Source organism: Gymnoscopelus microlampas, assembly GCF_963454915.1.
Source record: "Gymnoscopelus microlampas genome assembly, chromosome: 15".
Classification (NCBI taxonomy): domain Eukaryota; kingdom Metazoa; phylum Chordata; class Actinopteri; order Myctophiformes; family Myctophidae; genus Gymnoscopelus; species Gymnoscopelus microlampas.
Genome location: NC_139952.1, coordinates 14,420,352 through 14,492,440, shown reverse-complemented (window position 1 = coordinate 14,492,440; position 72,089 = coordinate 14,420,352). Strand labels below are relative to the sequence as shown.

At 40.6% G+C, this 72,089-nt stretch overlaps 3 protein-coding genes across 4 annotated transcripts; 1 reads left to right on the top strand and 2 right to left on the bottom strand.

The window, feature by feature from the left end:
- The first annotated feature begins 21,541 nt into the window (after nucleotides 1–21,541).
- rplp1 (ribosomal protein lateral stalk subunit P1) lies at nucleotides 21,542–25,726 on the top strand. The gene is made up of 4 exons (XM_084080775.1): nucleotides 21,542–21,757; nucleotides 23,655–23,729; nucleotides 24,244–24,364; nucleotides 25,603–25,726. The coding sequence occupies exons 1-4, from the start codon at nucleotides 21,686–21,688 to the stop codon at nucleotides 25,680–25,682; spliced, it is 348 nt and encodes a 115-aa protein (XP_083936901.1). The 5' UTR covers nucleotides 21,542–21,685; the 3' UTR covers nucleotides 25,683–25,726.
- A 1,207-nt stretch (nucleotides 25,727–26,933) lies between these two features.
- Nucleotides 26,934–32,111, bottom strand: LOC311061663 (extracellular calcium-sensing receptor-like; the record flags this gene model as incomplete). The annotated part of the gene is made up of 11 exons (XM_084080353.1): nucleotides 26,934–27,847; nucleotides 27,936–28,059; nucleotides 28,161–28,388; nucleotides 28,833–29,108; nucleotides 29,223–29,429; nucleotides 29,677–29,946; nucleotides 30,555–30,641; nucleotides 30,753–31,035; nucleotides 31,150–31,289; nucleotides 31,630–31,636; nucleotides 32,068–32,111. 11 exons carry the CDS (start codon nucleotides 32,109–32,111, stop codon nucleotides 26,934–26,936), a joined length of 2,580 nt encoding a protein of 859 aa, XP_083936479.1.
- Nucleotides 32,112–42,944: 10,833 nt separating this feature from the next.
- clptm1l (CLPTM1 like) lies at nucleotides 42,945–55,567 on the bottom strand. 2 transcript variants are annotated; one of them, XM_084080978.1, is made up of 18 exons: nucleotides 55,326–55,567; nucleotides 54,212–54,436; nucleotides 53,883–53,977; nucleotides 52,841–53,030; nucleotides 52,193–52,374; nucleotides 51,661–51,739; nucleotides 50,894–51,011; nucleotides 49,282–49,376; nucleotides 48,857–48,941; nucleotides 48,165–48,268; nucleotides 47,440–47,505; nucleotides 47,162–47,212; nucleotides 46,719–46,801; nucleotides 46,481–46,515; nucleotides 46,222–46,277; nucleotides 45,820–45,864; nucleotides 45,603–45,718; nucleotides 42,945–45,073 (listed from the first exon to the last, which is right to left on the bottom strand). In XM_084080978.1, the coding sequence occupies exons 2-18, from the start codon at nucleotides 54,374–54,376 to the stop codon at nucleotides 44,989–44,991; spliced, it is 1,650 nt and encodes a 549-aa protein (XP_083937104.1). In that variant the 5' UTR covers nucleotides 54,377–54,436; nucleotides 55,326–55,567; the 3' UTR covers nucleotides 42,945–44,988. The 2 variants fall into 2 exon arrangements, with proteins under 2 accessions (XP_083937104.1, XP_083937105.1); XM_084080979.1 differs by having other exon boundaries at nucleotides 54,212–54,432.
- Between the last annotated feature and the right edge of the window lie 16,522 nt (nucleotides 55,568–72,089).

Below are 72,089 nucleotides of genomic sequence, written 5' to 3'. Positions count from 1 at the left end.
CACTACACAACACACACACACAGCCTATTAATATGATAATTGATACAAATAATGTATGACAATATAACTTATACAGTTGGGTCTCCCTGCTCTTCTATTGAGACATTTAGATCGTGTCAAAGCTCATGTCTCACTTAGACACAGGATCTGACACGAACTGAAGGTCAAGATTCAATTTATTCCCTGAGCAAGCAAGCAGGCAGCCAGAGAAATGGACGTTGATTTTTTTCAATTTGTATGCTTTTTCTTTTGCGTTTGTAAACTAAATGGTTTATGAAACACTAACACACACACACACACACACACACACACACACACACACACACACACACACACACACACACACACACACACACACACACACACACACACACACACACACACACACACACACACACACAGCATAGCACTTCTGATTGGCTTGCCGCTCTGTCTCAAAGTGTCCTCAACTTTGACTCTGTTTTTTTTTGCTGGCTCTGCCCCTTGTCAAAAGCGGCGGTCCTCTCCTTTCCATTGAATCTCATTCTCTCCACATTCTCAGAAGGTGGCAGCGAAACCACGCTGCTGATGTGAACTAAGCGTTAATGTGCTGTTTATGGTGACTGTGTCACACAGGTCCTAAATGTCACTCAACTCTAGAGTGTTTCTGTCTTTAATGTCCACTCAACACTGCCGAGTGTCTCTGTCTTATGTCCACTCAACACTGCCGAGTGTCTATCTTATGTCCACTTAACACTGTCCAGAGTGTCTCTCTTATGTCCACTCAACACTGTCCAGAGTGTCTGTCTTTAATATCACTCAACACGTTCCAGTGTGTCTCTGTCTTATGTCCACTCAACACGTTCCAGTGTGGCTCTGTCTTATGTCCACTCAACACTGTCCAGAGTGTCTTTGTCTTATGTCCACTCAACACTGTCCAGCATGTGTCTCCTTTCATATCACTCAACACTGTCCAGTATGTCTCTGTATTTAATGTCACTCAACACTATTCAGAGTGTCTGTCTTTAATGTCACTCAACACTATCCAAAGTGTCTCTGTCTTTAATGTCACTCAACACTGTCCAGTCTGTCTCTGCCTTTGATGTCCACTCAACACTGTCCATAGTGTGTCTCTGTCTTTGGTAACAGTGTCATAATGGTAATGGACAGCTTGTTTTTTTTACTCCTGCTCTGTCATATTGAGACACAAGGGGGCGGTGTCTAGCTTTCTGTCATGAAATGTATTGAGCAGCAGATTTCTGGAAAGAAATATGTCAGGTGAGGTCACATGTGCAAGAAGCCTGATTATCAGACTGAAGCTGTGTGCAGTCCACTCAGAGAGTGGGTGTCCATGGGGTGACTAATCGATAGAAAAAAAGTCATTTTGGGGGTGAACTATCCCTTTAAGGTTCTGGCCTCTATGGGTACAAACACACTTGTCCGTTTGCTGGCGGAAAACGGGTCGCTACGAAACGGAAGCTCTTGTTCCGGATCCGGCCATTTCTGTCTGTTACTCAATGAAAAGCGGAACACGGATGTGCTTTTTCCGGACCGGATCGCGTCCGTTTTTCCGTTTTTTTTTTAACATGGGAGTGGATGGGACTTCCGGCCGTCCGTACGGTTGCAAACGGACAAAAACGGACAAGTGTGTTTGTACCCTATCTTAGACCTTTTCATCTCTGCTGATCTGGAGCAGCGATTCTCAACCTGTGGGCCGGGACCCAAGCTGTGGGCTGTAAAGATATTGCAAGTGGGCCCCAAAATAATTGGCAAAATGCTATGATAATATAACATTAATATTAAAAAAATATGTAAATAATTTGTCAAGGTATCTTTTCTTTAAAACCTTGATGAAAATAGGAACTTTAGTTCCATCGATCCAAGACGCAACACAGTCAAGTGACTTACATTCAAATAAACATACTCTGAAAATTCACGCGGCCCACCCATCTGACCACTTATGTGGGTGGGTGGGCCACAAACACAATTTTCAAGGGAGCCCTGATCCATAAAAGGTTGAGGAACACTGATCAAGAGCAGGACCAGCCTATTCCAAAGTCTCTAGTCTCTAGACTAAACACAAAAGGTGAATAAAAACATACAGAAGATAACCTTGTGTTCATAGGGGTAAAAGCTCTCTGAGTCGATGCCTTTGTTGCGGATGATGTAGTTGAAGGCTTTGGAGATGTATCCACCCCTGCAGCCCAGGTTTCCATCCTGGGTGCTGCAGTCAACCAGGTTCTGGGGACTTAAGGGGATGAGGATACCTGTGTTCTCTTCATTTGGCCCTCAAGGGCCCCCACTGCACTGAAGGCCCAGCATGACCCACACATTCCCTTTAGGGGTTCATACTGTATGTGTATGTCAGTGTACACACAATGGAGGGAGAGAGAGAAAGAGAGACATTTCAGAAACATCATGTCAAGTTCCACTATAGGTACCCTTTAGAGCAGTGGTTCTCAAAGTGGGGTCTGGGGACCCCCAGGGGTCCTTGGGGGGAGTCCAGGGGGTCTCCAGCTAAAGTAGTTAACGTAGCATCCCAATAATTTTAACCACATTATCCATTTATATCTTGCCTATTCAAAAATATCAGATCTACAAGCTACGAGCTTGTACATCTGATATTTTCTAAATTATTTGAAAAACATATTTGAATAATTTCGATTTTTTTCAGGCCAAATACATATCAATTTGGGGGTCCTTGGCACAAAAAGGTTTAAGAACCACTGCTTTAGAGCAGCATTTCTCAACCAGTGTCCTGGGACCACAAAGTCTATCACGGTGGATCTTGACTATAGGGTCATAGACAGGATGAGTGAATGTATGTAAAAATCTATGTATTGTTCAATGTTTGGCCCTGACCTCGTGTGAAATTGCAGTAATTGGGTCCAGGTGCAAAAACAGTTGAGAATCACTGCCTCAGTGTGTACTGTGTAGTCACTAATACAATGGAAATATTCACATTGTTTACACTCAGAGTCAAATGAACTCTTAGGAGTTTAGCTCAATGGCTTATCTCACACTGTAGTGCAACGGGGGGTCAGGAGGTCCCAAAATGATTTTGGGGGGTCCCCAGAAGATTAGCTTAATGTGCAACATTGTTTTCTCACTCATAAACCAAACAAAATACAGTTCAAGTGTATACAGGGTATCTGCTGCACATTTCTGAAGTAACAATTTTAATACTTAAGTATTTTTTAATATATGATCTACAAGCTACAACGCCTCGCAGTGCGAGGCGTTGTGAGCTTGTAGATCGACAATTTTCACAGTATTTATCTGTGGAACAGAGTCAAACAAAATGTAATGCCTGTCAAAAATGCATGTTAAATTAACATTGTCCTCCATCTTTAAACCATTCAGATTTGTGTTGATCTCCTCTGTTAAAAAAGGAAAAAAAGGGTGACTTTTAACCTGACTTTTGTTGACACACACACTGGTAATTTAAGTCTTGAGAGTGCACAAATGTAACCAAATGGACCCGAGAGTGTCCATTTGGTTACATTTCAATCCATACCAGGTGTTTCATGGTCCTCTTGCAGATTGAGTCGTTTTACAGAATGCAAGCAAAGATTATGAGCATGCTGAATTATAATGCAAGATAAGGGAACAGTTGATGTTATAATTCATGTAGGCTATACTAGCCTACGTTAGCCTACTGGTCCAGAGCCTGAGCCTTCATTTCAGAAGCTGGACCAAAAAGAGTAATAAGCCCACCGCACCCCTTGCTTACTCTGTGTACACTGTTACTAGTGTGCACATCGAAAAACATTAGATGAGGAATACAACGTGTGATACTGTATGTCTTCTTTATGTTCCTGAAACTGACTATCTGACAAAGGTCGCCTCCATAAGTGGATTATGAGACATCTAAAGGCCCCCCTTCCCTGGCAGGGCACATAAGCTGATTTTTGATAACAGCACAATAATTCACCTTATTTTCATTGTCAACTTTATTGTCATATCACAGGTATACAGTTGTAAAGAAATGGGTGATTTTTTTTATTTTTGTCTTTTTGTTGTTTTCAGAGAGAGAAAGGAAGGGAGGACAGGGAGAGCAAGGAGAGAGAAAAATCAATCAGTAAAGAAAAACATGTCAATGAGAGGATAAAAATCTAAGATATATTCATACATACACACAGCATAAACACAGTACAGTGTTTATGTACAGTATGTACATGAAGGAGAACAAAGTCAGATGCACATAGAATGGTACTCCACATGGGGCGGTACATTTCAAAGGTAAAATTCACATGGTAGATTGTTGCAGGCAGCCCTATTATATAATACTTGGGGCAGTGGGTGTGTGTGTCTCCTGTTTTTTGTTTTGCAGGGCTAATGATTGGAGGCGGAGTGACAGCACCTGGGGTCTATTTCACGAAACCTGGATTAGGGATAAATCGGGTTTAAACCGGGTTTAATCGGCTATCCTGGCTTAAATTATCCAGGAATCGGTTTCACGAAAGCTGAGTTAGCTTGGCAGATTAATTTAGCCAGTAAACCTGGATATGTTTATCCATGATCCAGTTTCACGAAAGAAAATTGAAGCAATCCTGCCTTAGTTACCATGGCAATTTAGCTGTGAAGTTAGCCTGGTCCGGACCAGGCTAACAGCCAAGCTTTATTAATCCAGTGCCTTGTTCCTCAGGTTTTTGTGAAATAGCTGTTAGTCCAATGACTCCAATCGTAAACCAATGAGTTTTTGCACACTTATTCAATTCTTATGAAAATCGAAGATCTACAAGCTCGGAAAAAAATTGTCTTATGGCGGCCGGGGGTCCATGGGGGTCCCCGTGGTGGCCGGGGACCCCCGTTGACCCCCGGTCACCACGGGGACCCACGTGGACCCCCGCCCCCGTGGTCCCCCAGACCCCCGGCCCCCCATGGACCCCCCGTGTACCCCCGGACCCACCTGGCTTGACAAAGTCGCTCCTTCTCAGCCAAGCTTGGCGTTCGTGGAACTGAATAAACCAGGCTGAACAGCGCAGGCTTGTCAAACCTGGATTTGCCTTTTAAACCAGGATAATTTAATTCCGCTTTCGTGAAATAGACCCCGGGTCGTCATTGCTAATCAACCAAGATAAAATCCTGATAGAAGCTCAATTTTAGCCCTTTTTCACTGTTCTTCATCATTATGTGCTGAACCCTCCTTGTTTCCTGTCTGTAGAGTGTGTGTGCTATACTTTTATGCAGTGTGCTTAAAGTATCTTTTTGCTGTGTGATACAGATGTGGGAAGCTTCTAGTAATGGTGTGCTATTTATTATTTAGGCCTAGTGTAGCGTTTGGTTTGTTGTTTTGGCCTTGGCCACCCTGCTGATCTTGTGTTCCATTATTTAGTTTTCTATCCAGTTTCTGTAACCTTAACTTTAATATTGTTAATAAATGCATACTTTTCTTTCATTGTTTGTGCTCTTTATATGTTATCATGTGTTACTCCCCTGTTGTTCCTTTTCAGGCCGCGACCCCCCACAATAATCATATTTGAACTGGGGACCCCCCAAAATGATCATATTTGAACTGGGGACCCCTCCAAAACAATCATATCTGAACTTGGGACCCCCACCCTGACAAGCACTTGGAATTGTAGGAGTGGAGGCATTATACTTATTTTGACTCGGTTCCACAGACAAAAAAAAGCTCACAACAAAAAAAACGTATCTTTCTTATATTTTGGCCCTGAGAGTTCAAGACGCACGCACCGTTTCCGTATCCGCTCTAGACGCAGACCAGATCAGCAACCTGCACTAGTGCACTTCTTGATCCCACCCAGTATGGCAGGTGGGTGGCAGTGTTGCCATGTCCGCTAATTATAAGCGAATTTGGGCTTCTTTTTCTGTAAAGTTGCTTGTGAATAATATATTGATAGTTGCGGATTGCGTTTTTTTGGGCTTGTTTCTAAAGTGTAGTTGCTTGAACCAGTGGTTCTCAAATATTTTCATGAACATGTTTTTTGCGAAGGGAGTAATTTGTGCTGTTATAATGTTTAAAAAAAATATTCCACATTTTATTTCAAGAGTTTTGGAAAATAGCAGATCTACAAGCCCACAACGCTGAGATGCAATGAGTTGTGGTCTTGTAGATCGGCTATTTTCACGTAGCCGATAAGTGCTCATGTGGCCTTTAAGTTGCTAATTTTGGGCTTGTTTTCCTATACCTGGTTGCTTATTTCTCTCACAAACTATGGCAACACTGCTTCAAACGCGCTCCTACCTGCAGGTGACCGTCAGTCTGGTCACCGTCACTAATTCACCTGATCTAACAGACGAGGGTCCGAGACGAGGAGGCATTTAAACCAACAGTAAGTAACTATTTAAATATAAATACATTAAGGTGGAGTCTGTTATCACTTATATGCATCTTGGGGTTTGTTCTGTTGATGTTTTTCCTGATTTGTTGATGATGATGGTTGATGTTGGAATATAGTTTAGCCTTGGATCACAATATACAGTCATATATGACAGTTATGTCAGTGGTGGAAAAAGTACTCAAATGTACTCAAAAGCATCAATACTGTAAGAAATACTCTGTTACAACTACAAGTAAAAGTCCGGAATTAAAAATGTAGGCCTACTTGAGTAAAAGTACGAAAGTATTGGTATCAAGATGTTCTTATAGTACCAAAACTAGAATGTAGGCTACTCATGCAGAATGTCCCATTTCACACGTTTTCAAATGTATAAAATGTATAGGCCTACGAATATTTTGAAAATGGCCAATACAAGCTTGTAGATTTGCTACTTTCAAATGAAGAAGGACTTCTCCTAGACTCCTTCTAACGCTATGGACCAGAGCTAGGGTTGAATATTGAATCATAGGCTATATTATTATATTAGAGCGCTGCGCTGAACTGATTGTTGAAGGTTGTTGTAGACTAGCCCTGAAACAGTCATGGTCATGGATGAACTTAAACCTGGTGTTTGCACTTTCTCCATTTACGGCCCGTACATCTACATTAATGTTCAGATTTCAAATTGTATTTAAAAGTGCTGACCGTATGCCCACAAATGTTACAAGTATGTACGGCTTCTCAAAAGTACCCGTATCTTTCTTGTTGTTGAATAAAAAGCATTTTAATCCGACCGATGGCCATGTTCTCCGTATTTCCTCCATGCTTTCAACTAACAACCCTATCGGTTGGAAAGTGTACTGCACGCTGATTCATTATGACGAAACGAACACCAATCGGATTAAAATGCTTTTTATTGAACAGTATGGAAGATACGTGTACTTCTGAGGACACGTACATAATTGTAACATTTGTACCCACGGTGTAAGTACTTTATATTTGAAATTATAACGTTTATGTAGATGGGCCGTAAATAGATAACGTGCAACTACCAGGTTGAAGTTCATCCATGACAGACACGACCGACGTGTGATCCATGGCTAGTTGTCGTGATTTTGTCTGGTTATTTTGAAGCGCGCGAGAGGTTCTGTTGTTTATTGGTTCTTTATGGATAGGCCACGGACCCCATTAACTCAGAGTGTAGGCTAAGTGGAACATTGAGGTTCCATGTTTACACTTGACCGTAGACTTTAAGCATTATAGTCTGGGTTGATAACCCCGCTGTTATGCAGAAAGTTAGCCTTTGGAAAAAAAAAGTTTCTTGTTTTAGAGCTTAGAACCAATTCTGCAGCAGATGTTCTGCCAACTGTATGTTTAGCCTATCATGTGCAGTAGTTAACCGAAATACAGTATCTGATCATTTCATTGAGGACTCCTTTGCTAATTATTAATTTTCAATCAGATTAATTTAAATAAATGGTCTCATGCACCGCATGCAGGGAGGAGGAAGGAGGGACCACCCTTTTTTATTGTTTGTCATTATAAGACCCCATAGAAACAAGCCATAATAGTTTTTTTCTTGGGTTTATCCATTTAGCACCCCTTTGTATTGAACTGTAGCCTACTTTCTGTGCTTTTTTTGCAAACTGTTTTTGATTGAAAGTATTCAATCAATCAATGTCCACCTGGGGAGAGAATCTCTCTGTGAGAGATGCTGCTCTTTCATTTCCAATGACAGTGTTTGTGCAGGAGACCCTACAGGAGACCATACAATCTGTGAATTGTTGTTCTGAATGGAAAATAAAGTAATTTGAAGTTGAAGTCAGGTGACTTGCCCTTCTGTCTGCATTGTTTTTGCATTTGCTTTGCAATCACTGTGCTCACTTTGCCACATGCAGGTTCACATCCATTTCTCCTCTCCTCTCCTCTCCTCTCCTCACACAGGTACTCCATTTATCTATTTTTAACTTGTGACTCCACTGAAGGATGTGGGGGTCTGCTGTGATGAAAGTCATCATCATCTCTGTGTTGATTGACATGAGAGGTAATCTCTTCTTTTGATCTCACACACATGCAGGGTTTGATTTTCTAAAGGGGGATCCATGTCTGCTTTTGATATCCCCCCTCTGTTTCATTAATTGTTATGGCTGGGAGTGGGGGGGGGGGGTATGTTTTATTCATGCTTCTGGTCAGACTGAATGGCCAGACATGCATTTCCTTTTAAGTAATAGAGTTTATTTGATATTTATGTTTGATAATATCACAATTTAGCAATTTAACAAAAAAAAAATTAGGTTAACCAATACATGCTTTTAAACATTGTCAATATTTGTATATATGTATTTCTTTTTCATTATTTTCAAATTTAAAATAGTAGTGAAAATAGCTGGTCTATAAGCTTACAATCGGGAATGTGAGTTGTGATCTCTTATTTTCACTATTCAACATGCTACATGCTAAGACTATCCCATCCATTAATTTCATTTAGTTATGTTCTGATATACACACTTTTTGGTTGATATAAACTTCCTCACACTCTATCTAATGAAATATTATTAGAAACAAGAACATTATGAAGATATTTCTCATGTTTTTACTTTAAACAGGTGCTGCTAAGGACTGGGAGATCACCTGTGATGTGAATGGACTGATCAATGGTGAAGTTGGAACCAGCGGGATCATCAGCTGTTCTTACACTCATCCTGCTGGTTTCCAACCTAGAACTGTCATATGGTATAAGTGTGATGAAGATAAAGTTAAGTGTAGTCCCTCTGAAATGATCTTCCACTCCGGCAACGAGAATGCAGGTCAGGATGAGTTCAAAGGTCGAGTGTCCGTCTTGGAGCCAGATGCCACCCAGAAGAACGCCAGCATCGTCATCAGAGACCTCAGAGTGTCCGACACTGGGTCCTATCAACTTAAACTTGAGGGTTTCTGGAATGGAAAGGGTTATCAGTATTATTTTCCTGGTAGAAGGCGCATCAAAGTTACAGGTATGAATTATTGTTAGAAAAAGAATACATTTATTCTTTTTCTTCATGTTACTTTCCAAACCAGCACCTCAACCAAGTGATGTTCGTATTCTATTAGTTTTTATATGAATTATTGTTAACCATTTAAACCCTATACTTAAACGTATACTAAAGCAGACCTGAGTTGCAACTGTACTTGATTTGCTCTTTTTTTCCCGATCTACACCAAATCTCTTTGCCGAAAATAGCCGGTCTACAAGCTCATCTACGTGCTTGTAGATCTGCTGTTTTTGACAGAATAGGGTAACAGAGACAACAAAAGCACATTTCCTGTATTTGTGTTTGCTGTCTCATTAGGCCTGGCCCAGCCCAAAATCACAGGGAAAACCACAGTGGAAGAGGGAGACACCGTGAATTTGCCCTGTGAGGCTCAGAGCTCCCCTCCCTCTACCGTGACATGGGCCGAATTTGGATCTCACATCCCACTGGTGACTGGAACGCAGAGGGCCAACCTGGTCATCCCGAATGCGACAAGAGACCATTCTGGACGCTACAGCTGTACAGCACAACATCTGACCAAGACCCTGACGTCTATTGCTGATGTGACAGTGATGAACAAATGTAAGTATCTGTTTTGAGGGAAGTGTGGCCAATTTCTTTATTAAGAAAGTCTATCATATCTTAATCGCCGAGCAACAAATGTTCTGTCATCCATCTAGGTCCAATTCCAAAATGCTTAAGATATTTCTCATGTTTTTACTTTAAACAGGTGCTGCTAAGGACTGGGTGCTCACCTACGACGTGAATGGACCGATCAATACTGAATTTGGAACCAGCGGGATCATCAGCTGTTCTTTCACTCATCCTGCTGGTTTCCAACATAGATCTGTCATATGGTATAAGTGTGATGAAGATAAAGTTAAGTGTAGTCCCTCTGAAATGATCTTCCACTCCGGCGACGAGAATGCAGGTCAGGATGAGTTCAAAGGTCGAGTGTCCATCTTGCAGCCAGATGTCACCCAGAAGAACGCCAGCATCGTCATCAGAGACCTCAGAGTGTCCGACACTGGGTCCTATCAACTTAAACTTGAGGGTGTCTGGGATGGACAGGGTTATTGGTATTATTTTCAGGATGGAAAGCGCATCAAAGTTACAGGTATGAATTATTGTTAGAAAAAGAATAAACATGCACACTCTTCTGCTCCAATGGAAATGTATGGACAACGTTTCGAGCCAAGGCTCTTCATCGAGTCAAACTCGAGTTTGGCCCGATGAAGAGCCTTGGCTCGAAATATTGTCCATACATTTACAATGGAGCAGATGAGTGTGCAGGTTTATTCTTTTTCTTCATGTTACTTTCAAAACCAGCACCTCAACCAAGTGATGTTCGTATTCTATTAGTTTTTATATGAATTATTGTTAACCATTTAAACCGTATACTTAAACGTATACTAAAGTAGACCTGAGTTGCAACTGTACTTGATTTGCTCTTTTTTCCCTAATCTACACCAAATCCCTTTGCCTAAAATAGCCGGTCTACAAGCTCATCTACGTGCTTGTAGATCTGCTGTTTTTGACAGAATAGGGTAACAGAGACAACAAAAGCACATTTCCTGTATTTGTGTTTGCTTTCTCACTAGGCCTGGCCCAGCCCAAAATCACAGGGAAAACCACAGTGGAAGAGGGAGACACCGTGAATTTGCCCTGTGAGGCTCAGAGCTCCCCTCCCTCTACCGTGACATGGACTGAATTTGGATCTCACATCCCACTGGTGACTGGAACGCAGAGGGCCAACCTGGTCATCCCGAATGCGACAAGAGACCATTCTGGACGCTACAGCTGTACAGCACAACATCTGATCAAGACTCTGACGTCTATTGCTGATGTGACAGTGATGAACAAATGTAAGTATCTGTTTTGAGGAAAGTGTGGCCAATTTCTTTATTAAGAAAGTCTATCATATCTTATCGCCGAGCAACAAATGTTCTGTCATCCGTCTAGGTCCAATTCCAGACGAAGAAGAAGACAAAGGACTCTTCAGTGTTCCTATATTATCCTACATCGTCTTGACCATGGGGATAGTTGTTGTCCTGGCTCTGATGGCTACTTGCATCTACTGTTTGGCAAAGACATTTCGCAGGTGCAGTGTTGTAATCTCTTTTCAACAGCATGTTTTTTCTCTCTTAATGTTTGTAAAAAGTGCAGATTTGACCCATGTTTCAGTTTTTATTTTAATTGAGAAATATGAAATTGTATGTGTTAATCATTTACCTAAACAAGGGTTGATATGTTGTTGTTTTTTTCTTCTGCTGCACAGAGAAGACCTGCAGAAACCAGGCAGTGGCCGTGAGGGGGGAGCTGACAAACTGACTGTGGAGATGGAGACTCTGGAGGTATTGTTTCTGATTTCTCCTTACTATGCTTTGCAAACTGAAAGCATGTTGATCTTCACTGAACACTTTTCTAATAGAAGAAAGGGTTGTCATCTTTATGCTCATATCAATTCCATATTGTTCTCACAGACTGGAGGAGGACAAGGCGTTCGTGGAGTCGATGGACCAGAGGGCAGGCCAGAACCAAGCACTCCCATTTGAGGAGGATTTTACAAGCAAAGCCCAGCAGTTGACTACTGTCAAATCTCTTTAGTCAGCTGTGATGGCAAAGTGCATGAAGGACACAATTGCTTCTCACAAAATGGCACCTTTTGTCCCCCAATTTAGTCTCGTTATGACAATGAATCCTCCCCAGTTCACAGAGTTGCAGCGCTCACCAAGGCATTGGTTTCCGAGGGTAGTCCTCAAGAGGTACCAATTTTATTACAGACAACATTGTTGTCCTCTTGTCTCGTAGCTGCATAGGGTGCTACGAGTGTGTGGTGACTCATTGATGTTTTTAATGAATCCTCCCCACACATTTCTGTGTTGCCACTGCTGTTATCTGCTACTGGCTGACCTCCCAGTGAGGAAGCCCCCACCAGGAGGACATAGTGCCCCCACCCTACTCTTCCCGTTCAACATCCCTGCTGACAGGCGCCACCCCAGCCCGTAGGAGTCTCTAAGCACAGAGACAAACATCACCGTCCCTGCCCCACGGCCAAGATATGGACACCATAGAAATAGTGGATGGCATTGCTGAAGATGATGTCATGAAAATGCACACCTCAGATGAGATGAATGTGTGTGGCCTTGCATGTAGGCCATTTGAGTATAATGACTAGAAAACTGGAGATAAAGCAGCTGATGATACATGAATGCGTTCATGTAGGCTATTGCACCACTATTGATTTAATCAAGTAACAGGGAATTAATGAGTTAGAAGCCTGACTTTACCATGTATGACTGAATTGCATTGTTTACAGCTTGTAAAAGCAAGAACTAAGAAGCTGTGTACAGTATGTTATTACTGTAAAATATGATCTAAGAAGCTGTGTTATTACTCTAAAAGGAAATGAACCTTCTGGAATCAGTCATGAATGGAAAGTCATGTATTCAATATTGGGGGGAAATTATTCATTTGGATGATTGCGATTTAAAATATGCTGTTTTTAAATGTCATTTGTATTATTGTATTGGTGGAAAGAATATGGTCAGATTCCATGGTTATTTTAACAATAATTGTGTCTGCGATGAGTCAGTATTTGACAGAAAAGATCATTGTGACGCTTTATTTGTGGATATTTTGTTTCTTATTTCTTAACAGACTCCTCCAGTAGAGTGAAGGTGAGATAAAGTAGTTTCAGTGGTGACAAACTAGTTTCTCCCCCAGATGTACAATTTTCGATGGAATGGAATCTGGACGCAAAATACAATGTTTTCGACAAAGATAATTTTGTTGTTTTCACAGAGTAACAGCTTTAAGCATGATTTCCTTAAAGCAATTAAAGATGTAACTCATAGTTAAAGTCTCCCTGCTGGATTCCACTATGCTGAGTTTTAATGCATCTCTAAAAAGAGGAAAAATAAGTTATCCTGAAATTCCTATTATAGCACTACACAGGTTAAAAGACCTGGTTAAAGCAGCACTATGTAACCTTTATAACAACTACTGTATATTACATAGTATGTCCCACAAAATTATAAAGTTACATGTTTAAGCAATAACAATCATCCTTCCATAAATGCATAGACTCAGAGGGGTCCCTGCTAGGGGCTTGACTGTTTTACTATGTAAAGGGGAGACAAATTGAGGATCATCCTGGCATTTACCAAGGCAGAACTGCCAGTCAAAGCAAAGACTGGCCCATCACAGTGCGTCCTCACTAGACATGCTTGGAGAAAATCTTGGGTAATGATGTCAAAGACGTTGGCTGCCATGTTATTTGTGTCTAAAGTGGCCCCAAACTACATAGTGCTGCTTTAACTGAAAGGGAGTTAGCAGTTAATATACAGTAGGACTGGCCGTCTACTCTGGTCCCCTCCAAATGTGTATTTTTATTTGTTTTATGTCTTTGTTATTTGTAGCTTACTTTGATATGTACTCTATTTGCTAAATGTCCTGCAATAAAAGCGTCAATGAAATTCTAATTCTAGTAGCTCATTTCAATGTCACGATGTATTTTGTGACTAATTGTTACACATAAAATAGGTTGTGTGTTCTGATTAGCTTTAGCCCTAAATCAGCATTCCTTGTGGTTTTGGGTGTGATACATTTAGGTGTGTGTACCAGTGACATGCCTAATGATGGCAGAGGATGGCCCGGTGGAAAAAAGATGCCTTGGTTAGGTTTATTGTGTGAAGTTACATTTTTGCCATGTTTTGTACTATTTCTGCATGTTTAGTGTGACATTATCCTTATTTTCCTTAATGATTTGCTTTGATTCTGTATTGCTATTGAGTTGCATGATCTTTATAACATTTCTTACTATTAAACCTAAACTAAACCCCCTGTGCTGCCCAGCTCATCAACTCCATTATTGCCTTTAGTCTTTATTGTTTTTATTGTTTGTTAGGCTATATTTTAGGTGTAGCTTGTTTTTTGTCCTATAATCCACTGCATTTTTTTGGGCGCTTAGATGCCGCCTCATTGTCCTACGAACCTGTGTAGCCTAGTTGTTGTGATCTTTAGACCAGAGGACCAATACCTCTACAAAATGGTGGCGTAGTCCGTTATATACATTTAATTGTCTTGACACAAAGCACACTGCACTTAAATTAAGCCTGTGTCAGGGCGAGGGCCACACATACAGTACATAATGCTGCATACAGAAATGCTTGTGTAATCCTTTTGTGCAGGTCTCATCCTTGAATGTGGCACTTAGAGGCTATTTAGTTCATCAAAACGTTTCAAAATAATATTTTATCTGGAGTCATACTCCTTCTCGAACAAGAGCTCTTTCATGGTTCAAGGTCTCTTAGAACGGAGATGAACAATGTATAATTTAAGGCATAATGAAACACAGCACTGGTTTGTTTTATAAACGTGAAGTTTTTCATCCAAAAGAGGAAAGTTGACAGTGTGTCAATGAAATTCTAATTCTAGTAGCTCATTTCAATGTCACAATTTATTTTGTGACTAAATGTTACACATAAAATAGGTTGTGTGTTCTGATTAGCTTTAGCCCTAAATCAGCATTCCTTGTGGTTTTGGGTGTGATACATTTAGGTGTGTGTACCAGTGACATGCAGTAATGATGGCAGAGGATCCTTATTTTCCTTAATGATTTGCTTTGATTCTGTATTGCTATTGAGTTGCATGATCTTTATAACATTTCTTACTATTAAACCTAAACTATTTGTTCATCCTACCCGGTTTCATCAATGCGAAGCTTACAGTTATTGTAAATTATTTACAAAATAATTTGTCGGGCCAGATATTATCACTGGCGGCCAGTAGCGGGCCAGTTCTGTAAGAGAGACCTTTGACCAAGAGAGGCAAGACAGCATGAGAGAGAGCAGAAAAGACACAGAGAGAGAAGACACAGGCGTTTTTTACGTACGCACGCACGCACGCACGCACGCACGCACGCACGCACGCACGCACGCACGCACACACACACACACACACACACACACACACACACACACACACACACACACACACACACACACCAGCATGTCAGATCTGAGTGACCTGTGCTTTCAAGTCTTCAGTAAGGGTATATACTGTATATAACCTTATTTGACTGATTTAAGTTAATCTCTCTCTGAAGGCTGGGTACCTTTTTGCACTCTTCCCCTGGTTCAAAGAAAATTGAATGCAACAAGAGAACATTACTGCAAGGCATTCGGCTACAGTTAACTTATAACTTTGAGAAGGTTGCTTCAGTTAATGTTACTGTGCTTATGAACTAGCTGCTAGTGACCTGTGGTCTGATCTGGGGTTCTATGAGGACAACTAACAGAGACAGTCAATATGGGTCTCATCCTGTATCTTCACTACTGTGTTCCCTCTCTAAAAGGCCTGTCCCTCCCTGAACCATCTGACCAATGTTAGCCATGACAATAACCACGCGTCATTTCAGTAAAAACAAGACAACATCCCAGGGAAACTAGATAAATCGGGTCAGATTTGTTCCTGTCATTGTACTCTCTATAGAGTGACTCGATTTCAGAATGAAGGGTTGTGTGGCTTTTCTTGTTTTACTGTTCTGGTAACAGTGTCAGTGCATGGTAATAGACGGCTTGTTTTTTTTACTCCTGCTCTGTCATATTGAGACCCAAGGGGGCGGTGTTTAGCTTTCTGTCATGACATGGATTGAGGAGCAGAGTTCTGGGAAGAAATATCTGTCAGGTGAGATCACATGAGCAAGAGGAGTGTGGGTGACATTTAGAGACTATGAAATACTAGTTAACCAATTGAACCCTGGCATCACAAAGTCAATGTTCAAAACATGTTTAGAAAATATGGCTTTCTTAAGTGATTAAACATGATCTGCAGGAAGTGCAGATCATGTAATGAAACTGTAGTTGAGAGTAGCCTAAACCTATTTGTTACAAAAATACTGCACCAATATAGGTTTACTCTCCACCATAGTACATCCCTGACTACTATCATTATAATTACGTGTTTGTGCATGCGTGCATGCTTTTGTGTCCAGGCGTCCATGATCTACAGTAGCCTACATGTGACGTAAGCTGTGATTATAATGAAATGTATGTAGTAGAGGAAAATTAATAATTTGTTTCAATCATGTACAATTATTGATCAGGAATTCAGAGGACCGAGCAATGAGACTATGACATGGATTGGTCTGGTTTTTCTACTGTAATTCAATCAAAGTCACTGTACAGTATGTGGTTTACTGAGTGGCAGTGGTTGAAATACATCTTGTTAACTCTGCAGTTACTTCACCATGAAGACATGAACTGTGCATTAAGGCACAGAGCAGGAGGATGGATTTATGCATTATATTCACATGATACAACCTATATGGAGTCTGTGAGAAGTGATGTTTCTCTTAACCATATTGTGTGTGAAATGATGTGTTTCTGTGTGTCTCAGAAACTGGGATAGAGAGGTTCAACTAGCACTGGGAAACTGGGTGCCCCAGCGCTGGTTGAACCTTAGCATAGCCGATTTTGTAATGCATCATGGAGGTCCTGCATTTTGTTTATGCATGTTATTGGGGGTCCTATATTTTATTATTGACGTATGCTATTTTTTATTTTTTATTTGTGTATGTTATATTTTTGTATCATCTGGAATAAAGTCACTTTTGCTTTTGATACTTAAGTACATTTTAACACCAGGTACTATTGATACTTAAAGGTAGGGTAGCCTAAGTGATTTGTAATTATTCAAATAATTGCAAAATGGGTCTATATTCTGATAGAATTGCTATAGAGTGTTTGTTCAGTAAAAGGAGTCTCCCATATTTCTCCAGCTCTTTATTAAACAGAAAATGCATTTTCAGTGCTCTCTCCTGATTGGCTTAAATGTTGTCACCTACCTGAAATGTACTATATTCTCTTTACTTAAGAGCTGGAGAAACCCCTGTGACTGAACAAATACTCTGTAGCAAGTATTCTGATAGCAATTACTATCAGTAATATCACTTCTAAAAACCCACCTTTATGTTAAGGCCTTTTCGTAGCTGTTGCGCCTTCTGCTTTTGGGTTGCATACTATCAGCTTCTAACTTGCTCTTTCTCATCATTAACTGTTTTATTTGTTGTAATTGATTATATGTGTTGCTTTTTTGTATGTTGTTTTAACCTATGTGGTTATTATGCTGCCCTTTATATGTAAAGCACTTTGTAACCTTGTTTGGAAAAGCGCTATATAAATAAATTCATTATCATTATCATTATCATTATCAGAATATAATACTTACTATAATACTATATACTAACAAAAATATCCCAAAAATATCAGTTACCCTACCTTTAAGTACATTTAATGTGAGATACTTTTACTCAAGTGATTTTATCGGTGACTTACTTTTACTTCAACACTGGCTTTTACAAAGTCTTGTATTTATTACAATAAAGGACTGCTATGTATGATCAAAAGCAATGATGAATCAGGTGCTGATGACTGCAGGCGAGAACTCAGAGAAGAGCCAAGATAGCATGAAAGGTGTCATCTTTTGTTTACCTTTAAGGCACACTCGTGTATTTAGTGGATATTGTATCACTTATAAATGAAAAATAAACAGAATAAATATAAAACTAAATGTACCCCCCCCCCAGGGGTATGGTATATCCTTGGCCCTCTCCTTTTATCCCTCTACTCCAAATCTCTTCACTAAAAAGAGACGATCTACAAGCTCACAATGCTTTGCATCACATACCAATGTCACATGTACTGCTAAGAGTCCAGTCCACTGGTGTAACTTAACTTGGACGGGAGCGTACTCAAATTCCCTCAGCCCTATGCTCCCTCAGCCCTATGTTCCCTCAGCCTTATGTTTTCTCATCCCAAATTAGACCCTATGTTCCCTCAGCCCTATTCCTCAGATTGGTAAAATGGGGTAATATTTTTGCTCCTGTCTGTCATGAGATATTTTTTAGCAAGATACCTAAAAAAGTGATAGACATATTTTTAACATGGGCCATGGAACTGTTTAATATCCTACAAAAGGAGCGTGACAATAGACATGGCATGTCACAAAAGGTTACATTTTTGATAGCTCAAAAATGTATGGACAGGTTCATACATAAAGGTGCCCTAAGTTATATTGTTTTGCTAAAACAAAATGTTGTTTGTTAAAGGTTAAAACACTATTTTGTGAGTGTTTGTTCAGTAACAGGGGTCTCCCCGTCTCTCCAGCTCTTTAATAAACAGAAAATACATTTTCAGGTGGGCTACTAATTTCAACCTAGCAGGAGAGAGAACCCATTTATCAGCTTCAATGTGCTCTTATTCCAATTAGTATACTGCTCAAAGTTTATCCTGTACGTATCCTATATGAGTTCTCTTTCATGATTGGATGATATTGGTATCTCGACATGAAGATGTATTTTCTGTTTGCTAATGAGCTGGAGAGACGGGGAGACACTGAAAGCTCTGTCGCAGAGGGTACGCTTGGTGTGAGGGATGGTGAGGAGACCCAAGTCAGAAGACCTCAGGTTCCGCGCTGGGGTGTAATCCTGGAGGAGGTCTGACAGGTACCGTAGGGCTAGGGCATGGAGAGCTTTATAGGTGAGGAGGAGCAGTTTGTACTGTAAGTGATGTGGAACTTAACCTAAATATCACCACTTTGTAGAAAGGTTTGTCTATGCTAAGGAAGAAATAATTAAATTGTTGTCACAAAAAAGCTGAATAACTTCCAAACAAATTCACAAAACTCCACAAAACTTTGACAAAGAATTGTCATGGGACAGGAAATAACAGATCAACTTTCCACTCTGATTTAACCAAAAGGGGGCATCACAGTAGTTGTGTATAGTCACTTAACACCACACCACACAACTTTGACACAACTTTTGACAGAAAGACAGAAGGGATGTTCATGTACAATTCACCAGTGAACTAGAAAGGAGAACTAAAGTCGATTGACTTTGCTTTATTGGCTGTTAGAATAGGTCAATCATATCAACACTGTTTAATAAATGACTATAAATAAAGTCACTCCTAAACAGAAAGTTTGACGAGTTTCCACTGTCAAACATCTATGTCCAACGAGGACGCAAACTAACCGGCGCAGTGCTACCTACAGTATACTCATTGTCCCATGATCTATTGAATACAAATATATATATATATATATATTATTGTCCCCTCCATATATTTTGTCTCTTTTATAAATAAGAACCGAAAATGAATTGGGAAAAAAGCTCAGTCTATTCACAGTGTCTATTGAAATGACAACGAACACAACCATAAAGGAAACGATAAGGAAGCTATAAAGGTATCCTTTAGCCTATTGTACCTAGCTACAATCTTGCAATTATTTGGCAACATAGTAGGCTATACATGGTCATACATGTAACATACAGTACAGTTGGATTTTAAAACTATTTTGTTAATAAGTATCTACATTATAGCTATTATACTTGTATGTCAAATATGGTCTGAAGAATCAATAGAGAATTCTGGAAATTTGAATGTGGAAAGTATGGAATTTTGAAATGGAAAATGTGTAGAAACCCCGATTATAAGTGTCACTGACGGCCAGGATTTCTGACTAATAACATTACAGTAAACTACACACTGCCAGGTATGTCTGTTACATACACAACACAACCTCTTCCAGAGAGAGACACTAGAAACTCTGCTGGAGACAAGCATTTTTGTCAAAATTCTGTTTACATATGGACATACCATGGACATACAAATGAGCAGACAATAATATTACCAGAAACACATAAAGAGCTATAGCCGGAGGCCTTGTTTGGTGCCTAAGTAAAGGATGAACCTCAATTTGTCTCCCCTATACATAGTAATACAGTCAAGCCCCTAGCACGGACCCCTCTGAGTCTATGCATTTATGGAAGGATGATTGTTATTGCTTAAACATGTAACTTTATAATTTTGTGGGACATAATATACTATATACAGTAGTTAAATCTCAGCATAGCGGTTTGTAATGGAATCCTGCAGGGAGACTAACTATGAGTGTGACATTATATCTTTAATTGTTATAAGGAAGTCATGCTTAAAGCTGTAACTCTGTGAAAACAACAAAATGATCTTTATCTAAAACCAGGTTAAAAATCATTTAAGTCAGGAACAAAGTGTGTCCCTTATCAGATCAATAAGGACACTTCTGTTAGTTTCTAAATAAGGGACGATTCTTTATTTCAAGGGATGGTTGGCAACCCTATTAGATGCTGTTCTTCTCTGGCTGTCTGAACTCACTTGACTTCTTGACCTTCATAAAACTAATGACAAGCGCCATCTTGTGGCAAAAGCTGGAATAGCCTTTAATACTGCTCATGTCAAGTAAAAAACATAGATTGACTGTAGAAAAAACACGCACGCAAGCACGCACACGCGCGCGCGCGCGCGCGCACACACACACACACACACACACACACACACACACACACACACACACACACACACACACACACACACACACACACACACACACACACACACACACAGAGTTGGGTCTGGGACATCTGGGACCACCCCACTTCTATGGGACATCCCCGTACGTCGGTAGCAGAATGTAGAAGAGAGAGTAACGTCACGCTTTGATCTCAGCCGCAAAGCGGGCTGCTATGGGCTATAGTTCCAAACATTGGAACTATCTCATTGAGATAGACAGGGCACTTTCGCATTCCATTCTTATATGGGAGTCAACGCCAGTGTCGTAACTCTCTTATACGGCTCTGGTCGGTAGTGACTAGTGTTGCCAAATCTTGTGAGATAAATAACTAAGCAACCAGTTCTAGGAAAACAAGCCCAAAAGAAGCGACCATGCCACACAACTACACAAGCAACCTATAGTGGCTATTTGAAAATAGCCGATGCGACCCGTTGTGAGCTTGCAGATCTGCTGCAAGCTCACAGTATTCTACATTCTACATTCTAGTATAACAATTCATTCTAGTATAACAAAAATGTGGTATACAGGGCTCCCTTGCACAAAACATTTTCAGATGGGGGGTTAGGGACAAACACATATTAATTGGGGGTCCTTGACATGAAAAATATTTGAGAACCATTAGTTTAAAATAAATAATAACTACAAGCCCCAAATAAGCAACTACATAACCCGCAACAATTACCAATATTTGCAAGCAACTTTACAGAAAAATAAGCCCAAAGTCGCTTATAATAAGCAGACATGACAACACTGCACCTCAATGGGACGTCCCCGTACGTCGGTAGTGACGTAGCATGCGTACGTAATGACGTCATTCCTGACGTCGAGTATATATTGAGAGTTCCCGCCCTCCGTCCTTCCCTTTCCGCTGAGAAACCTCTAACTAGTAGGAAGTCAGTCAACGTGCCTAAGGTGCTCGGTCCTTCATCAGAAGCTAAGGCCCACAATCCGGCGACTAGCACCACTAAAATTAGGCATCCGACGCCCGAACCGTAACATCCAACATCTAAGATGGCATCCGTATCTGAGCTCGCCTGTATTTACTCTGCCCTCATCCTCCACGATGATGAAGTCACCGTCACAGTAAGTGTCCGCCGCTGCGACCCGCGTTTCCCGGTGTCTGTTCAAGCAGGGACACACAAACGCACCAGTAACGTTACTTACTACACCCCGTAAAGTGCCAGAGAGAACACCACATAACCCGAAAGTCCCTGTTCTGTGTTTTGTATTGTTTCTTGATTTCCTTTGGTCCGTTTGTTACTTACTAGCCGGCATTTGGCTAGAAAAAACGCCGTGGTTGTAGCTAGGCCACGTTTCTGTTGTCAGTCAGTGTTGCCATGTCCGCGTATTATAAGCGACCTTGGGCTTGTTTTTCTGTAAATATTGGTGGTTGCTGTGTTTGGTGTTAGTTTCTAAAGTGCAGTTGCTTATTTGGGATAGTTTTATTTAATCAAATATTTTCATGTCATGGATCCCCAAATTAATTAATGTATTTGTCCCTTACATCCCATCTAAAAACGTTTTCTGCCAGGGACTCTCATACCAAATTTGTGTTACCACTTTTCATAAATACTTCAAATGTTTCACTTTCTCGAAGATGTTTTTGAAAACGACAGCTCCACAAGCTCACAGACCTGGTTGCTTATTTCGCACACAATCTGGCAACACTGTTGTCACTGCCGCACGTGTGTGAATGAATCAAAGTCTAGCTGACCCTTTATCAAACGATTAACGCTATTGACCCTACCCTGACTATGATGTGCAGATCAACTTGATGTATGTGTAGTTGATGAGTGTAAGCTGTATTCAGACTCTTATATGTCAGAATACAAGCCTATAATGAACTTTATGTGTTGATCAACTGGTGCTCTAAGGTATTGGTTCTGAAAGTGGGGTACGGGGACCCCCAGTAGTACTTGAGGCGGTTCCAGGGGGTCCCCAGCTAAATGATGGATAGGAACCAAATGGACCCTTATGGTTCTGTAACTCTAAGAGTGTACAAATGGAACCAAATGGACCCGTTAAGTCTCAGAGTTAAATTAACATTGATTTTATAATATAAATTCGGGTCCCAGAGGTATAAATGCCATTAAATGGGGGTCCGTAGCCTAATGCATGTCAAACTAGGGGTCCTTGACGTTAAAATGGTTGAGAATCACTGCTAGAAAGCCGTATAAATCTTCTCTTATTGGGGTCCCTGGCTTATCTTTTCAAATGGGGGTCCGTGGGCTAATAAGTGTCAATTTGGGGGTCCTTGACATGAAAAAGTTTGAGAACCACTGCTCTAGAGACCTTGTTGTACTTGTTTATATGTTGATTGGCATGAGTGACAAGCCAGCCAGGCAGCACACGTGGTTAGACTGAACAACATCAATAGGATGGTAGGCGAACTTTCTAGCGTGGTATGACACTGAAAGCAGTACAATACAATAGTGTAACGTTAGATCTGTAAGGTGTACAGACAGTAAGTACATTGTAATGGGAAATATGTGATTAAATGCAGAGTTGGATCGTGGTAAAAGCTTAAGAGTATTAGTTTGCCTGCGTCTCCCTGTCAGTTAGCCACACAACCATGTATGGTTAACGTGAAGTTGAACTTGAAACCAACTGAGATGGTAGGAAAGCAGAGGGTTATGGTCATTCATGTAGACATAATTTAGTGGACTCAGTGTGTGACTACCTGCTATTGAAACAATTGTATTTAAACGTGCCCTTTTTACCAACTATTTTGAATATCTGAGTGTTTGTATCGCCCTGCCTTTTGTAATCATATGGGGGCCCACTTGTATCCCCACCCTTTCTTCTGCCCTTATTGTAAATTGGGGACTGTGATCAGTTATATTGCAGTAATACAATGATTATACGTTAACACATTTTCTATAGATCTTCACTGAGACAATTGATGTTTGTGCATACACTGTACATCTTCAGCATACTTTGCTTAATAATTTTCATACCCTCTGGTGTGTTTTCTGTGTAGGAGGACAAGCTGAATGCGCTGATCAAGGCTGCAGGTGTCAACGTTGAGCCTTTCTGGCCAAGTCTCTTTGCCAAGGTGAGGATTAAACAAACGGCCAAAACACAACTACACAGTAACATTTTGGGTGATCATTTTAACTCCAACTCAGAGTTGGAACACTGGGAGGGTTTACGGATTGAGCAATCCTGCTGACTTCTAGTGCCCTTGATGGGAAACTTTGCAAATGTTCAACCTAAATCTCATAGTTCTGATGAGGAGAGATAAATAGTGTAGCAAATTTTGTATAATATGCATTTCTCAGTTAGATGTTCACATCAAAAGCTTATTTTACATTAAAGAAATACACAAGACGTAGGGTATTTTTTTAATGTCCTCACATCAGAACAATAGGATTCATGTTGAAAATCTGCTGTTTGCCTTTTAAAGCCTTTCAGCAGTTAAAATGCTTATGCTACTACATGATTATGAATCTATTAATGGTATGTAAAACATTCTAATGTGTGAACCCTAAAGTAATCACTCTGTCCTGTCACATATTTTATCATCATTCTCCTTTCTGATGCCCTTTCTGAATATTGTGTATTTGCAGGCTCTGTCCAGCATTGACATTGGCAGTCTGATCTGCAACGTGGGAGCTGGTGGTGGAGCTGCCCCTGCCGGTGGAGCCCCTGCTGCTGCAGGAGCTGCCCCTGGCGGTGCTGCCCCTGAAGGTAATTATACACATTATCATTTAATAGGCTCTATGCACAGCAGCCATATTGGAAATATATTGGGGTCCCTTCCTTAACAGGGGTTACCAATGATACTAGTGAAGGCTCTGTACCATTTAGTGGAGCACAGTGGTGCACCTTTTGATTTGGCACAGTGGAGCACCTTTTGATTTCAAGGACCCCCATAATGTTACACATCCGCAAGGGTCCATTTGGAACGGTCCCTGGACCACACTTTGAGACCCACTGGTGTAGTAGTGTTTCCAGTCAGCCAACATGCATAATATCAGCACCCTGACTCTGTTTGACCAGAATGGAACAGAGCCTTCATTAGTATCATTGGTAACACCTGTGAAGGAAGAGGCCCAATTTCTTTCCAATATGGCGGCTGTGCATAGAGCCTATTTTATAGACATAAATATGTGCAAATTTAATAACGATAATTAATAATAAAAAGCTTTCTTTGTTATATTGCTATATAGCCAAGTTGCCTATTGACAGCTGTTGCTCATAGTTTATGTGGTTTCTCAGGTTAACTGTTACAGACAGGATTACATTCAGGATAGCAGTATACAGCCTGCAGCTGTCTGTACTGTAAATGTCCAGTTTTTCCCAGTGATGCTTCAAAGCACCTTTGGGGTTATTTTCCTATAACTGACATGCTCACGTTGTATTGTCTGTGTTAAAACCATGGGTAACCTGAGAAATTCATTAGCAGTGTTATGTATATAATTAATGTACCTGCATGTGAATGTCTTGGCCAATCATAATAGCCTTAGGTGGAATGTTGTTGATCTGTGAGGTGTTAATAACTTAAAATAAAGCTGAGGCTTTGATTAATATAAACTTCAGGATATGACAGTTGAAGTGGAAAGGTCACATTGATTTGCTTGTGTCTTTGAAGGGACCATAAAAAAACAGCTAAAGAATAACATTCTGCATCATAACTTGGGGCAATAAGTGTCTTGTAAATTAAAGTTGTTCCTAGCACTGAAAGTGGCTAGGATCCTTATTTATTCCAGCACGCCAAGACTAGACAGAAAACCATACCGTGTAATTCTCGCATAAGTTAGCCTCCATGAGAAAGTTACGTTCTGTATAGAAATGGTGTTTGAGAGTGTATTTGAATACTTGGCATACAGATAAAGTTGTTGTTGAAATGAGTGGTTCTTCAAATGGTGAGACTTGGCACATAATGACATCTGTCACTAACCCTGTCCCTTGTTCTTTTGCTACAGCTGCCAAAGAGGAAGAGAAGAAAGAAGAGTCTGAGGCCGAGGGGTCTGATGACGACATGGGCTTCGGTCTCTTCGACTAATTCATTTTTTTCTATCAAAAGTCAATAAAAATGATAAACAAAGAGTTTTTTTGTTAAGTAAAATATGTTCATGCACAATAACATCCAGTGGTAGTGAGCATACACTTAGCTGCCAATGCAATTTTATATTTGTAGCAGTCAAACTAGGTGAGATATATTTATTTTATACATATTTAAGCCAATTTCACTACAGCAGTTACATGATCAGATTATGTCATATTAACATCAGATTATGTGCTGTTATATTAACATCATGACTTGTGCTTAAAACAAATCCGAACTGTGCAACGACGTCGTCCACCCCTCCTATTTTCGCTCGCAGGGTCACTATGCCCTAATTTTGCACGAAATGTTGAATGAAATTGTACCATTTTAGATTCTATGCTTTATTTTTGCTACACTGCCTATCTTTGGGCATTGTACATAGGAGTAAGAGACACATTATTGCGCTGAATGATTGTTTTATAGGCCTGGAAATTGGGCTAAATATTCTGGAAAAGTTTTGGAAAAGTTTTGGAAATTCATTGCTAAAAATGTGTGGGGAAGACTTTCACATTAAAAACCAGAGCCATTAAAAATAATGCAGTTGGACAATAATGGATAAAGGGGTGGATTTGCAGATTTTAAACCAAATTGCCTGTAGTGGGCTACTTTGACCCACAGAATGAATTTAATTTTTAAACTTTTTGACACAAATCAAACATCTTAAATCGGTTTTGCATCTCTAATTGGATTAGTACTTTTAGGTAATAAGGTTTTCAGCACTTATAGAAGACATGTATAATGTCTAGAGCAAGGGTTCCCAATTTTTTTCAGGGTGTGTCCCCCGAAAATAATCACATTTGAACTGGGGACCCCCTCCCGGATAAGCACTTGGAATTGTAGGCATTACATTTAGTTTGACTGTATTCCACAGATAAATATTGTTAAAATAGCCGAACTACAAGCTCTCAACGCCTTGCGTTGACCTTTTTATAGAGCTATTTTCAAAGTGTTTGCTTCTGTAATATTTGACAATTTGGCCAATTTGTTAAAAAGGTCTAAAGAGTCATAAATTGTAACATTAGAAATGTGCAGATACCCTGTATACACTTATACTGTATGTTGGTTTGTTTACTGTTGAATGAGAAAACAAGTTGCACAAATCTAATCATCTGGGGACCCCCAAAATATGTTGACCCCCTGTGGGTCCCGACTCCCAGTTTGGGAACCACTGGTCTAGAGAATACACAATATATTTAATGTCTGCTTCTATGTGGTGTTGGCATCTCGACCCATGATTGACTTTTTAGTATTTCTCTCAGGTTTCAAAAGGATGATGTAACACTTTGGTCCAAACAGTGCCCCCAAAATGCCAAAACTAGACGCTAAAATAGCAAATACCTCCACTGCATCTGCATATTTGCCTGGAGAGCTGATATATGCTGGGATGAAGGCTATCCACACAGCGCAGAAGATCAACATGCTGAACGTGATTAACTTTGCTTCATTGAAGTTGTCTGGAAGATTCCTTGCCATGAATGCTAGGAGGAAGCTGAGGAGTGCCAGTAAACCAATATAACCTAATAACACTCCAAAACCAACTGTTGATCCCACCACACACTCATAGACTATCCTATCACTGTGGTATTGTGTGTTTTTATGAGGAGTTGGTGAGGAAGATACAAGCCAGGCTATGCAGACTGCTGCCTGGATGGAAGTAAGAGCCAGAACTGTTCCTCTCTGCTGCATTGCACCGAACCACTTCAGAATGTCTGCACCCCCAGGCTTTGAGGCCTTGAACACAGCCAACACCACCATTGTCTTGACCAGGATACACGAGACACACAGCACAAAGCTGATCCCAAATGCTGCATGCCTCAGCTGGCAAGTCCAGAGCCTGGGACGGCCAATGAACAGAAGTGAGCACAAGAAACATAGTTTGAGTGACAACAAGAGAAGGAAGCTGAGTTCTGAGTTGTTCGCGCGTACCATGGGTGTGCTTCGATGGCGGATGAAGATTCCCAGGACAATGGCACTGATAAGTGTGCCTTTCAATGAGATGGTTGTCAAGGAGATACCCAGGGCCTCATGGTAGGAGAGAAAATCTATGCTCTTAGGGACACACAGGTCATGCAGGGGACTGGACCAGAAGTCCTCTGGACAACTGGTGCACTCTGTAGAGTCTAACAAAAAGAGCAGGGTTAAAGGGCAAGACAGTGCAGTATGTCCTAAAGATAAACTAATGAACATTGCTACGTAGTGTAAACCTACCTGTCTCATTGCTGATCTCTCCCTCAGAGCAAGCAATGCAGTCAAAGCAGCAGACAGGTTCCCCTTTCCTTATGGCCACACGGGTTCCATGGGAACAGCTCTCACTACATACTGACCGAGGCGGCTACAGAGGAAAGTAACAATGATCAATTTCAGTATAAACTAAATTACATTTACATAATGAGCTCGATAGATAGAATAGTTATTTTAGAAAGCCAAAGTGACCTTTGTGGATTCAGAGTTCCAGATGATACTGGCTTCATCAAGGATGAGTTCTTCACCTGCAGAGGCTGATTTCTGTACCACACCTACATTTCGAACCTTTGTGCTGCCATCAGGGAGCCACACCCAGTTCATAACATCATAGATTGGTAAAACATCACCATTCTCATCAAACGATACATGATCACCAAATGCTGTGGTGAAGTTGATCCTGTCCAGGTAATACACAAGCTAGAAATGGCGATGAGTCACAATACATGGGGGCAAAATACAATATGTATTTTTAAGATTCATGACAAGGGATCTTTAGCCATAAAGTCCAGAAGCTCAGAAGCTTAAATTGGATTGAAGCCATTCATATATATTTGTTTTAACTTTCTGGCTATTGAAAGGTCACATAAATATATCTGGCAATTAGAAAAAAGAGAGACATTAAGAAACATAGTAAGTATCCCCCCCTAAGGCTTCTGTGTAATTGTTACACCAACCATTGATACACATTTACTGCCAGGAATTAGAATTGCTATACTCACTATTTGAAAATAGATAATACTATTTTCATCCTACTGTATATCAACCGTTCATGCTTTTTACCAATATCATAATTACATTCATAATTCTAAATTCAAAGCCAACTATAACTTTTAACAGACAAACTAGGAATTAATATTCCACCTGCCATGGCTGTATTGTCTGCAAACTGGCACAGCTGTGCCCAATGAAGGGCCCTCTCCCTGGAGCACACTGCATCATGTCATGGAGGGCATGGGCCAGAGCATACACAGCCTTGTACACATTATACTCTGGCCTGAGGTCAGATACATCAAAAAGTGTGCTTTCTGTTCTTCCCAGGTCCTCTTGTCCAGTACACACCCCTCCACCAGCATCCACCCACTCTAACGGAAGGGGTGCAAATTTACACTGAAATGTGTACTCCCAAAACTGCCTCACCTGAAGAAAGACGATTAAAACGACAAAGACAGTAAATATAATACAATGTGAATATTTAAAAACAGATCAGTTTTAAATGACAGCTTACATAATAAAATTAAACAAAATGCTCACTATGCTATTTTCATGGCTGTTGTAAGGGTCATCGTTAGGACGTATCTTTAATAAGAAGTCCTTGAGACCGGTTATCTCTCCACGACGGATGGCAATACCCAGTGTGCCTCCCAAGTACGGCATGTAGCGAGGAATCTGGATTATAGTAGCTGCCGTCCAGGACTCACTCGCCATCCATTGCAGACCTGTCACATTCTGCTTTATCACCTGTTGATTGTGTTGAATCTTAGTCTATGTCTAAGTATAATATACAGGTGTGTGTGTGTGTGTGTGTGTGTGTGTGTGTGTGTGTGTGTATATATATATATATGTATATACACACATATATATATATATATATATATATATATATATATATATATATATATATATATATATATATATACATACATGTCTTCATTGCAGATTCCTTATAATTATGAGTTCCTAAATTAACATGCATCATAACCCCAACCTCCTCCAAGAGATCAACCATATGGCTCTCAAATACAAATACAATGACCACGCGAGCAGTGGATTTCTTCATCACAGTCACTATCCTCCGAACTTCAGCTGGCTCATCGCCCCAGGGCAGAACCTCCAGATACGCCAGGCAGCCCAGACCAGACTGGGCCAGGTCGGACTGGAAGGACCGCGCAGCATGACGACCATAGTCATCGTCACTAATCAGCAGTCCTGCCCAGGTCCACCCGAACCGCCTCATGATCTGGAGCATAGCTCGCACCTGATTAAAGAATGGGAGGATAAGTGCTTATTCATTCAATTCATTCAAACCTTTATTTATTCTCGAAAGACATTGAGGTCACCCTCATTTGCAGTGTCGTCGAGATACATCACAGTACAATTTCATTTTTACATCAACAAAACAAAACAGAAACTTGACACGTACAGTATGTTATGGGAGAACAGATCTTTAATTTAAGCTGTAGGTCATTGAAAATAGACGATCTACGCACTCACAATTGTGAGCGTGTAGATTGCTATTTTGGAAAAGCAAAGTATAAAATAATGGATACAATTAAAGTGATTAAACTTTAAGGGGACCTTGGTCCTACAAGGACTATTCACATAGTGGTAAATCAAAATCAGTGGCTATTCTTGTTATATAGCTTCTTCTTTTTTGAAGTGAAAGTGGTTACGTCTGTGGGTTTTATAAATATTGAACCAATGAAAAGTATTAACAAGAGCTTGTGACTAAATAATAACTAAATTGAATCCACTGGAACACAGGTTATTTTTTCCATTTCCTGAAAAGTTACTGTTTTGGACACACAAGGCTTACACCCCAAAGCGACGATATACTCAACAGATCTTTTGTCTGTTTCCATTCACCTGGAAGGCATCACTTGGGATTGTTCTAAAGAAGGATGGGAACTGATACCGGTCGCTCAGACAGGCGCAGGTGGCATAGTAACTTACCTGCAAAAGGCACAAAACATCCATCCTGTAATATACTCCATTTTTGGACAAATTTACACCGCTGCAAGTAAATATGTTCTGTCTTTCAAGCTATAAAGACTCTAAACTTACCAGGGGCACTCTGTACAAACCTAATGTACTAGAGATGGCAATAGAATGTGTTGAGGTAGAATCACCCACAATGCCGAGCACTGGTGAGGCCCCAACACAGCGCACATCCTCTCTCACCTCACTGACCGATGACAATGCTGCACGGAATCCAGCTCCAAGTATGTTACAGTTATCATAGAGACTATATCCCAGAGTCACATTGGGTAGTAGGCTGGGGTTTCTGTTGATCTCAGCAATGGCAAAAGCCATGGTCTGGGCCTGCCTGAACCCTGGAATGTCAAAACTAGCACACAAAACGCACTGTAACCATATTTGTCTTTGTAGAAATATCTTCTGTTACCGTCTATCAAAACAAGTTCCCTATTCTCTTGCCTCCTGTTATATTTGTGAGACTCACCCATAGCAAGTGGGCTCCTGCGGCTTGGAGGTGAATGACGGCTCAGGAGTGTCGAGGAGATTAGAAGCGGAGTGGATCATAAACAAGCCACCCAGAACCAAGTCCCCAGCCTTGTAAAATCTGTTGAGATTAAACTGTGCCTGTAACTCACAAGAAGAGGAAGGTGAGGAAGACAAAACAGACAAAGAACAAGAGAACAATATCAAGGTCAAGTACAGGTTTGAAAGCAGGTGGATGTCTAGAGAAGCCCCCATAACTGTCCTCCTCTGACAGTCCCCTTTTCCAAATAGTTTGTCCATTTGCTACATTTTATATACAGAGGTGTGCCATCCCCTGTGCCAATGTATTCCAACACCCATCTGGGCAGAGGCAGAAGAGCAGGGGCAGGGCTTAACATACCTTACATACATTATTTTAGCATACATTCATTTCAAAATAATTGTGTGTGTATCCTGTAATGTGTCAATGACACTATCTTACCAGGGTGCTATGTGGTGCAGAAAAGAAGAAAAAAAAATCTCATGTGGGCTTGATGTTTGTTTGTTTGATGTTTTTAGTGTTTTCCAATGATTCTTTTAGGGCTGCTCAGTGGTACAATATTCAGATCTGTTTGTGCATGCAATGCAAATACAGAGGCCTTTCACCTGTGCAAAATGTTAACTATGAGAGACATGGTATTCCCTCTTTTGTACAGTAGGTGGTAGTAGTGCACTGAACTACCTGGTCCATAGTAGACTACCTGGCAGGCCCCAGACATGGGAACTGAGATCACACACGCACATTATTATGTTTTAAATGCTGTCATAAAGGGAGAAATGTATCCACGAGAAAATTACACGAAGAAGTAGACCTCCAGCTGTCTCCAACTGACCCCCCCACCCTGAATTGATTGTCTCAATCAATCAATGAACTACTCACCTTGTCATGACAAACGCTACATCACAGCGTTTGGTCATGGTCATTATCACGCACCCAGACAGGCAGGCGCTGTTTTAATTTTGAAACCAGAACAACACTTAGGCCTACCTACTTGTTATGTTATATCTGTTGTAACTGTATGTTATAATATAAAGTATCAGTAGGATGCTTTCGTCATTACTGCGAGCACGCAAGCCATTAAAACGAACCAAGTTATCTCCCTGATGCAGGAAAACTGCATCAGGGAGCCTATGTTTTTCTGAAAAACACTACTAGGCCTACTTGCTTCAGAAATGAATTGCAAAACTACGAAAAAGGCTTTCATACTTCAGGTATTGGTCCTAGTAATTAGTCACCCCCTTTTGTTTACAATCACTTTTCTAAAACGTGATGTTTAAAATTGTATTGCCATGTTGAAATCACACCGCAGTGTTTTTTCCCCTGTTAAAATAAAAGTTTCAATCTTTACCAAGTTACATGTTGGACAGTTGTAATTCCAGGTAAGACACAGGCCTGTTGTTTCCATGTAAAAAAAAAAGGAAAAAAAAGTGAAATAGCAGATCTACAAGCTCAAAATGCCACATCGCGCACATTTTGAGCTTGTAGATCTACTATTTCCACTACTAATCTTTATTTGAAAGTATAAAGTAATGAATATGTCTGTTATTTGTCGTATGCCCCTTTGCAACTTTTGTTTACGAAGCCTAAAAGTCAAACAGAAATTTTATTTTTATTCATAATGTTCCATAATGTTCAATGACAGAAACACAGTTAGATCGTTAATCGCAATTATTTGAGTGACAATTCATCGTCAAGCTAAATTTCATAATCGTTACAGCCACAGTAAGACATGGTTTTATGTAGCACTGGTGCTACGCAGTTAATTTCTGTCAATTCATGCAATAGTCAGGAAGATGGGGATGGGGGCCTATGCCAAACTTAAGTCACCTGAGAAAATAGAGGCGTTGTTGTGCCTTCCTCATCGCTCACAGACCCTCTTCTAGTCTCTGTCCCTTAGGAGCCATGCTGTTAGACCAACTCATTCTCACAAATACTATTTGAAGCTTGGGCGAGCAAGCTTCAAAGTTCAAATCTCACTTTGGGGCTGTTTTCCCCCACCCCTCCAAAAAGGTTGTTTTTGGTTACTGAAGTTAGGTTTGGCATAGTTTTATGTGAGGTTAAGGTTAGGGTTTGGGTTTGTGTTAGGCATAGTTTCATCAACATGTGACGCCGCAGTGGCAACCAGTTTTCAAGTGTTGAGGTTTGGATGTGGTTGGTCAATGTACAGAATCTGTATCTTATGGTAAGGTCTCACAGATTCACTTCTATCCCAGCATTAGGTGCTAGTCAGTTTGGGTTTAGATTGGGCTTTTAATGTGCTTAAAAATAAAATAATAGAACATAATGACAGTTATGCAAAATGTAACCCCACATATCCATGTCGGCCCCTCGCTCCCTCTTTGCTTTTTCTCCTAGTCTCATTTATTTTAACCGCCCTGCCTTTTGCCCTGCATTTGGGTCATATTCTCTTGATTCACACGTACCACTCACCTACAATACATGAATACACTCTGATGGAGTAGTAGGGCTCAGTGTAGTCATTCAACATGACCTTTTCTATTGAGAGCCCAGTCAGTGAATGCCGAAAACATACAGGGTTTTTTAGAACCACCAGGCCAGTCTTGGCATGAGGTTTAGGGCATGTACTGTGTCCTTGGCCATAACATGTCTTTGAAGTAAATTCACTGGAAAATTGAGGCTGCTGTAACAAGATAAAGAATAATTAGCTGCACTGTTAAATGTCCATCTGTTTGAGATGAATGAATGTGTCTATACTCCAAGTTCAATGTTAGCATAAGGTCATACAATCTACATGAACAAAGCCACAATAAAAAATATACAAGATTCATTCATTTTGTTCCCACAAATGTACTGTTTAGAGTAGGCCTGTATGTTCACCGAAGGCAATGTCTCATGATACACATGTTTTGTAAGAAGGGTACACCAGATGGGGACTTCAACAGTCAATACCTACCCATTTATTTGGGTCATAGGCCAGGGTGATTTCTTTATGTGATATCTGTGTTTGTAAAAAGGAAAGCCAATGTAGCCATAACAGTCACATAATCAAAACAAAATCCATTTCCCTTGTAGGTAGGAACAAATTGATGCTAATATTTTTTAATCAAACAATATTAACCGAAATGCACATTTCTTCAATGGACTTAAATATTGTTCTTTTTAAATGCTATATGTACCAAAATGTATCTACATGTCTTATAAGTGAAGAGGAATTAAGCATCTGTATAAGGGTATTACACACACTTTTGATAATCTCGCTAAATAGGCAATTAAATCAGAGCAGCGGATTTAGCAAGGCATTGACCCATGTGGTATTTAATTAGTGTTATTGTAATTTCTCAACCTTGTGGCTTCTAAATGTCCTCTTGATAGGCCTGGGTTAATTAAAAATAATGTTTGTGTGTTGTGGAGCTGCCTGTCAGGGACTGTCATTTGGGAGCGAGGATCACTACAGGAACACATCTGGCGAGTTGAATATGCCTTGTTTTCCCTAACACCTCAGGCACTTTAACTATAGCTAACTACATCCCCTTTGGCTTTAACATCCTAATTCTCTGTTCTCTGTTTCATTTCCCACTGGAACCTGCCTTTCACGCGTGTTGCATCATTTAGGCTACTTGAGAACTTTGGGCCTGTGCCAGAGACTGTTACTCAGATACTATCACCTCTACTGCCATCGACTCAGATAGTTTTTTTTTAACTGAGCTTCCTTTCAATCTGAATTTACAGTTGTAATAAAACAACAATTCACTCTGCACACCAAACTACAAAAGGTGGCACAGGAGTAAAGTACCTGCCCACCACCGGATTCTATGGTTTCGAGGTTGGCCAAGCTTTTATGCAAACACAATTTGGCCCATATTCGGGGTAGGGAAGCTGGCTCGGAGGGTGAGGGTGATCTTTTGCTGCACATACTCCTATAGGCCGGGGGACACCTGTCAGCAGGGAATGTTGAATGTGAGGAATTGGACGGAGGCACTACACCCCCCCGGTGCGTGCTCCTCACTGGCAAGTGAGCCAGTAGGGTACAACAGCAGTGGCAACACAGAAATGTATTGTGAGGAATTAATTGGCATACTGTAACAACTAAATGGGAGAAAAAGGGAGCACAATTATCTCTAAATGAAAGAAAATAAATTATCTTTTCGCTCCGTTGGACTGATTAGCGCCAGACTTCGTTCCCTCCTTGCAAAAAACAGTCAGTGATGAATTTGCTGTGTTCTACACTTCTCGCTTCCAGAGGTTTGTGACCTTCCAGAGGTTTGTGACCTCTCTAAGCCCAGGTATAGACATATACCTGAACTCTTGTACGCTTTCTCCCTCTTCTTATCACCAAGTCCACATTGTTCGAACTGGAAAGAAACTCACCCTGGCAGGCTGAAATGGAAGTCACAGGATCAGCTTGGACTTCCTTACAAAGCAACAAAAAGCAAGGTAGTGTACAGTACTGTACTGCAACCACAGCAAGTTACTTACATTTCCTAGTTAAAATGGATAACATTGAGGTTATTTTACTAGTACTACAGGGTCCCATCCAGCTGACACAGGGGAGAAAGAGGCTGGGAAGCAGCAGAAGATACACACAATGAGCACCAGTCACTCAGATGTTGGATCATAAGAAATCTAGTGATTTATTTGTGGAATGGGCTTCTCTCATAATATATGCAAAAAGACAGTTCCAAGACTTTTTCTAAATTATACAGACCAGTGGAAATGTTTTTTTTTTTTTTTTACCCTAATTTTTATCCCACGGTTTTGTAACCCATATTTTTTCACCCAGTGCCAATTGCCTATGTAATCCTGGGCGCTACTCTCCCTCTGCCAGCCTAGGGAGAGCCCAAGCTGAAGCTCATGCCTCCTTCAATGCATGAGGAGCAAGCAGGCCGCTTCTTATCACCCGACAGGGGGGAGGTTCCCTGGTTAGACGTAGCGCGTGGAAGGAACACGTTATTCCAACCAGTTCCTTTCCCCTCCATCAGGCTGGCTGACCAGGGGGAGGCAGTATAGTGACCAGGATTACTGCATGTTTTTGTGAGGGTATTAACTACCCTAGGAGACACGGGGAGAACATGCAAACTCCACACAGAAAGGCCCTTTCACCAACCCCACCTTGGGTATGGGCACTGATGACGCGGAGGAGAGAACACGCCCCCAGCGCCCACAGCGTCCCCGGCGGGAATTGAACCCAGGACCTTCTAGCTGTGAGGCGACAGCGCTACCGACTGCGCCACCGTGCCCCCGAAATGTTTGATGCCTCGGAAATGCAGTATGTGGAGGCATAGATTATACATTGTATTATCAGTCTTTGATAGTGTCTTCTTTCAAAGACCCAAAGTGCTGTTTGTTATGTAAGAATAATATGGGCTCACCAATACACATCAGGTTTTGCTTTTCATTTAACACATCTCTCCCACAGGATCTCACAGCAACATCCAGGATCTTATAGCGGAAATTAACCAACAAAGAATTTATGTAAACAGATATTCTGTTGGGCCAGTGCAAGATAAGACCAATCCTTTTTACTATTTAGCCATTTGCAAATGTGGAAATGTTGGATTATTATTATTACTATTTTTGACTACATAATCACTAAACAGATCAAACTTAAAGTAAATCATTACATTATTTGGTTCTGAATGCTGCTGTACAACACATGCTTGCCTGTATCATGCAATAGTTCATCACGGTATTGATCAGGTTGTTGCGTAAGCTCTTGCTGATTAGGTTGTAGAGAATGTGGATGTCGAGGCAGTGATAGAGGGTCAGGCACTGCATTACATTGTATGAGAAGTATAGTAGAGCACCTGCAGTGCAGTACAGTTAAAAACATCATAGGAGTTCTCAATCTCGATGTCGGGTAACAACAAATTGACCAGGTGGTACGGCAGCCAGCACACCACAAACATCAACGAGTACCATGTACTCACCAACGTGCACCAGCCCCACTTCTCGCCTGCCCTGCACATCCGGAGCCGTGCGAACCGTGTGCGGATGTTGAAGGAGATGATGCCCGCCGCAGGGCCCATGAACAGAATAAATCAATCACAACAAAGCACTCAATGCTATCGTGCTTCGGCATCACGTAAAAGCCCAGTTTGTTCCATTCCAAGAGGTCCACAAGAACGTTCTCAAACATTGGAAGCACCCGAAAGCCTGGTAAGGGACAAGTAACGCTCAAGGGTCATGAAGGCCAGGAAGAAGGAGCTGCTGTAGAAGTTGACCCCCCACAGCCACACTTAGTCCATGGTCATCTCCATCATAAAGAACGGCAAGATCACGATCACCATGAGGTCGGCACCAGTTGACAGAGGCGACCACAGCGTTCTCCAACAGGCCCACCGTGAAGAAGAATAGGTAGAGGGGGAAGAGCGCAATGCCCCGGCCGTCCGTGTTGATTTGGAGGGTGCACTCGTTGAACCACAGCGGCGTGTCGTTGTGGAAGGAGTGGTTACTGTGTTCTTCAAGCGACATGGTCTGGAGTTCAAAGCAGAGAGGATTGTTTTCAGACTCTAGCTCAAAGTGTTTGATTATGTTTTCAAACATTACATAAGAAAATACCAGCACAAAAGTAGAGTCTATGAACATATGATGTTTCTAGGATATTCTAAGTGGCTTATAATATTGTGCAGTTATAAAAGGTGGTTATTTTGAAGAATGTGTGAATCTTTGCCTTGTTTAGAACTGAGTGCATGCTTCAAATTTATCGTTCTAATCTGAATTGCTCGCTTACTGGGTGCAGTACAATTCCTTGTGATCTCTACCACCAATCCAGATACATATCCATCAAGTTTCTGGATGAAAGTATTTGCAAAGCGCATAGTGATGCTAAAAGGATAGGAATGTAAGTACCAAGTACCAAGACTGAAATGTCCTCACTTTCCACAAAATTATCAAAATACTTAGTGTCGAGCCAAAACTCAGAAAAAGCTCTGAAACCATATCTGGGAAAAAGGTACATCCAAAATGGCTGCCAATGGCCTTTGGGACATCCAAGATGGCTGCCCCTGCACAGGCCTTTGGGTGTCGGCTCGTTAGAGATTGGGTGTCGGCTCATGGCAAGCAGCAGAAAAGAAGCTGGAGGTGCTCAGTTGAGCAAACAACATTGGAGGGAGAAGAGCTCAAATCAACTCCAAACCACTTCAAGTTCCACCCACTGTGTTTGGGTAATGTTTAATCTCCTTTTGCTGTTTTTAAATGCTGCTTGAATGTTTGGTGCAACTGCTAAAGTTTGTTTGGCTTTAGAGCCTTATTGTAGTACAGCAGCACAGCATTGTTTTCAAATGTTTGATGAATTTATTTACTCTTATTTGCTGAAAAGTAAAGTTTAAAGGGATGATTGGCAAATGTTTGAAATAAGTTAAAGTTAAAATAATTGTTTAAAACTACAAATGAAGCTAATGTTAAAAGCTGAAGTTTAATGTCAGAAGCTAATGTTAAAAGGTTACTTTATTTCAAAGTTTATAAGGAGGAGTAGGAAAATGCTGATTCACAAGCTCAGATCAGCTGTGTTATTTAACAAGCTTCAATTATCTCTTTAAAACGTAAATGGTCTCTCTAAAGAGTTTAAAATGTTTGTTTAAAAGTTAACTTTAATTCATGTTTAAAAGGATAATTTAATGTTTAAAAAGTTAATTCAAAGACTTAATTTAATGTTAAAAAACTTAAAATACCTAAACATTTAAAAGTCTAAAAATGGACTTTATGTTAAAGAAATAATTTACTGAGTTTAAGAACAACTGAATGTTTAATTAATTTAAATAAGTAAAAGTAACGATGTTTGAGTAAATGTTTTGTCAATTACTATATAATAACACATTTATTCCAACGCTATGTTTGAAATTAGAGACATTACTTAGAAATGATTTAAAAGTAAATGTTTGGTAGTTTACTACTTAGTAACAAACTTATTACGACACTTTGAAATTGTAAACATGGCTTAAAAGTTTGGAAGATGTTTTATTTTTCTGTTTTGAAATGGCAATGTTGGTAATTCTTCTTCTGTTTTATCTCGAAGGTTTACGACCTGATGAATTGAAGCTCAAACAAGAAAATAAGCGAACAAAACTAAGTTGGAATAAAAAGTTTGAGTTTTCAGAAACTGAGTTGTCCAATCATTTGAAACCTGAACTGAACCTGTGGGTGAACTTGACACTTAGAAAAGTTAAACCACATCAACTGAATTTGAGGCAGAAAATTGGTCATATTACCTTGATATGTTGATGTGTCTGCTGGATTAATGATGAAGAGGGAGGGTTTGATGTTGAAGCCTCGGATCTAGTGCACTGTTTCCCAACAGTGGATCGGGGACCCAAGTTTTGGTCGTGGACACATTTTTATGGGTCGCGAGTAAATCGCTTTTTTTCATTTCCTACAATTTAAAAAAATAAATTTTTAAGGATTACAAAAAAGGAAAACCACGAATTTTCAGTCAATCAAGCATTTTTCAAAATAAAAATCAAATAAATTCCATATCAACTAGAAAAAGTGCTCCTCGGAGCCCAGGTCTCCGCCAGGTCAGGTAGGTTATTGTGGCTTCCTGGTGGCGCTATAATAGGCCAATGTGAAAAGGGTACCATTTCTTCTAAGGCCTTTCACGGCAATCGGACACTGCATTCATGATTTGAGGCATTTTGTTCCAAAAATGTGTTTTGCTAAATTTCGGCCTAGTGGTAATGTGCGTGCAAAACGAACCAATCCTGTAAACTTTGGAAGACAATCTTAGGCAATCAGGATGGAATATGGGAAATCGGACAGATTATTGTTGATCACATGACTATAGAGATACTGTGTATCGATTTGTGTGATGTTTGGACAAAATCTATAGGAGTAATATCAAGAAATTTGTTTTGCACAAATCGGCCTCCTGGTGGTGCTATAACAGGCCAATCTGAAAAAATTGGGGCAGTGGTTCGGCTTTGGCATCCAGGGAGTGTGTGTGCACAGTTTCGCAGCAACCGGGCCAACGGTGTCGGAGATTAGCTGCTCACAGACAGACGGACACACACGGACGGGGTGCAAAACATAGTCTCGGCCATGCCTTTCGGCCTGGCAGAGACAATAAATAAGACTTAGTGAAAATAGCTGATCTACAAGCTCACAACGTGTTGCATCGTGACATGTTGTGAGCTTGTAGATAAGCTATTTTCACTTTTGGGTTTGGGTGCCGGGAAAGACATCAAATTTCTCTATGGGTCTCGAGCTAAAAAGTGGTCTTCAACATGGGGCCGGGACCCCTACAGTTTCCTCAGAGTTACTACAGGGGCGCTGCCAAATATTTGTGTGATAGGAACCTTTTTTTTTTCTTTTTTTACATAAACCTCTTGAACCCTAGCATCTCCATTCTGATGGGTAACAGTTTTATTTGGTGGACATGTTTTGGCACAAGCTCTTCTTAGGATAGAGAGAGTGGTCAACCAGGTGTTCAATGGAGATAAAAGTTGAGTTAAAAACGTAGATTCAACAGGAACCAAAACTTGAAAAATAGGAAAAGTATGATGAAGACCAGTTCTGGTTATAACAAACATTTTGCAGACATGATTTAAGAACCTTGATTTTACGCCCTCTCCTTATTTTTTGAGTTCTTGGATCTTTTCCTCTTTTTCTTCTCAGGATAGCTTTAACCACATGAACCCTAGCGACCCTATTCTGGGCATGTCATAATAGGCAAACATTCTGCAAAAATAGGTGAACATTTGGTGAAAATAACAGATCGACAAACAAGCTCACAATGCTCTATATTGGCTATTATTTTGGGTGAAGAGATTTGGTGTATAGAACCCTGGTCAACAAAGTACTGCATATGCTGTAGGGTTTAAGTGGTTAAGTAATGCAGATACCTATCAACCTGTCACCACCTGTATGGCGTAGAGAACAACCTGTCAACAGTACCTGTATGGCGTAGAGAACAGACAAGACAATCAATGTGAGTTGAGGTAATTCTCTCAAGAACATATTCTAACTGCCCCTAAAAACATCTAGCCTAGCAAAAAGACCCACTTTGCTTTTTATTCCATGCTTACAACAACCATAACATACAGCAGGACTCAACAATGGTCCACAGTGGACAAGAGGAGGCATAAAATAATATATATTTAAAAGCTAAATCAGTGGCCAGAGGGTGAACTGAGTGTGTGTGTGTGTGTGTGTGTGTGTACACACACACACACTATCAAGCCTAAAATACACAGGAGTATATTGCCACCTGCTGGCTTTTTTATTTATTGTTCTTTAAAAATATATAAGGTCCACATTGGATTTCCCTTGATTCCATGTTATAACATCATTACTTTAAAGGGATATTTCACTTTCAAAAAAACTTTCAGTCATTTTATAGTTTACTCAGGCTTTTGTGAGCACCCCAGACCGTTTTTATGTTGTGTGATTCATTATTTAGATATTTAACATTCATTTTATCAGACACGCCCCCTTCCTATACAAACCCATTATAACTTCAAACTCCATTTTTAACATGTTAGATTCATCAAACACACCCGTCCTTTTTTCTGGTGACTCTCCCTGCCCTCCTAATACGCGAGGGGGCCGTGTTTTTTCGATTACCTTTTTCATTTATTTTATTTAATGTTTTTATTGTATTTACTTTTTTAAATTTTCAAAAAAATATATTAAAAAGAAATGAAAAAAAATATCGAAAAAACACGGCCCCCTCGCGTATTAGGAGGGCAGGGAGAGTCACCAGAAAAAAGGACGGGTGTTTTTGATGAATCTAACATGTTAAAAATGGAGTTTGAAGTTATAATGGGTTTGTATAGGAAGGGGGCGTGTCTGATAAAATGAATATCAAATATCTAAATAATGAATCAAGCAACTTAAAAACGGTCTGGGGGGCTCACAAAAGCCTGAGTAGACTATAAAATGACCCAAAGTTTTTTTGAAAGTGAAATATCCCTTTAATAGTGTGTAGACACACTGAATGGGGACATTATTGAACTAGTTTGTGAACAAGAATAAGATCAATATAACATCTCATCCATCAATGTTTCTCAGATATAACAAAACAGAATAACAGTCATGGAGGGTGTGTGTATGGGGGCAATTTAACTTAAATTGCGATTCACATTCTGTGCTGTTCTACAAAACTAGAATGTTCACAAAAATTCAAATTGATAACCCCAGTGAGGTAATGCCCTCTCACTGGCTGCTTTCGTCTAAAACACAAACCATGGCCTTAAGAATTTACTTTATCGAACCATCATCACTTGAATTTAGTCGAGTGCTCCACAAACAACACATTTTGATCTATCTATTCTATTCCATTACCGGCAGACTTTATTCAACTGATGAAGGGCTTTCTTGTCTTAATCAGGTGTGCTGGTGGAACAATAGATCAAGTACAGTGCACTGTATGGAATGGACATTTGTGAACCGGTCATCAGGAAATTTCCCTATTTCCAAAGGAGTAGCCTACAGTACTGTATGTTGTATTTCCATGATAGTACAGTATAACATCCTGGCCCGTTTGTGGCTGAGGGGGACTTCCCAGCATGCCTTCTGCTATCTTTACCAACTTAATAATTCTGACTACAATGACCTCCTGGTAACACTAAATGAGATGGAGACTTAGTGATTGGCATTGGTCTGTCTCTTCTACAGATGCCCCCAAGACTGAGTACAGTCTGGTTGAATGCTGAATCGAATTAATAAGGAAAATCATCATTCAAAATGTAGTAATCAGCAATGGATCAACATATCTATTAAATCAAAGTTGATTTGGTCAAATGTATCAGGCATACTTCCAAACGTAGTTACTGACATTAAAAACAAACTGGAATGCAGAGAACCATTTGATAATTTTATTTCATCGTCATCAAAAAGAAGACATTTTCTGTGAGAAAAAAAATAACCCAAACATTTCAAAACAAACAATGTCAAACAAGTACAGGTCAGGAGTCCAGATGAACTGAACTACCCTCTCAGGCCAGTTAGTTTTGGCTGCATGTAGCTTAGAACTACACAGCATTATAAACCTTGTTGCAAAATTACTTCCGTGCAAGTGTAAAAAAAAGGAGAAAAAAGTCATATGAATCCATACATAATACTTTCTCTTGTCAAGTATATTCAAAACAGCCATTATCAGATAAATCAATAACTGAAAAGGGAAATATGACTCATCATATTCGAGAGCGTAATTAGAAAACAGCTGAATCAAGGAATCATTCTCACATTTGGCACAAATGTAATCTTGGCTCTGCAGCGAAAATACTAAAACGGGTAAAACTACAGAACTAGAATGAACATGAGGGACAGTGTGGTGTACAATGGTGCAGTCAGTGATACGTTTCATTGTGTCAACAGCGCAGGAGACAGCAGCATCTGTAAAGTTCAGACACATTATTTCCTTGCCATGGGAACACATCTGTGCTGTTGATCTCATGCACCGTGCCAGTGTTGATGTCAAAGACATCATTAAGCATTTTAAAGGCTAATTTATACTGGAAAAAAGGGGCAGATGCGTCAGTTGAAAATAAGTCATAGTTGTCAAGAGACACTTCCTGAAAGAGTCATAGTATAAACTAGCCTAAAGGCAGTCATCTGTTTCTCTATCCTTTCATTTTTACTTTAGTCAAGTGTTGGATGTTGATCTGATAGCGAGCGTCCTTTCTTGAGATGTGTGATTTGATTCTATTTTGCCAGGCAGATAAGGCAAGCATTATGGAGACAAACTGCCTGGGGCTGGTTCCTGTTTCAATTTAGGCTTCTGTTTGGCCCTTTCTGAAGATAACTTGCATGGTAATGTTTGTTCATTAGTACTAGCCCTACTATCCTTCACTTTCACATGTCACTGTTCCCATACAGTATTATGGTACATTTATTATACAGTACATTCAACTGGATATAAATGACTTCCAACTGAAAGTCAAAAACCTGTTATGTTTGTCATGCCACAAAGTTTAAATTAGGCTTTAGGCATAAAGTAAAATGTATTCAGTCTGGACTGTTTTAAACCACGCAAAATGGATCCAGTTAATATCAGTTATTTGTTCCCAGGATTCCACGCATTAGGAAATACATTATTTGACCTAATTTCATACAATGAATGTATTCATTGCTTAATGTAAAAGTGAGATTGTTAGCTGGAGAAAATAAGGGTATTGTTTGAGGATGAAAGTTCTTGAACTGTGAAATATCAATGTAATCAAAGGATAGCCATGTAGTCCTTCATCCAATTATAGTCCACATCTATCCAAATCTGGTGTTCTTTTACAGACCACCAGTAGACGCGCATAGACAGACATATCAGAGATCTCTGCATACTGATACATCTGGGGTAATCTAAATTCAACGAAAACCAGCGCTAACAAACCACGGCCAGTCGCCCACTGCTTTGAAAACCAATTCTGATATCGTCCCTATATGAAGGACCACCCTAAAGTCTTTGCATTGGTTCTGCGATGCTGTTATTTCTCAAAAGTCTTAATTATTTCCACACAGTTTTAGCCCATTCATAGAATTTAGATGTCACCAGACATACCAGTAGAAAGAGATCAATGCTTGTCTGGCTGGCTAAGTGAGACTAACCCTCCAATAATGTAAAAAGCCACAAACCAGGTTTTACAGTGGCCCTAGAGATGTCAGTATAGAAATGGTCGCCTCTTAGATTGAGTCCAGTACAGTCTCATTCTGTCCAACAGTACAACACACACACATATTTTTCTCATGCTTTTCACAACTGGACAGATCTAAAAACATTAATACACCTGGTCCATTTACAACCAGCTAACTGGCCAGCTATCTTTTACTGGTAGGTCTGAATTCTCAGAACAGAATAATAGATGCCAGACCTGACAGGTACATCCCAGACAGACTGAGAGATACGATATCCTATTCTTTGTGAGCTTTTCCTTTTGGCTCCTCGTCATAGGAAACTCCATATTCGTTTACTCTCGTCTTGTCCACGGGGTAGAGCCTGAGGAGAGACAACCAAAGAGACAGAAGGGCAGAGAGAGACAGAGAAAGTAGCAGTTAGTACAGAACTGAAATGGCGGTTACATTTTATGTAGTCTCGCGTAGCCAGACATCTATTCCACAATCTCCGAATGCTATATAGACTCTGCAGGAGGTGTATAACTACACCTCCCGAAAGCCGAAACAGGAAGCTGCCATCTGTTCGTCATTTCCGTTCACGAAAATATATTTTATAATATCTTTACATTTTATTTTATTTTTGCTGCTAAGCAGCAAGCTGTATATGCTTAGATGATTTTTATTTTTATTAGGACAAATTTGTGCGGCTGTAAAAGACGAAACTGAAGCGGGTAGGAGGCGTCACATATGCTTTATCGCTTGATCATTTTCAGAGCTTCCGCACTCCAGACTGTATGACGGAAGCATTTGAAAATTGTGTAAGAAAACAGTCTGGCCGGCAAGACTACATTTTATGTGGATTATTGTTGTGTGTGGTGTACTGTATGTATGTGTCTGTGTGTTGTGTGTACCATCTCTGATAGAGGTAAATGAGAAAGACCACATCATCTCTGAAACAGGCCAGTCTGTGGGAGGTTGGCATGGTGATGACGAAGGCAAACACGTCGTCGATGAAGGTATTGAATGCCTGGAAATAATCAATAGCACAATCAATAAATCTATTCACATGCTCAGGGACAGCCATAAATGAATCACTCCAATAATCGTTAACTAATAATGGGCTATTACCTTGTACATAAAGGCCTTCCAGGGCAGGTGGGCTACAGATTTGAACTGTTGAAGGTTGTAAGCAAACAAGTTAGGAATACACTGACTGAAAATATCAAATCAAATATACCGGTACTGCTGCCGAAAGGGGAAAAAAGGGGGCAAAATACTGTATAATAAAAATAATAATTAGGAATTGTAGAAACAAAAAACTATATTTTTAGCACTGCCTATTTTAGCGCTCCCTGCTCCGTCCAGGAGCAGCTAACTTAAACTTTTTTTAAAACTGACTTCAGATCCCGTTTGAATTCCTGCATCATTTAAAAACATCCACGTTTATTGTACATTGTTTCAAATAGATCAACAAATACGCAGTCAGGCAATTTAGCTAACAGCCAGAAGTCGTATATGCCTTGAACTCACCTTGTAGTTGACAAATAGTTGGGGAAGCATGAATAGGAAGCCAAAGGCATACACACCTGGAACAACCAAGAGGAGATTATTGTCAACATGAAAATGAATCTGAACGCCTAAACTTAACAGTCAAAATGAACTACTACTATAGGTGACAATACTAATAGCTGATAATAGCTCTATAAGTCTTCCCAATTTCAAATGATATGATTGTTTTTTGCATTTAGAGATTCTTTTAACTTTTTTAGTGGAGCAGAAAACAGCTTACCATTGACCAAGCTGTTGACCAACCACGAGTACCAACTGAGAGGGGGGGGGGGGGAAGAGAGAGAGAGAGAGAGAGACATTTAGTGAGTCCCAGAGATGCAGCTGTGAAATTGCATTCACGACATAGAAGAGTGCTGTCTTTTTGAACCTCACAGCATGCCAGCCAAACCACACCAGTTTGCAATGACAAGCAGTGTCACATATGCAATACCATCATCAGTGTCATCATCATCATATACCTCCTGTATCGTAGGTATACAAGTGCATACACAGCCCCTCCAATACACAGTGGGTAGAGTAGATAGGATAGGTACTTCATGGCCTAGAGGGAGATAGAAAGCAAACTGAGTCCCAGCTTGTTCAGAGTTTATCTCTAGGTCACTTATATATACACATGTTAAGTAGTTTACACCAAGCTAACAACGGCAACACATAGCGATACCATCGTGTCACAGAGTATAGCGTTTGTTTTATACTTGGCTGTGAGTGGACATTGCACACATAAAATAGCAGATATAAAAGCTCACATGTCGCAGGGCGACACAATCAAATCAAATCTTCATTAGGCATAAGTATCACCTTAATGTGTGCAGTGTATGTACAGTTTCCATTATGTGCATAGTATATATATACACAGTATTACAGTATGTTATGTATTGTATACACACTATGTATGTCTCACCAGAGTATCATACTCCTCTGTTCTCCTCTCTGATTCGTCCGATTTCCCAAACTGTTGACATTGGAGGAAAAAGAAAACAGATCAGACTCCTAGAGAATATATAATTGTACAATTCATTTATTGCGCAGCATTGAAAAAAAGAACACCCATTAATGGGACAATCACACCTTTTCCCAAATAAAAAATATTTTTCTTTCCCATGCTGGTTTTCTTTTAAAGACCTACACGTTTGTAGTTTTATAAGACAAATGTGTATTTTTGTTGGGATTTGAACATACCACAAATGTTGGTTTTCCTCCCTTCCAATACAGTTGAATCTTAAAGGCCTTCTTCACCTTCCACACCTGGCGGAATCATTCACACAAACCAAGGAATCACACTCAGATGGGCAGTAAGGAATCACATAATACAGTTGGAATTAACCAATCAAAGCTGCACTACAGTATGTAACTTTCCTCTTCTAGCCTGGATTTGAACCCAGTTTCCTGTGCAAGTGCTGACATTTTTACCATTGAGCTAATGGAGCCTGCCTGTTTGCTCAGGGGATAAATTGAATCTTGACAATCAACAGGTCAATGGTACCTGTGTCTAGGTGAGACATGACCTTTGACACAATCTTAATGTCTCAATAGAAGAGCAGGGAGACAAAATACAACCACCCAAATTGTATAAGTTATATTGTATTAACATACAGAAATGTAAATGTATTAATTAAGAAAAGGTTATATAGTGCTGGTTTAAACATCTCCCTATAATTTAGATGATTTTTTTTTATCTCTAAGTAGCATCAAAGGAAGGCAATGCATTTTATTATCTACTTTCTAAGAAATGTATTAATTCCAGAAGAGAACCCCACCCTTGTCCAACACCCATGTCATATAGTTTCTACTATTCATCGTACTACTATATTATAGTACGCCATAATCTTGGACTGTGTGTGTGTGTGTGTGTGTGTGTGTGTGTGTGTGTGTGTGTGTGTGTGTGTGTGTGTGTGTGTGTTTACTTCAATGATGGAGCCAACGCCAGCAGGGATTAGGACTAGTAGGCTGGTCTGCTCATCGAACAAGTAAAGGAAAATCACTATGGTGCTGAAACATCGCCACAACACTGCATCAGTGTGAGAGAGAGAGAAGATTAAAAGTCATGTCGTCACAGTGAACCTACTGACATAGCAGAAGTGTGAGCATGGAATATGATATTATATATATATATATATATATATATATAATAAATTAAGTTCTAACTGGAACACACTGTGGCTGGGGAAGTGTGTGCAACTGTATGCATATGAAAGCAGGTCTATGCTGAAAAAGAACAGAAATGCTCAGTGTACCTCAGAGTGACTAATAATATTAGCCTTTCACAGCATTCCACTGAGATTCGTATCATTAATCACAGTGGAATGCTGTGAAAAACCATAGATGGAAAGGTGTGGCTGACCAACTGCTTCAAGGCTCTTATCTGAAACTTAAATATATAAATATGTATCACCACTGTATGTCCTCAAAAACATCACGATAATGAGATGCACCCTTAAATATATGCTAGCATATTCGATTAACAGCCATAAAGCTTAGCTGTGGAGTCAACGTGGCTTCCACTGAAAGCAATGTTGGTCATCACTGTTATCAGTCATGGATATGTGGCACTGATGCATTGATGTGTACTGGCTGATCAGTGTGTAGACTGACCCACCTGCTTTGCTGGACATTCCAACCATGCTTTTCTTGTGCTTCCAGAAGCTGATGTCATTTTTAAATGCCAGGAAATCAAAGAGGAGCTAAAGAGAGATACCAAAAAAGAGTATGAAAAGAGGGGGAGAGGTAGGCAGTTTAAGAAGTGAAACATGACATGACAATATTTCATAACAGTGTTTTCTATAATTTTTATTATTATTTTCATTCTATTTGAGCTTGTTATAGTCACATTTCCTGCAGTCCAACCTTTGACAAGTTAACCACTTAAACCCTCTATACTTAGGAAACTAACGCTTAGTTGACTAGGTTCAGATGGATCTGTACTTGGTCCGCTATTTCTTCCTCTCTACACCAAATTCATTTTCGGTGTATGTTCCCCCTAGAATGAGGATGCTAGGATTCAAGTGGTTAAGACCAACTCACATGGAAGGCTGCGACGAAGAATGTAAGAGCCAGGAAGTAGAGATTGGTGTCGACGAAGATTCCTTTAATCTCATCGGCATCCTTCTCTGTGAAACCTGAAATGAGACATGCGTACAGACATACTCACACAATTGTACAGTATAACAGGTGGACATGCAGCATACAACAGAGTGCTATACTGTACCTCACAGTAAAGAGACATAGTAAGTCCCATAAGTGTTTTCGAAAAAATGTCCATCTATCCATCATATTAATAGCACATTAGTAGTGGATCTGCCCTCGCCCCACCCTTCCATACTGTAGCTCAGTTCCTGCTTACTGTAGGTAACATTGGCAGTCATGGAGACTGTTAGCTACTTGCTGAAACACAAGACTGGAATATGTTTAGTCTAACCTGGCAGTCTGTGATTTTTTTTTCACTTGGTTCAATACAATTTCATGTTGTAGCCAGCAGGGGTGAGATGGAGGGGCAATTAGGACAATAGGGCTCACCTGTGTACCCCTTCCCATAATAAACCTGTTAGTTTGTTTTGAAGGGACCTGTGGTATGGAACTTGACGTGAAGCATGTGATTTTGTTTTGCACAGTGTCTTTTAGTACCACTGCCTTATGGGTTTTGAATATGGACTATGATTTCCTTAAAGAGCTAGACTCTCCAGCTGGCTGTGTCCTGCCAGGTTGAAAGTCTTCTCTACTGACACACCTGCATATTCACAGTGGACTAAATAATGGTAAGCACAACTGAATGTTTATTATTATCTTTGTTTTAATTTTTTACAGTGCTGTTTTAGTCTGAAGGAGTTTGGGTAAAAACACAATTTGAAAAAACAGGACAACACTCACAGTAGCTGGGCATTTGGCAGCTCATTTTATATTTCATACATGACAATTTAAGAGTCCACAGCAATTATTTTTGTTCCCATCTGCTACTGTAAGTATTCCTTCTGTGAAATGAACCAGATTTCTCCTTGAATTTGATCAAATCGACTAACCACCTCCATTCTATGGACATTACTTGTTGTGGGATCAAAGTTGTAACTGTCACTCTGTCAGTGAAGTGTGTGTGTGTGTGTGTCATACTAAATGAAGTGGGACACGCACTGGCATGCTGTATTCACGCAAAGATCTTAGTTAGCGACCTGGCCAGATAGTTACTGTATCCTTCATAACAGCATAATCCTACTATAATTCTAGTAACCTCTGTCTGTAGTGGTAGGTGAGTGAAGCTACCCGGTTCTCCTCAGAGGCTGGACCAATTGCTCTGATTTTGCACACAGCCATTGACCATTACCATCTGAACTTGTGAAGCCCGTTTTTCAATTTCATCAAATCTCAGCTTCTTATTAGCGTTTATGTGTCAAACAATGTCGCCTCCCGGGTTGCCAGATCATGTGCGCATATCCCACCACGGATGCGTCGACCGGGTATGGTCTAGTATAATTTAACTTGCCCAGCCTTTGTAAATACATTGGCATCACACAGGCAAATCGAGAATCTAGGAATAGCCTCGCTATATGTGCACGTGTCTGCTTTTCCCTGTGCATGTCTATGTATGTGCTTCTCCATGGGGTATGTCATTGTGTTGTTCATGTAGTCTATGTCTCTCTCATACCAAACTGTTGCAGTGAGAAGACTGCATCTTGCATGTGTATCCAGAATCGTAGTCTGCCCAGAGAGATGGAGTCGTAGGAGATGGTTAGAGGAAGCTCCACACTGGTGCGGTTAATCTCCTAGACATAAAAGAAAAAGTAGGTAACTTTCTAATTGAATGACTAGCACCTCAACAAATTAACTAAACTTAATTTAAAACAAAAACAAGCTCTTGCACTATGATGCTGCGCTCACACTAGAAGCGACAAAGCAATACGCTACACGTCATGTTCAATGGAAGCCAGCGACTTGAAACTACGCACTGATACCCTACACTTGTCGCTGAGTGACAGGCATGACGCGCTACAAATCAAGATGAGCTTGCCTCAACTTTTTTCAGCACTCCAATGATGCAATGAAGCGTCAATCATACTTTTCCACTCCTCCGCCCTCCCCACAACTCCTGCTATGTTCCATAAAAGTTTGACAAATTCTTTCATACCATTGACCAGTTCCCGGTGCCATTTTTCATTTACACAGCGTGACTGTGGCTTGCGCAACACTTCAGCACACTGGGCCGTTTTGTAGCTTTTGTTGGTGCTAGTGTTAACGCAGCATGAGTCCAAACTATTCTATTAGAGTGCCATGTATTAGATCCTGATCTTGACCCTCTGCACTATTAAATATTTCTTTACATTATAGCACTACAAACGTTTTGATTCAGTAGTCAGTCGATCAGTTCTAGTAATCACATTGTACCATGTTAAAGGATTAAAGTTGAGGACTTACAACTAGGTCCTTGACTCGGTTGCTGAGCTCATCCACAAACAGCAGAGGTAGATACACCATCTTTCTACCATTCTGAAACCTGACACACACACACACACAAATAATTTACTTGACTTTGACATTTTCCATATTCATTTTCAAAAGCAGGTTTCATGAGATGAAATGCTGTGACTTTCTGTCACTTACAAACTTAAAAAGCTGTACTGACTTCAATATCAAGTCATCAATATCAATATCTTGCCACGTTACATTTTGATATCTATGAAATCTCTTTGTGTCAGTCAACTTTGAACTTGGCTTGTGTATCGCCTAGGACCCATGGAAGTCTATGATAATGGAGACTGCACTCTGACAACGGGTACAATGGGTACTACAAAACCGGAGGGGCATGCGTTCCCAACAGGCATCGTCCCAGTTACATACATTTCAAATAAATAATTTAAGGTCTTGAACATACACTTTGAGTTACATCACTCTGGGGGGTAACTAGCCTATATGCCATACATTTTAAGACGTGTGTGCGGTATCTTACACTCTGAGGTATCTGTGTACGTCGCTGGGCATGGATTCTCTATCAAACACGAAGTGGTCACTGACTATGTTGAGCGTCAATCGCGTTCGCCAATGGGAGACTGGGTGGTCTGACGTGGAAGCTCCTCCCCCTGTTGCCGGGTTGCCATGACGATCCTTTTGCCCCTGGGGTTCTTTCTGATCCTTCAGTGATGGACAGATGCACATTTGAGAAGTCAGGTTTAGTACAATTTTACCAAACTTTTAATTATAAGCTTTTTCACCCAACTACAGACTACAGATGGAACAATGGAGTAGAGCTGCAACTATCGATTATCTCTCTTAACGATTATTCTATCTATTACTCTTCTGGTTAATCAATTAACCGAGAAGCACATAAAACAAATGTGTGACTCATTGTAAACTGTTTGCCTCCCATTTGGACTTTGGTCAATTTATGCTATTGTATTTAAATACAAATATTTTAAATAATAAATACATTGGAATACTAAAGACATTTATACATAACATAATAACAATGAAAAAAGTAATATTTCAAATGGTTCCCCCAATTATTATTCTTTTGATGATTGATTCAATCAATTAGTAAGATTAACTGTTGCACCCCTGCCATTAAGTGAATATGTGAACATATCATTACTATTCTTACCCGTGCGTCATCTTCTCCAGCTATCAGAGAGACTTCGGGTGGCTTAGGGACCATGTATGTAGTGAGCTGAGCCACCAGATGGACCTGTCTTGGATCATGCCATGGAGTGGTGCCAGCTTGATGGACAAATATCAATGCATAGAGAGTGCCATTGTTGCGCGTCTTCTTCGGGAGAGACACGTTGACAATCCTGTGAGAGGAGAGGGGGGTGTGAGAGGAGAGGAGGGGGGGGGGAGTAGAGGGACAGGCATACAGAGAGGATGAAGAGGGGAGTGGGACTGAGTGTGAGCGAGCTAGCTGTAAGCTACAGCAAAAAGGACCACTATTTTTCCGCTCTAGGCACAGTAATGGGCAAGTCAAAATCTAAAGGCACACTTGTATTTAGAGCGAAAATAGCAGATCTACAAGCCCACAATACATGGCATCAAGATTGGCATTTTTTTTTTAATTGTGGGGGGAAATATATATATTTTTAAATATTCAAAGTTTTGCCTATTATGACAAGCGGTTAAAATACATTTATTTAGGCCGGGTATATAATTTGACCCTGTATTAGCAAATTAAGTACTGATATAGTCAATTAAAACAATGATTAATATTGTGTAGTTGTATATGTTGCAATAAAAATGTGTGGGCGTCATAAAATGGCAAGGCACACAAACTAGTGCCTCCGTGTCGGCACACCGTTTGAAAACCACTGCTCTAGAGCAGTGGTTCTCAAACTTGTTCATGCCAGGGACCCCCAAATTGACACTTATTAGCCCGCGGACCCCAATTCATATTGTAAAATCAATGTTAATTTAACTCTGAGAGTGTACAAATGGAACCAAATGGACCCGTTAGGGTCCATTTGGTTCCATAGTTAACCCATAGTACACTCCATAGTTACAGACCCATAAGGGTCCATTTGGTTCCTGTCCATCATTTAGTTGGGGACCCCCTGGAACCCCCTCAAGTACCACTTTGAGAACCAATGCTCTAGAGACCCATGTTAATGACTTAATTATTAACAACTAGACAAACATGGCCGAGTCCCACCCACCGCTCAAATTGGTTGTTGACATCGAAGTTCTCCTCTTTGTGAAGCAGAGTGTGCCCTCCATCAGCGTTGGGACGCGTCGCACTGTAGATACTAAGCTAGAAGGGAGAGAGATGCGTTATGTTATTAGTCATCATTATAAGTAGTAGTAATCAGTCGGGTTCACTGTTTAACATGAATCAAACACAATGTTACAAATTGATAGTGCTGTCAAAGAAGTCTATGAAAAAGTTGAATCTGCAACACAATTTCCAGAGGATAGTGGGGGATGTAGTGGGGGATGTAGTGGGGGTCCCTGCTTCATCTCTCTCTCAACTAAGAGAGTTACCAACCTGCAGTTTAGGTTTCGCTGCTAAGAACGGCGTGATACAGTTGTCTCCTGTGGGGCTGTCACAGGGTTTCGTGTATATGATCCCATACATCACCCAGCAGGTGTGTAGCACATACACCACAAACACCCCTACGATCAGGGTCGTGAACGATGTTTTGTGGAACATTTTTGGTTGGGGTTCGTCGTGTCGTTTCCTGTCGCCTAGGTGAGGGGCAGAGCCATCTGTCTGGAAGAGAAGAGGTAGTAGATTATAAAGTGTATATTGTTAGGTACAACTATCTCACCATAGTAAGAGAGGAGCCAGTACACTTTAAAATACTCAGTTCATTAATCCATTTGTAACTCTGAGAGAGGGTACCCAACTACCCATACAGGTCCACTTGTACATGATTCTCAGAGTTACATTAGTAACTAAGTACATTTACTCAAGTACTGTACTTAAGTACAATTTTGAGGTGTCTCTACTTTACTGGAGTATTTCCAATTTTCAGTACTTTCACTTCTACTCCACTACATCAGAGGCAAATATTGTACTTTTACTCCACAACAATTATTTGAAGTCTTTAGTTACAAGTTACTTTGTAGATTTTGATTATCATTACAAAACATACATTAACCACTTCAACCCTACATTTCGCCCATTTGACAATAGCAGATCTACAAGCTCACAATGCTTCACGGTGCGGCGCATTGTGAGCTTGTACATCAGCTATTTTCAAAAGATTTTCATACATTTGTGAAATGGGACAGTCTGCATAATGAGTACTTCCTACTTTTGGTTCTTTAAGTACATTTTGATACTAATACTTTGTACTTTTACTTTGAATTCCGGACTTTTACTTGTAACAGAGTATTTCTAAATTGCAATATTTATATTTTTTACTTAAGTAAAAAATGTGAGTACTTCTTCCACCACTGCAATATTATCAGGATGTACATAATCGCAATGTGAGGGAATGCTGCATGCTTTAGCTCCAGCCTAGCTGCTCCTATAAGCGAGTGTAGGTCGTTTTGATCATAACTTATAGTTATGATGAAGCTATTTAAAATCGTCCGTGAATGTATGATCCAACACAATGTATAAACATAATACTATTTAAACACAATAAACGTACCTGGGCGAAGCTGTCAGGCTGTCAGTAGTACACTCACAGCTGTCTGATTGGCTGGCTGCTCGCCCACAGATCTCACAGACCTGATGCTGTCGTTCATATCAGACCGTCCAGCGTGTCAATCAGAGAGCGACGGCATTTGCTTGGTATCTGATCGTGACTGTGTTTCCGCAGAAGGAATATATCATCCAGAATGTTCACCTACAGTGAGAGCTGGTCCTGCAACATACATTTCCGCCATTCGCTTCCTGGATTATTCGTTTTTTGGACGAGATTTGGACAGCATTCTCTCGCGAGACGTGTATCTCGGCTGTATCTATCCTTTTATCTTTTCATCTTTCTCATCTTCCTCGAGTCGTCGAGAGATTATTTTCTTCAACGTTTTGGTGAGGGTTAATTTTAATACGTAGTATAACTATTAGTGAAATTAATAAATAAAAAAGCAGTTTATTTCCAAGATAAGTTATTTTATTATTATTGTTTTTTATTTTATTTACAAATTACAAGTAAAAAGTGCTGCCACGCTCAGCTGTGGACTAATTAGTCACTGAACTCTTCTGGTTGAAGATGGAGAGTCATCATGGTGAGTTAAGAATTCAGAATATCAACAAATGACACTGACTGGTGTCTAAAAACATACTGAGAGGGTAGGAAGAGCAGTACTCAATTACTGTACTTAAGCACATTTTTTAGGTATTTTTTACTTGCTGGAGTATTTCCAATTACTTCTACTTCACTACATCTCAGAGGCAAAGATTCTACTTTTACTCCACTATAATTATTTGAAAACTTTAGTTACTAATTAATTTGTAGATTTTGATTATTATTACAAAACATACATTAGGCCTACCCACTTAAGCCCTATATACATTTCGGCCATTTGAAAATAGCAGATCTACAAGCTCACAATGCGCATTGTGAGCTTATAGATCTGCTTTTCAGATATTTGTTATACATTTGAGAATAAGTGATAATGAGTACTTTCTACTCTTGGTACTTTAAGTACATTTTGATACCAATTCTTTTGTACTTTTACTCTAGTCAATTTTGAATTACGGACTTTTACTTGTAACAGAGTATATCTACATTACAGTATTGATACTTTTACTTAAGAAATGTGAGTACTTTTTCCACCACTGGGGAAGAGGCAGAGAACAAAATGGTTCAATCAGCTGAAGCACTGCCTGGGGCTGTGTATCAAGGCCTGTGGTTCTCAAACATTTTCACTTCAAGGACCCCCAAATTGATATGTGTTTGGCCGTGAAACCCCATCTGAAAATATTTTGTGCCAGAGAGAGACCCCCAAAAGAGAAGATTTATTTTTGAGTATCCAAAGTATAAAACAGCATTAATGTGGTTAAACTGCTTTTGATATTAACTCATTTAGCTGGGGACCCTCTGGAACTCCCACAAGCACCCCTGGGGGTCCCCTGACCTGACTTTGAGAACCACTGCCTTAGATACTGTATGACGTTTTGATAGACACAAGGCCAAACTGAGGGGGCGGCCTTCATGGCCTTCAGGTAAACGCCACCACACTACTCCAGGGGCTGATGGGTAAATGTATTTGTTTTGTTATTAGTAACACATTTTTTTAACACATTTAGGACAAAGTTACATACTGCCTTTTTGGTTTTATTATAATTATTGAACCAATGAAAAGTATTAAGAGCTTGTGACTAAAAACTAACTGCATTGGGTCGAAATTAGCTGCTAGATCTGCATTACAAGATGCTTGTAGATGGCTATTTCTTAATTGACAATTTGGCCAATGTTTGACATTTTTTATTGAATAGTTACTTTTGATGCAGTATTGGTCTTATTTTTGTTTTATTTCTTTCATTTCAGAGGTATGAAAAAGGTCTTAAAAGTCTTTAAATTGTCACTTTTTAGAAATGTGCAGATACCCTGGCTGCATGTATACAATTATACTGTATTTGTTTGTTTACTGTTGAGTGATACAAAAACATTGTTGCACATTAAGTAAGGGCCCTGAGTTAAAAGCAAAACTTTTAATCCCTATCTGATGGGATCAGATTTGGATTTTGGATAGTTCAAAGCCAAAAATCAGAATTGGTATCACTCTGATATCAGATCAGGAAATCAAATCCAAGCTGTAATCTGAATCAAATCTTCAAAATGGGTATAGTTCAAAACAAACACATAGGATTGCGGTCAGTTTGATCCAAACAATCAGGATGACCTTGATCCCACTGGGGGGTAGATTTACAGGGGATTATCAGAGCCAAACGCACTATACAATTAATTAAAACATAATGTTTCATTATAAATAAGATGTTATGGTGTGTACATTTAAATACTACCTTATTTGTATCCTTCATGGTTCATTAAAATGTTAATTTATTTTTTTGTCACATTTGCAGTGTACACTTGCCTCTGAGTCTGAGAGGTAGGCCCGCCCCACACCCCCATAATTGGTTAAGGAAGACTCTAAATTGCTGAACTGTCAGTCTACTTAGGTCATTCTTCATATCCACAAGCTGGAGATAGGTAGGATTAAACCACTGCAAATCAGGATCTGGTTATCTTGAAAAGTCTGAATCTGGATCAGGGCGATCCTATCCTGAATTTCTTTGAAATCCCGGGACAAAATTTGGCTGGATTGTCTGATCCTGGATCACAAAATATAATGATTTCAAAATCTTATCCGATCAGATAGTGTTGAGAAAAGTGTTGAACTCGTGGGGAACTTTTAGCCTATAATGACATGCCCAAAATAGGTTTCGATTATTAATCAATTATTTTATTAAATGATAAATATTGTTTTTAATAATCGCTTAAATCGATTAGTTCAATTAACTGTTGCAGCCTTTGGCTGATGTGGAGAAACACTGACAAACAATCCTGTCTGTGATCCAGGATGCTGCTCGCTTGGTGTCTATGTCTGGTGCATTGAGCATCATTATATTGAACTGCACCACAGTAAATTGAAAGGTGGGACCTTTTCAAGAGCTGCATCTGAATATATGACTAGGTGAAGGGCAGGAGTTCTCCCTGAAGCACAAGGCAATCACGTACCCTTCAGACGTGATTGGCACATTAACCATACTCCATACGCGCTTAGTCCTAGTGTCCTGACTCCTGAGAACCTGAGTTTACTGCAAATATTTACAGTCTATGATTTATGTGCACATACAGTACTTACAGAAAATTGGTTTTGGTGTTATTGCGTCAAAGTTCTTGATGTGTGTGTGATGGACAACAAGTCTTAAACTGGAAAGAAGTTGGATTAATTTTATTTCAGTTGCTTTTCTGGACAGTTGTTGTAAAATGGATTTCAATCTCTTGAGACAGGACATTAAAGACCCATACTTGTAGAAGTATAAAATTGTTTGCGTCAGCTATAAGCCAGGGTTGACAATGGAGCACTTGACCACTTGATGGCGCACTTGCTCCATCTACAGAAGCTGGCAGAATCAATGGCATCATTAACTATTATGAATATTCCCAGTCCTCTCTCTCTCTCTCTCTCTAACTCACTCTCTCTCTCTCTCTCACACACACTCTCTCCATCTCACACTCTCTGTTTTTCTCCATGTCTGTCCTTCCTTGCTACTCGGTGATGATCCATAATCACCACTCTGTGTGTTTCCATCAGCATCCATCACTCTTTATGGAGTTTCGCAGTCAGGGGCAGAGGGAAGAGGAATTCAAGAGGGGGAAAGACAGCCTTCCAGTCAGGGGCAGAGAGAAGGCTACTCAGCACTCCATTTCCAAATGACCTCCCATGGAGAGACAATGCGTCCCCGTGGTCACATTCTCAAAACCGGTCTGGGAGATCTAAACCACGCAGCAAAACCATGCGTGCCAACTTAACTCAGCACGTGTAAAAATGGTTTTCGAGTTAAATCATAACACTCATGATTTTACTGTGCTGCTTTCCTTTTGGCCCAGGACTTGCCTTTGTGATAATATAACACTGCTTTGGCCCTTTTAGCATTATTGTATAACTGTACCTGGACTTTTTACAAACTGTTAATGAATCAATCCTAGATTCTAGTGGGCTCTATACTAGGTCCACTAGTATTTCCCTCTACACCAAATCTCTTCACCGAAAATAACTGCTCTAAAGCTCACAACGTGTTGTCGTGAGCTTGTAGATCTGCTATTTTCGCCAAATGTATGTCCCAGAATAGGGACACTAGGGTTTCATGTGGTTCATTGCCTCCTTATCGTCACTTATATCATGTCAAGTGTGGATATACTGGCAGCCCGCAGCAATTACAGGCTAGGTCTGGGCATGTAGATGGGGTGTAGAGGATGAAATGGAACAATGTCTTCTTGAGAGCAACATTCAAGCCAGGCTCCTCTTATAATGCAGCATATAGTCACTGTCGGGCAGAAACCTCATATCTCCATATTTCAACTTTTTATGTTTTTTGTAAATTAATGCCTACTACCATACAAGAGTGTCGCACAAAAGTAGTGAAAATAGCCGATCTACAATGCTTTGCGAGCTTGTAGATCGGCTATTTAAACAAAAACATTTTGGAACTTAAAAGGTTTCCACCCAACAGCAACGATATCATACAGTATATAATCATAGATGATGCTATGCACATCTGTGGCACCTGCTGTCAAGCCCAGAGACATTAAGTCAATTAAACAAGTCCCTTATAACCATTGGGAACATTAGTCATATCTTTTTACCAGTACATTTTTAACCCTGCATGATCATCAGCTTTAGCTTCCTCATGGAAGTGAACAAGTAATGTCTCTCCTCCTTTAACCTAATGAACCCTAGAATCCCTATTGTGGGGCAAGTCATAATAGGTGAACGGTTGGCAAAAACGGCAGATCTACAAGCTCACAACACATGGGCTGTGAGCTTGTAGATCGTCTATTTCCGGTGAAGAGAAGGGGGAAAAAGGAGGGGGCCAAGTACAGACCCATGGCGGACTACCCGGTCAATGAAGTATATGGGGAATAAGTGGTTAATTGCTACTGTCACAATGCCCTTGAGCAAGACACCAAACCCCCAACTGTGACAATGGGAGCTGTTCAGTTTATGGCAGTATATTGTGGTTGTGAATGCACGTGAAACAGGGTGTTGATGAAATGGACTGAGTCAACCCTCCCTAAGCTAAGAAAAAGAGGACAATGTTTCTTATGTAAGCCAGGCGTTACTTGTTATTGTGTGTGTGTGTGTGTGTGTGTGTGTGTGTGTGTGTGTGTGTGTGTGTGTGTGTGTGTGTGTGTGTGTGTGTGTGTGTGTGTGTGTGTGTGTGTGTGTGTGTGTGTGTGTGTGTGTGTGTGTGTGTGTGTGTGTGTGTGTGTGTCCACCGCTAATCACACACACTAGGCCAATCAGCATCATACCCTGTGTGAGAAAGAGCTCCATCTCTCCATGGAAACAAGTTTATGCCACTGCATATCAAAAGTTCCTCCTCAATAGAGGATGAGGTGGCCAGGATGGACCTTGATATTTCTCATATGAGGTGTTTTTGTTCACACATAATATCTTCCTACGCTCAAAAGTAATTTGTGTGTCTGTATTCTCCTGCAGAGCCCCACGCGTCAGCCCAGGATTGGTACGTGATGTCGTCGTCATACGGAAGCGCTTCTGTCATCTACCCATACAGGTCAGTGTATGACTTACAGCAGTTTGATTTCAGACTGCAGCAGAACGCTCTGCTGCGCTTGAGCATCAGAAATGCTTGGGAAAATGTAGGTATGTGAACGTTACTGCACCACTTGATCAGTAAAAGACCTTCGCACGGAGAGACACTTACTTGTAGTGATGGTACTGACCAACACTGGTCTCTATTGTCTTCCTGCTGCTCACTGTCTTACACATTCATTGTCATCCTCTCTCCATCTTTCTATCTGACTTTCACAACATTAAGACTCTCGTAATTTGGGATTGTTGGGGTATGTTCTGTTGGCACGTGTCTGTCTTCGATTGGGTAGTTTGGGTACATCCCAAAGGCCAGAGGGACAGGAGTGAGATGGTAGTGCTGTGAGACACTTATCCCATAGTCTGGAGCCACACACACCACACACGTACACACGTACACACGTACACACGTACACACGTACACACGTACACACGTACACACATACGATAGATACATACATACATACATACATACATACATACATACATACATACATACATACATACATACATACATACATACATACATACATACATACATACATACATACATACATACATACATACATACATACATACATACAGGGGGAATGATCTCCTGGCAGAGAGAGGGAAGGAAGACTGTAGAGACAGACCATGTACAATTGGTAATCACATGTGAAACTACTCATTCATGGCTCTAGGTAGAAAGTTAACTGCACTATTGTTATTAGTGCATGCATCCTGGTGGAGATTTGCTCTCTACTGAGCACACCTTTCCAGTTGGTAATTTGAAGGAAATAGGTGGGAAGAAAACCGGCTTCATTTAAATGCTAATTCCTACTTGAATGGAAATGTCACTACATTAACAAGAGGATGATTGAATGTCGAATCTGCTCCTTGAGGCTCACAGTTCAGACATAGACACTTACCCTGTTATTGTTCATCGTTTCATGCCAGCTAAATGAGGTATATGTACATATATCAAAGGCTAGTTTAGATATATATTGAATCTCTGGTTGTACAGTGTTTGTGGTGGAGAAACAGCACTGCAGAATGCACACACACATGGACAGGCTGGTTGGATAGACGGACAGATAAACAAATATGTACACAGACAAATAGAGTTTACGCAGAGTTTCATTTCCGCAATCCAAATGGCAGTAAGTGTAATCTAACTCAAGTTCCAACTTCAAGTTCTGAGTTAGTTTGTTTACACAGCTGTCTTCATGCTTTACTCCTTCACTTGTTATTTGCTTTATTCATAGCTGAATTTCTTCAGAGAGAGGGGGAAATAAGTCCTTCAGCTTTTTATTGAGTTTTTATAGTTTTAATCATGTCCCCACCCCTACCCTCACCCAGCTCAGGTCTCAAAACTTGTTGCGGGGCCAATGACAAAGAAAGGGGGGCAAAAAGAGGATACAAGAGGAGTTGAGGAGTTGGGCCAGACTGATAAATTGAATATATTGGCCAAATACTTTTTTGGTGACATCGGTAATTTGGTATCTGCAATTATGCAGCCAATGTATCCCGATTTGTTATCCCTTTCAACCTGGTATCCCTTTTTTGGGCACGTCTTTATAGTCATATATCAAATATTTTAGATAACAATGTTTATTGCTTTAGACGGTACACTAGTAGAGTAGACTGTCACTGTACAATTTTATGCAGTGCTGAACATGAAAGCAGTGTGTGTGTGATCTGAAGCAGCGTTAGAAGTAAATTAAACAAATCAAATGATGGGTGGCGAAACGAATGAGGAAGACTCACGCTTTGTTTCATACAATGATTTGGAAAACGAGCTGTATAGAAGTCGGTTGAAACCATCTCCAAACGATCAGTATTCAACAGTGAGTTCACTTTGTCCATATACAATTATTGTGAAATATGAAGGCAGAGGAGAAATTGATACGCCGATAAAGCTAATGAGCCTAATAGAGTTTTATATGTGTCTGATGAACCAATAAAGGCTTATTTAAAATAACTCTATTAACAGTAAAACAGAATGTGATGTGTTTCAGTAATGAATGTCCTGTATTTTTTTCCTTTATGCTTTATGTTGATAAAGCTGATGCTGTTACTGGAGTTCAATGTTCTAGATGAAGCAAGATTTAACACTATTCATACTGTACCGTCAGAGTAGATTTGAGAGGAATTTTCCAGACCTCATTGTAAGTTTTGTTTGATGCACTTTGTCAAAACCGATTAAAGTTATTATTACACATAATCTGAACATCAGTTTAATGCCACAGCCAGAGTCTGTTTGACTGAGTGAAATGTGGCCTATACTTTCTAAAGGTATATCACTACTATTTATTCATATTTTTTTCATATTTTGTAATCCAGGGGGTAATTCACAACATATAGGCCATGATCCTATTCACCCCCATAACATTCTACAAGATAAATCTAACACATGTAATTTATGTTCACGGTGAACATAAGGGTATGGTGAACAGTTCACCATACCTTGATGTTATGGGAGGGTTGATAGAAATGGCTCTATCTCTACGCTGGTTGGATATCTCTGTGAAGGGATGAGATGGGTGGGGTATGGGTAGCATGGGTAAGAGGAGCACAGGGAAGGAAAAGGGAGAAATAACTATACAAATTATATTAATCAGCGTTTGATTTGTAAAAAACAAACACAACGACAACAAAGGGCTCATGATCTCATCCACTTAAGCTCTATACATACAGTATGACTGCAGTGAAAATAGCCGTCGACACCGTGCGTCAATGAATTGGCGAGCGTCCCGCATAGTGGATAGCTGCCGCCTTCCCCCTTCCTCGGTCACAATGAACATCTTGGCTGGATAATGAGGTTTGAGGCCTAAGTTGTACAGCTTCTTTATGACATCTTGATCTTGGTTCACAGAGTTCTGTTCCAGTGCTTCGGGACTAGTCTTCACATATCTAATTTTCGATACTTTGCACCCCCCCACACAGACACACACTTTCTGATTCACACTTCTCATCATTCCCTCCTTCATTGTCACCATCACTTTTTGTCAATCTCTCAGTCTCATTTTTCCCTGTCTGTCTGTGTCTCTCTCGCTCTCTCTCTCTCTCTCTCTCTTACTCTCTCTCTCTCTCTCATGTCCTCTCTATTTCACTTCATTCACTCCTGACGCCCCCTCTGTCCATCTCTCTGTGATGGAGTGAGTTGAGAAGTTAGTTGGATACCCTTCTGCTGTCCTCTGATGTTACACACACACACACACACACACACACACACACACACACACACACACACACACACACACACACACACACACACACACACACACACACACACACACACACACACACACACACACACACACACACACACACTGACCTCCCCCTGTACATCATTTCTCTCTCTCTCCTGTCTTTATGCTCTCTGGCTGGTATTTGACATGCTTGATTTAATGTATGGCGAACATCCATTATCACCCAATTACCGTTGGTTTGGTGTGTTTTGTGGTGTGTGTGTGTGTGTCTGTGCATGCGCACCCATTCTTATGTTTGCATGTTGCCGTGTGTGCGTGTGTGTATGCATGCATATGGAGTTATGGGCTCGGCCAGTGTGTGCGTTTCTCATTTAGATTGTGGACCGTATGAATTTCCATTACGGCAAGTTGACAGGGAAATGGCCCCGTTTTTAATTGGTGGGGATTCGCCCGGCGACAGAAGGTCATTGGCTAATAATATGTCAATTATCAGTCTCGTAGCTCTTAAAGGAGGGGGGGGGGGGGGGCTGGTGTGACACAGAGATAGAGAGAAAGGTTAGAGAGACGAAGCGGAGGAGGAGAGAGAAAGGGACCTACAGGATGTGAGCAAGAGGTATGACAAAAGGGAGGAGAAGAGAAGAAAAGAATGCAGAGGACATCGTCTCGTTTGACTTGTCAGCTCTCTGTCCTATAGCTGACCACACACGCACTCACGCACGCACACACAAACTCACACACAAACTCACACACACAATAGGCCAAAGTCACCTCCAGGCACAACGGGGGGAAACTTTTCTCAGATGCTCGCTCTCTGCATTTGGTCCACTATCGCAGTTTAATTCTGTGTCGGTTTGGTCCACTTATACCAGGTTAATTCTCTGTGTGCATTTGGTCCACCATACCAGGTTAATTGTGTTTCAATTTGGTCCACTATTCCGGGTTAATTAATTTGCTGTGTCCATTTGGTCCACTATACCAGCTCTGTCCCCATTTAGTCCACTATCCCAAGTTAATTCTGTTTCAATTTGGTCCACAGTCCAAGGTTAATCAGGTTGCTTAATACTGGAGAGTGGCAGCGTGAATTTCTAATAATTCCTAATTCTCCTCCTGTCTGGCTTGATCCTTCTTTGTGTATTTCACTAATTTATTTCTCTTTCTTTCTTCATTTCTTTTTTTGTCTTTTGTGGTGGAATCTCTCGAGGAGCAAGGCACCCAAGCAAGGATGACAGACCAGTCTGCATGTTCACTGTTTATTCAGCACGAAGTATACATTACAACATCCTAGGTTTAATATCGAACGCGCACGAGCAGGCAGTCTGATGACTTCTACCATGTATTTCCTGGGTGCTTATATACAGTACCCTCTTATCACTCCCGATCAGGCAGACAGAATCAAAGTTATTCTTACCTACCACTCACAAGGTGTTTCAATATTAGCATCCTGCATCCATCATCATAATTCATGTTGTAGTCCTAATATGTTCAGTCTGTCCTCTTATCTCTATTTGAATCACAGACCTTTAGACACAAGGGTCATTGGCTGGTCATTGTGTCCAGATATCAAATGTGTCATCATGTTTCATCATTCTTAATATAGCATTTCAAGCAAGACAGTTATGACGCAATCTCTCTAACTAGTCTGACCACTAGTATTTACTCAAATAAATACACAGGGTAAAATATGTATCTTGCATATCACCACTCTCTTTCTCCTCCTGTATGTTTACAGATTGTAATTAACACTCATGGCTGCCCCAGCGAGAGAACATCAGATGTCTATCCATCTCTCGTTCTCCTTTTCTCTCTCTCTCTCTCTCTCTCTCTCTCTCTCTCTCTCTCTCTCTCTCTCTCTCTCTCTCTCTCTCTCTCTCTCTCTCTCTTCCCCCCCCCCCCCCCCCTCCATCTGTGCCTTTTTCCCTTCCTTGGTCCGACACTTCCTTTTTCTTAAGTCTTCAGCCTTAAGTGTTTGCCTTCAGCGCGACTTGTAAAATAGCGATTGTGCATAATATGGTGAAGTTATTACTTAATTACCACATAAGACCTGGAAATAAGATGTGCATAATAGGGCCCACATTGTAACCAACAGCTTGAGAGGAATAAGTGAGAAGATATAAAAAGGAGTGGTAAAAGAAGGGATGCAAGAGGATAGGAGAGTGTTGGAAGGAACAGGTGAGGACTGGAGAGACACACACACACACACACACACACACACACACACACACACACACACACACACACACACACACACACACACACACACACACACACACACACACACACAGTGGGAGGCCAGCGGTCTGTGAAAGTGTTCACATCTGAATGACCGCTCAGCAGAGCGAAAGAGCAACATCATCGAAAAAGGAGAGGCAAGGAGAGAATGGACAGGGACGAATAGACACGCAGAAACAGACTGAATACAAAGACACAGAGACTATGCCAAACCGATATATACTATATATATATATATATATATATCGCCCTGGCCGATATACCAGGCTTTATTTTACTTTTTGGATTACATCAGTATTGGCAATTATGCAGCCGAAGTGTCAGGAGGAGCCTGGCATCCCTATTTGGGGCATGCCATTATAGGCGAACATTTTCAAACATTTTCCAAATCCTTTAAAAATAGGCCATCTACAAGCTCACAATGCGTCGGGACTCATTGTGAGCTTGTATATATATTTTCTTTTCAATAGGGCTAATGTGGGTAAATAAAGTGTATGTGATTATTTTATATTTAGTTGTTAGGGCTTGCTTAGTTCATCGTGTAATTAAAGGGTTCTTATCATACCTTAAAGTTTAATATATACTTTTCGCTTTTCGCTCTCGGAGAGAGAGACGGGGAGAGACATGCTACAAAGGTCATCGGGCTTGGGAATCGAACCTGCGACTCGCTGCCAGGCTACATTAGAACCTATATGTGGTATGCGCTTAACCACTAGGCCATTGATGCCCCAAAGTATATGGTTTAAGGGGCTAATTGAACGGAGGAATGTAACCACTGTTTTTTTCCCCCTATATTTTCCTCTTCACATTTTTTCACTGGTTATCAGATGAGTTCAGAGACTCAGGTCCAGGTAACCATGCTTACAGGGAGATCAAACACTATGACAACTGGTCTGTGTGAACACCAGCGAGGAACACCAACGTGTGTGTGTGTGTGTGTGTGTGTGTGTGTGTGTGTGTGTGTGTGTGTGTGTGTGTGTGTGTGTGTGTGTGTGTGTGTGTGTGTGTGTGTGTGTGTGTGTGTGTGTGTGTGTGTGTGTGTGTGTGTGTGTGTGTGTGTGTGTGTGTGTGTGTGTGTGTGTGTGTGTGTGTGTGTGTGTGTGTGTGTGCGCGCGCGTACATGTTAGTCTTTCGTCTATGTGTGTGTGGGTCTCCTAGGGTTCTCCTCTCATAGACTGCTACTACTTGGTGTTATGGAGATGAAAGGGATTCTGGGAACTCATCTCACGCTATGAATCCTGGGTAACTAGCGTGTGATGTGAGCACACCCTCATCACAGAGAGAAGGAGGCCTTTCATCCCCTATTCGTTCTATCAATATTCCCCCCTCTGTCTACTTGATTCTTCTGTGTTCCCTCACCTCCTCTTCCCAAACCATTCTCTCTCTCATCTTTTGTTTTTCACTCAAGTCCTCTCCTCTCCTCTCCTCTCCTCTCCTCTCCACTCCTCTCCTCTCCTCTCCTCTACTCTCCTCTCCTCTCCTCTCCTCTCCTCTCCTCTCCTCTCCCTCGTCCTCTCCTTTCCTCTGTGCCGTGAACATAAAGTGATCAAAGTGCCCATTCTGGCCATGACAGTTCAATTCTCTTTCTCTCTCTCTCTCTCTCTCTCTCTCTCTCTCTCTCTCTCTCTCTCTCTCTCTCTCTCTCTCTCTCTCTCTCTCTCTCTCTCTCTCTCTCTCTCTCTCTCTCTCTCTCTCTCTCTCTCTCTCTCTCTCTCTCTCTGAGGTGTGTGTGTGTATATATGGTATGTGTGTTTTTAAGTGCTATTCCTGTCTTATCTGTGTATTCCTTCACTTGATATATTTTATGTGCCTCTACAAACACACTATTTTTTACAGCTCTTCTGATTATTATTTTTTTGATAGATTACTTGTTTTTGAGTTTTAACGCCGTGTCCCAGACTTTTTCCTTTTAGATTTTATGGAAAAACACATCTGCCAAGCCAGTGCCTATAAACAGATTGAGTAGAAGCCTGTGAAAGTGACAATATAAGCTGTTGGCGCCGGTGCTGTGCTAGATCATTCTGAAGCAACCACTGTTGGTATAGAGACAGATGGCTGAATATATTGTCTGTTGGCGTTTGCATTTGGTAAATATGTTTTGGAGTTATCGTGGTGGTGATCTGCAAAGAGGCCTCCCATGCATTGAGATCCGTCAAGTGAAGTTGTGGCACATCAGCCATGGTGTCGTATCACGCCAGTAGTGGTACACAGGAAAACCCTGAGTGGTAATTTAACTCTGAAAGTGTAAAAATTGCAGTGTACTTTTACTTATACAGTATAGTACATTACATTACATTTGGTTGGAGGTTCTCACCTTGTCTAAGCACACACGAACCCTAGCATTTCTGTTCTGGGCATGTCATAATAGGTGAACATTAAGATCTTACAGATAGGATATTTTCAGCAAAAATATTTGGTATAGACTAGAGGGGAAAAAGGAGGGGGCCGACAATAGAGCCTAGGGGAACCGCGGCCATGAGAAGTTGATGTGCATGGTAGTGCTATGGAGATGATATCCAAAGCGCCCGCCCGCTCATAAAATGCTGTGTATTGTGTGGACACAGATAAGTTTGCTGTGTGTGTGTGTGTGTGTGTGTGTGTGTGTGTGTGTGTGTGTGTGTGTGTGTGTGTGTGTGTGTGTGTGTGTGTGTGTGTGTGTGTGTGTGTGTGTGTGTGTGTGTGTGTGTGTGTGTGTGTGTGTGTGTGTGTGTGTGTGTGTGTGTGTGTGTGTGTGCGCGCAAAGATGGTACATTTTTGAGGATGCACCATCTCAATGGTACACAAATCCTACAAATGGTCTCCCAAGTGGGTGCGGGTGTCTGATGGCAAATCTTGCAAACGTCCTATGTTTACTGGTGCTAGATCCCGTGAGAGGCGATTTGGTCCAATATTTAGTTCAGTGACCATGGGAAAAAGAATCGTTCAGAAGCTGTGTTCACGTTCACTCTTCCATTGGAAACAATAGACTTTAGTAGCTCAGATTAAAACAATAAATACATTACCTCATCAGATGGACATAGTGTGAATTTCATGTTTTGATCAGCCCTCCCCCCTTTTTTTGTTGTTGTTGTTGTTGTTGTTCATGTTCTTCGGTATGAGGTACTCATACCTGCACCTAATTTGCATCTGTGTGTCTGCACTTAACACACGGGTCATGGTCTTGCAGAACAACATCTAAGGCAGAGCTGTTTTTTACTCCACAGCCTTGCAGCAGACGCAAAACACCCTCTGTTCATTGCACACGCTTACATAAATAGTGATCTGTATGAATATTAACCACATGAACCCTAGCATCCCTATTCTGGGCATGTCATGTAATAGGTGAACATTCAGCGAAAATAGCAGATCTACTGTATTGGCAGCAAGTATAGACCACTGGGAGACTCCAGTCAACAGTATATATTGTGATTTAGGCTACTGTAATGAACACATTTGTATTGAATTTAAAAGTATTGGACTATCAAATGTCTCAGAACGTGATTTTAGAATATTTGTAAGTTCCAATAATATGTATAGGGAGCACATTTGGTCTTGTGAGGTTCTGGTCCTCCCTTGGTCCTCCTTGAACTCCTTGTTTTTATTTTTGAAGCACATTGAGTCTCTGCTTTTCATCTGAAATGTGGTATATAAATACATTTGACTTGACTTGTTAGTAGACTCCCCTGACCCCAGCCCCCTCTCCTACTTTCTCTGTAAATATGTCTAATGATTCTATTTAGCGTTATTCCATTTTTATTTGTAATATATTTTGTATGTATAGGAAAAGGCTGGTCACTAGCCTTTATGTCGCAACTTGACTATGGAGATGTTGTGTACCGATTCGCCTGTTCCTCAACATTGGGCAGACTTGATCCCCTTTTTCATGCTGCATTGAGGTTTATTACCAACTCTTCCTACAGGACACACCATTGTATTCTGTACTCCTTAGTAGGGTGGTCCTCCTTAGCATCTCGCAGGTTGCTACATTGGTACACTTTTATCTACAAAGCCATTCTTGGTAATGTCCCTACTTATATTTGTTCAAAATTTGAACTAGTCCAAAATTCGCTTAACATCAGATCAAATGCTTGGATGCGCTACATCGTACCCAATACCAAATCTGAGGCAGGGAAAAAAAGCCTTGCATTTTTTGGGCCCTGGTCGTGGAATGACCTACAGACCAGACTAAAATTGGCTTCTTTGATCCCCCTTGTGAGTTTTAAGAGGATTGCCATGGGCACATTCTCCAGCCATTGCTCCTGCTTTGACGAGTAGCAAATGATGTGATCTTAGTTTTATATTAGTTTAGTAGTTTTATGATGTATTGTTGTTATTAGCCTTTTTATAGTCTGTAATTGGTGCTATTGGTAGTAGGTTTTTGGTATTATGGATGTCATGTTTGTCTTTGTTATGTCCTGTATTGTTGTTACTGGCAGAGCTGTGTAACATTTATTTGCCTCTTCTCTTGGCCAGTGCACACTCGTAAAAGAGACAATGGTCTCAATGTGATTTTACTGGTTAAATAAAAAAAAATGTATTGTATTGTCTGTATTAAAGGTAGGGTAAGTGATTTACTTTGGTTAAAATAAGTCTTAAATAGCTCTATATTATGATAGTACTCATTGCTATAGAGTGTTTGTTCAGTAAAAGGAGCCTCCTTGTCTCTCCAGCTCTTTATAAAACAGAAAATGCATTTTCGTTTCAGTTTCAGTTTCATTTTCAATTGTATCCAATCAGGATGGAGAACTCAATCAGGATATCCTATTATAATTCTAGTAAGCTCACGGTGGTGGTTGGTGGTTGGTGGTAGGTGGTTGGTGGTAGGGTGGACTCTTGATCAAACTGCGCATGCGTCGTTGTGTGCCAGGTTTCGCGACAGAAACAAGCAGCGAGGTCTATGAAAACGAGGCCAAACCAAATGAACCCTATAACACCAACATTGGCCCTAAAGCGCTTACAATCGGCGGACATGGCAACACCGACGCCGACGCTACACCATAGACCCCGCCCACTCTCTGCTGTGGAAAGTAAACACTCCAGATTTGTTTCCCCACACACGATGCACATTATTAGCTCCATAAAGAACGGTTCTATGTCGTTCTCTTCCAGGATCGGGCGAACGTCCGCCAAGGCTCCGCTGTTTACCCTTTTGTATACATCGTATCCCAAAACTAATGGTAGATTCTAAACCGCACGGATGTTTAAGGTTTGGTCGCCTGCATAATATTTTAGGTCGCCAGCGAAACTACCCGTTTAAATCGCTTATTTAGTCAGCCTGTGGCCATGTTTCCCATTGTAGCCAAACCGGGAGCAGTAGTGGCAGCGGACGTAGGTTTTTTTTCCGGGTTGAATGGGAAACATGGCCACAGGTTTCGCGAGAGAAACAAGCAACGAGGTCTATGAAAACGAGGCCAAACCAAACGAACCCCATACCACCAACATGCAACCTGATAATAATGTCCAAAGCATGTCTGTGTATGTTTACATCCATTACTGTGTTGGCGTTAGTTGGGATTAATGTTTATTAGCCAAACCAAGTTCATATGAGCCGTTAGCGTGATGCTAAGCTAACGGACGTTTGGCGCTAGCATGCGGCTAACGCTAATGCTAACGTCGTCATCGTGACTTAATCAACAATGTAAACGTTTCATCAACACACTTTATGAACCTTACTGTGGTTAATATTATCAGTGCTACCCAAGTAGTCCATTGAAAAGTATTATTTTG

Coding starts and splice junctions, on each gene's coding strand:
- rplp1 (XM_084080775.1), top strand. CDS start 21,686: ATGGCATCCGTATCTGAGCTCGCCTGTATTTACTCTGCCCTCATCCTC. Junction 21,758..23,654: donor ATGATGAAGTCACCGTCACA/GTAAGTGTCCGC, acceptor TTTTCTGTGTAG/GAGGACAAGCTGAATGCGCT. Junction 23,730..24,243: donor GGCCAAGTCTCTTTGCCAAG/GTGAGGATTAAA, acceptor GTGTATTTGCAG/GCTCTGTCCAGCATTGACAT.
- clptm1l (XM_084080978.1), bottom strand. CDS start 54,376: ATGTTCCACAAAACATCGTTCACGACCCTGATCGTAGGGGTGTTTGTG. Junction 53,031..53,882: donor GTCAACAACCAATTTGAGCG/GTGGGTGGGACT, acceptor CTCCTCTCACAG/GATTGTCAACGTGTCTCTCC. Junction 46,802..47,161: donor CAGAGGAGTATGATACTCTG/GTGAGACATACA, acceptor ATCTCCCTCTAG/GCCATGAAGTACCTATCCTA.